This window comes from Bubalus kerabau, chromosome 11 (assembly GCF_029407905.1).
Source record: "Bubalus kerabau isolate K-KA32 ecotype Philippines breed swamp buffalo chromosome 11, PCC_UOA_SB_1v2, whole genome shotgun sequence".
NCBI classification, from domain to species: Eukaryota; Metazoa; Chordata; class Mammalia; order Artiodactyla; family Bovidae; genus Bubalus; species Bubalus kerabau.
The window spans coordinates 103,661,704-103,732,130 of record NC_073634.1 but is presented as its reverse complement, the minus strand read 5'-3'; the positions used below and the strand labels follow the sequence as shown (position 1 = coordinate 103,732,130).

General features: G+C 50.4%; 1 protein-coding gene, 1 long non-coding RNA gene and 1 pseudogene across 3 annotated transcripts; 1 reads left to right on the top strand and 2 right to left on the bottom strand.

The window, feature by feature from the left end:
* Nucleotides 1-12,876: 12,876 nt before the first annotated feature.
* LOC129623895 (uncharacterized) lies at nucleotides 12,877-12,975 on the top strand (annotated as a pseudogene).
* A 2,724-nt stretch (nucleotides 12,976-15,699) lies between these two features.
* On the bottom strand, nucleotides 15,700-18,324 carry LOC129622626 (uncharacterized). The gene is made up of 3 exons (XR_008700087.1): nucleotides 18,151-18,324; nucleotides 17,075-17,530; nucleotides 15,700-15,978 (listed from the first exon to the last, which is right to left on the bottom strand). It is a non-coding gene; the product is annotated as an uncharacterized LOC129622626 (long non-coding RNA).
* A 206-nt stretch (nucleotides 18,325-18,530) lies between these two features.
* FUBP3 (far upstream element binding protein 3) lies at nucleotides 18,531-68,389 on the bottom strand. Of its 2 annotated transcripts, none has more exons than XM_055541405.1 (19): nucleotides 68,235-68,389; nucleotides 56,124-56,229; nucleotides 44,805-44,838; nucleotides 42,399-42,448; nucleotides 41,992-42,063; nucleotides 40,551-40,608; nucleotides 38,383-38,545; nucleotides 37,468-37,566; nucleotides 34,739-34,843; nucleotides 33,633-33,735; nucleotides 32,498-32,598; nucleotides 30,122-30,263; nucleotides 26,188-26,348; nucleotides 25,378-25,451; nucleotides 24,975-25,055; nucleotides 24,750-24,826; nucleotides 22,083-22,154; nucleotides 20,767-20,894; nucleotides 18,531-19,890 (listed from the first exon to the last, which is right to left on the bottom strand). In XM_055541405.1, exons 1-19 carry the CDS (start codon nucleotides 68,316-68,318, stop codon nucleotides 19,882-19,884), a joined length of 1,719 nt encoding a protein of 572 aa, XP_055397380.1. In that variant the 5' UTR covers nucleotides 68,319-68,389; the 3' UTR covers nucleotides 18,531-19,881. The 2 variants fall into 2 exon arrangements, with proteins under 2 accessions (XP_055397380.1, XP_055397381.1); XM_055541406.1 differs by having other exon boundaries at nucleotides 44,805-44,835.
* Between the last annotated feature and the right edge of the window lie 2,038 nt (nucleotides 68,390-70,427).

Here is a 70,427-nt window from a genome sequence, read left to right as displayed (position 1 = left end):
GCCCCAGACTGCGGTAGTCGCCCCGGAGCCAGCCGGCCCGGCGCAGGCCGGTGCTGAACTCCTGCGCAGAAGGCGCTGCGGAGACCGGCGCTTCGCTTCAAACGGGCCTCTGCAACCGCCCGGCTGGCTGCCGGTAGCCGGTGGCGAAACTCCTTTCTGGGCGGAGAGGGCTGCGGGGCGGAGCTGCGGCCGCCGTCGAGGCTGGGGCTGTCCCGAGACGGCTTCGCGGGAGACATCTCCCGGTCCTAGGGGGGCTAGATCGGGGTTGGGAAGGGCACACCAGCAGACCGAAATTCGCGGGTCGCGTGGCAAAGGCTTTTTCCTGACGGATGTAGGGAGATCAAAAGAGGTCCCTGGAGCATCGCCAATGGGAACGGCGGTGCCCTGGAGCGAACGCCCTCCACATATCTGCAGGGAGTTCCCCGGGGCCGGGCCGCGCTGCGCCCTTGGCTTGAGGCTCGAGCCCCTTGATTCCTTCAGTTCAGCTGCGACCTAGGGAAGCCCGCCAGCGTCCTGCACCCCTTCCTGCCTCCTACCTCTTTCTCTTCTGGCCTCCCACTTCACTCCCTCCCTCCCTACTTGCTTCCCCACCCCACCTCAACCTTACCCGGCCAGCAGACTTTCTTCACGAAGATTCCAAGGCTTCCCGGAGGGCCAGCGCAGCCTCTCTCGGGAAACCGGGAGCCGGGAACCAAAGCGGGAAGGCCACCGCTAACCTGCGGGCTTTGCTACTGCCCAGGGTTAGTTTCAAGTCCCACCCCGCCCCTCCCCCCAGCCACAGACGAGGGATGGGGAGCACCGAGGGCACCCCCATCTGCTGAACTCCGCACCCTCCCCACCAATGTCAGATTCTAATAACTAGTTTTCTGGACCTTCAGGCCAGTGCCTTGGGCTCACTGGTGAGCTGGAGGAATGGGACCCACCCCCCCCTACAGGCCTTGTCCTCAGAGAGGGGACTTGGGCAGAGGGTCAAGGGGGCCTGGTTTCCTACAAGGAGTACTGTCTTTGTGCCCCTTGGCAAAGAGCTCCCTTCACAGCCAAGTCCTGTCTTTGCTAAGCCAGCCCCGCACCTGGCCACACACTGAGACACACCCGGTTTGGCCCAGTGGTCTCCTGTCATCCCAGGGTGCACATCGGGGCATAGAGTCAGGAAGGCGGGAGCCCCTATTCTTCAGACCCAAGGCCTGAGGTCACCTCGAGTCTGATGCCTCAGGGGAAGCCGCAACGAGCAGCAGGGGCGACAGTCGGGCGTGGCGCCAGCAGAGGGCAGCGCGGCGGAGGGGCGAGCTGCAGCCCGCGCGCGGGTCAGGGTCCCGGGAACCTCGACTTTCTTCCAGACGTCGCCAGAGAGCCACACTGGCTCTGGCTTGAGCCGAGAGTTCGACTCCGAGGGGAGCGGAGGGACTCAGGGCGTGGGAGCCTCCCCCGCTCCTGGGCCTCTGTTTCTAGGAAGACTCGGTGGAGAGCAAGATGCGCCCAGGATGGAGGCGACTACGCCGTCGGGGAGAGCCCCCAGGAACCGCAGCCAAGCTCAGCGAGCGCCTCCGGGAGACAGCAGCGGATCGAGGCCTGCTGTGCGTCCTTGGGAAGGCCCTTCTCCTCTCTGAGCCTCGGTGTCCCTGTGTGTGCAATGGTTTGGGTTGGACTTTGTGAACTGAGGCTTCTTCGCGCCTTGTGTCTCTCTGGGTCAGGTCACTTTCCAATGAGTACCCTGCGAATTTTGCCGATTCCAGGGGCCACACCCCACCGAGACAATTCTGTGCGGTCCCTCTGTTCTGGGGTGCAGCATTTAGGTCCTGGACCTTCTTGGCTCGGGGTCAAAAGATAAAGTGATGGAGGGTTCGGACTGCAGCTAGAGAGCCCTATTCCCTTCGCCTGCACCCGCGAACGCAGAGAGCGGTGCTGTGGGCGGGGCGGAGGCGGAGCGGCCTGGGAGCATCTCCACCGCGCGCTCACATTTTGTGCCTCGTGTCTAGGCGCCGACCCATTCAACCGCGCCCCAGTCTTAGGGCCCCTTGGAATTGGGGAGCAAGGCCCCCGCGCTTGCATCTACCCTCGCTGAGATTGAGAGGGAAAGACCTGCATTTCCCGAGGTTTCTCCGCGGATGAACCGAGTCCTTTTTCGGGGGTCCCGGGCGCGGAGTGTGCCCGCTCCAAGCCCCTCCCCTAGCTCGGGCCTGGCCTGAACTCGCAGGCGCGCCTCCCCCCCCCCCACCCCCCCCCCCGCCACCTCCGCCCTCGCGCCCGCGGGCCGCCGCTCCGAGATCTCTTTAATATTCATGGGCGTTAATAGAGAGGCCCCCAGTATATCGGTCCATTGTGGGAGGCTCGTAGGGCTTGAATAGGCCCCGGCCCCCTTTCTTCAGCGCGGCTTCCCCAGGGGCCGGGCCAGGAGTGAATGGCCCCGCTTCCCGCCCCGCGCCCCCTCCCCCTGGCGGGGACAACATCTTTATCCCCGTCGTCGCCACCGCCGCCGCCGCTGCAGCCCGGGCCCCTATTCACGCGGCCCGGGCTCCGGGCGGAACGAATCAATCGGCCGCGGCTCTTCGGAGGTCATCCTCATAGCCCGGGGTCCCCCCTTCTCCGCGCGCCCACGGGAGTGGAGAGAGGGAGGCGGGGGCGAGCAGGCCGACCCCACGGACTGAGGGGCACTGGGCGGGCGGGCGGGGCAGATGGACATCCGGGCAGGTGAAGCGGAACTTGGCGCACGGCGGCCGCTGGAGGCTGGCTGGTAATTTCTACTTGTTGACCCGCGCTGGGCGGATCGCGGAGAGAACCCGGGCCACAGCCCGACCCCAGAGACCTGTCCTACCTCCCCTCGAGGCACCCGCAGGAGCCCCTTCGGGTGCGGTGGCCGCATCTGCGAGGCCCAGGGCACAGGGTGGGAGGGGAGCCGCCTAGGGCTCCCCAGGCCCCTTTCCTCCGCCCGCAAGGCACTTTCGTTCTCGCCGGTGCGCTCAGGTCTGGTCTGTTCTCTTCCCGGGGTGACCGGAGGGGAAGTCTGTCTCCCGGCTTCCGCGCCCTCACTCGGCGGCCCCGGTCCGGGGTGGAGGGGGCGCTCGTCTGTCAGGCGGGGCCGCGGCGCACGGGTTCCCGCCCCTCCCGCCCCGCCGGCCCTAGGAGGCGCAGAAAGGAGCCCATTGTCCGCCGGGAAATACATTTTTGGGGGCCGAGTGAAAGCCCGTCTTTCTTTTGAACTTTAGAAGAGAGTCTTCTGCCTCGCCCCTCTGAGGGAGAGATTTGTCCCCACCTCCCGGGGGCCCCGCGCGCCTCCTCCTCCCGAAACATCTGCCAGGGGAAAATCCACCCTGGAGGGCAGCTCGCACTCGCTCTAAGCCCCGCGAACTCATTAAAAAGATATTAGCGGCGGGGGCAGGGCCCGCGCAGGTATCGATCGGCCGGAATGAGCCGGAGGAAGAAAAGACGAAGAATGCGGACCCGCGGCGCCCCGGCCGCTCACCCCGGTCCCCTGGCCCCCTGCGCTGCAGCCCCGAGGCGGGAGTGGGGCCCCTGCGCGGTCCCCGCGTCCGGCGGTCGGCGGGTCCGGCTGCCTCTGGCTGCTCCTCGCCCCCTCCCCTGCCCCGCGCTCCCGCCCCCGCCCCTCCTAGTCCGCACGCGGGTTTCCGTCTCCTCCCGCCACGTCCCTGCTCCGCCAGCTCTCCGCAGCCGTCGCGCGCCCCCATCCACGTCGCGCCTTCTCTCCCGCTCCGTCCCTGGCGTTTTCTCCTTTTTCTCCTGCGCTCCGGCCGCCCCTCCAGCTTCCTCACACCCTTTGGGCTTCCTCCCCAAATTTCTCTCTCCTGCTAAATCTCAGTCTCTCTGGTCCCCAAGCCCGCGGGGCCTAAGGAAATTCCTTCCTCGCCTGGGGCCCGTGTCTCCTCGGTTCCCGCAGGCCGATTCGGGGCTCCGGGGTGCGTCCCCGCTCGCGCGCGCAAACAAGCTACCACTGCGGAGGTGGGGTGGGGGGCGCGGTCCGCCGAAACGGTTTCAATAGACGTGACTCAGGCTGGCTAGCGCGGGGCTGTCGGGCGGAGTGGCGGCCTCAGCACCGCCGTGAAAAAGGACCGCTCCCCCATCTCCAATCTAATTAGCCTCCGTGGCCGCGGGGAGACAAAGGCGCGCCCCGGGGGTTCCCACGTCGACCGCCGTCATCTGCGCCCAGGCCGGCAGGCAGGTGACTGGCACGCGAGTCTCTCTGGGCGCGGAGGCCCGCGTGCCCCCTCCTCTGCGCCTCCTGGAACTTTCCCCCCCGCATCGCCCACGCCCGGGGCCTCCAGGCCCGCCGGTTGGCAGCGCGGAAGTCCTGGCAGATCGATGCGGCGGGGCTGAGGGGTGAGGCACGTGGGCAAGCTGGAACTCCAGGAGGGGCGCGGCAAGGCACAGGCTTTGGGAGATAGAGTCGGGTCGAGATGGAGGGAGATGGAGGCAAAGAGAGGCCGAGAAGGATCCAGATTAAATTTAGTCTGAGACTTTGGAGATCCAAGGATGCAGAGAAATGAAGGAAGTAGAGGCAGGGGTTCCAAAAGAGCCTGGGGCTTGGGGAGACTTCTGAGAGTCAGAGAAACGGTGGAGAGGCAGGAATGGGGGTGCCTGGGACACAGAGACTGGGGTACAGGGAGAGGGTCTGGAGAAAGCAGGCAGGAAGGATGAAGAGAGGAGGCTGGGGCAGGGGTAGGTGGGAGATGGGTGGTACCCTTCTTTGCCTGTCTTTCTCCAAGCCCTCTGGCCTGGCCCCTCACCAGCTTTCAGCCCCTCCTGTGTGCCTAGGACCAGCCCCAAGGAATGGTCCCTGACTCACTCATACCCCCTTCTTTCTCCAGAGGCCCTTCCTCCACCATCTCTGGGCCCCTGCACCTTCTCACCTTCCCTTCTGCCAGATTCACAGCCTGGTGATCAGACTGGGAGTTCCTGGAAGGCAGAGACCTTGTCTGGATCTTCCTTGGTCTCTGGGGCCAGCTCTGGGGCTTAACACACAGTGGATGCTCAACCAGGGAAAGAATGATGGGGGTGGATGGAGGCAAGATGGTGTTCGGTTCACTTCAGTCGCTCAGTCATGTCTGACTTCTTGCGACCTCCATGGCTGCAGCATGCCAGGCCTCCCTGTCCATCACCAACTCCCGGAGTTCACTCAAACTCATGTCCATTGAGTCGGTGATGCCATCCAACCATCTCAGCCTCTGTTGTCCCCTTCTCCTCCCGCCTTCAATCTTTCCCAGCATCAGGGTCTTTTCCAATGAGTCAGTTCTTCACATCAGGTGGCCAAAGTATTGGAGCTTCAGCTTCAGCATCAGTCCTTCCAATGAATATTCAGGACCGATTTCCTTTAGGATGGACTGGTTGGATCTCCCTGCAGTCCAAGGGACTCTCAAGAGTCTTCTCCAACACCACAGTTCAAAAGCATCAGTTCTTCGGTGCTCAGCTTTCTTGGTGTGGACTAATTCAAAGGACCACGAGGCCTCTGAACTCGCTCACCTTCTCTGGGCGGCATGAGGAAGCCTCTGTGTCCCAGCGAAGTGGCATCTAGGGACCTCCAGGTGGTATTGAGCCAGCATAGCCAATAGGCTAGGGCAGCCCAGATCCTCAGAACCCTGGGCCCCAGTTAGGATGTTAGGGAGGAGATGCCAAGGCTCAGCCTCGGATGCTCCCATCTGGGTAGACACGAGGCGGTGGGATGTGTGTCATCAGACCTGAGAGGCTGAGCCAGAGGGACCCAGGACTGCAAGCCAGGCCCGCTCCCACTCATCCTAGCTGGGGCCTCAGACTCCCTGGACCTTTCTGCCTCCAGTCCTATATCTCATCCACAGAGAGATGCTGCTCCCATAGCATTTGATCATCATCATTGCTGTCCCAGCTCCAAAACCGTCCACAGCACGGAGTATAAAGTGCTGAGGGCTGCTGCTGTCTGAGAGCTTCTTTTGCGCCTCTGCAGCCTTGGGTCAGGCAGGTGCAGAGGAGACTGTGAAGAGCTCATGTAGCAACTCTGCAGGGTAGGTTTCCACAGTCACCCCATCCTACAGCAGAGGAAATGGAGGCTGTGCAAGAGTAATGGATGCTCTCCAAGCCTGGACCCTTCCCTTCTATGCCTTCCTTGCTCTCTGCAGCCAGCGAAGAAAGCTCTCAGGGTGGTATCATCATCTGTGTATAAGCCCGCATATAAGCCAGAGAAGAAAGCCCTCCATGTGTCCCCATGCTCAGGCCTCTAGATGTATCAGAAAATGGGTGTTCAACTGGACTGAATGGAGATTTTTTTTAAGTCTTTTTATTTTGTATGGGGTATAGCCAGTTGACAATGTTGTGATAAAAAAAATAAAAAGAGAGAAAACAAAAAAATCCCATAAAATAAAAGAATAAAGAAAAAAAGAAAACAAACACCCACCCACACACAAAAACAATGCTGTGATAGTTTCAGGTGAACAGCGAAGGGAATCACCCATACATGTGCATGTGTCCATTCCTCCTAAACTCCCCTCCCATCCAGGCTGCCATGTAGTATGGAGCAGAGTTACCTGTGCTATACAGTAGGTCCTTGTTGGTTATCCATTTCAAATTGGATGGAGATTTTTCTTAACGTTAGACTCATGTCTCTCCTCCCACCCCTCCTCCTCTTTATCTTATGGCAGACTTCGGGCAATCAGGAAAAACAAACTCACTTGCAGACCAGTTAAATAAGGTGTGTGCTGTGCACTCAGTCATGTGCGACTCTTTGCAATCCCATGGACCATAGTCCACCAGGCTCCCCTGTCCATGGAATTCTGTAGCAAGAATACTGGAGTGGGGTGCCATTTCCTTTTCCAAATAAGGTACAGTTATAATGAAAGGAAATGTGCCGCTCCAAGTATCCAGGGCTTCCCTGCTGGCTCTGCTGGTAAAGAATCTGCCCAAAATGTAGGTGACCTGGGTTCAATGCCTGGGTTGGGAAGATCCCCTGGAAGAGGGCATAGCAACTCACTCTAGTATTCTGGCTTGGAGAATTCTGGGGACTGTATAGTCCATGGGGTTTCAAAGAGTTGGACATGACTGAGCGACTTTCACTTTCAGATATCCAGTAAGTCACAAATTGGATTTTTTTTCTGGAGGTTTCTGGACACCCCAGTCTCTCAGATCATCATGTATTTATTTTATTTATTTATTTTTAAGATTTTTTTTTTTTTTTGGTTGTGGACCATTTTTAAAATCTTCATTGAATTTGTTACAGTATTGCTTCTGTTTTCTGTTTTGGTTTTTTGGCCCAGAGGCCTGTGGGATTTTAGTTCCCCAACCAGGGATTGAACCCCTGCCCCCTGCACTGGAAGGCAGAGTTTTAACCACTGGACAGCCAGGACAGTCCCTCATGTATTTATTTTAATTATGCAAATGTTTAATGCATGCCCGCTGGGTGCCAGGCTGGACCTGGAGATCGAGTGAGGGTTGTCACGTCCTGCAGGGTCAGCCTGGCCCTGGTGGCTTCTGGTTCCAGAGACTTTGGTTCAAGGTCATTTAGTTCAGCCAGCATCTAAGGAGCACTTGCGCTGCACCAGCCCTGTCCAAGCACTGAGAGGCTAAAGAGGACCCAGCTGGTTTTCACCCTCACATGTTGATGCTTCTGGAGCAAGCCAGGCATATCCACGTGTCCACGCCAAGCATGAGATGTTAGCCAGAGGTGGAGACTCCTTCTCCATGCAGGTTCAAGAAGAAAAGCTTCGTCTCCTTGTTCTCCCGCTGGTCGAAATGTCCTGTTCCTCCCTACAGCTCCCGTGAAGGGAGTGCTTAGAGCCACCAGCCCACCGTGCCCATTTCTTCTCACCATGAAGTGAGAAGCTGTACTTTCTCTTTTTTTTTTTTTAATATTTATGTATGTGTGTATTTGGCTGTGCCTGGTCTTACTTGAGGCACATGGGATATTCAGTGTTCATTGGGGCATGAGGGATCTTTAGTTGCAGCACATGGACTCTTAGTTCTGGCATGTGGGATCTAGTTCTCCCATCAGGGATCGAACCCGGGCCCCCTGCATTGGAAACATGGAGTCTTAGCCACTGGACCCCCAGGGAAGTGCCAGAAGCTACACACTCACACCCCCAGATGGGGGGTTTTGAATGCTGGGTGAGCAGTGAAATACTTTCTTTGGGTGAGGTCTTGGGAAGGAATCTGATTAGAACACAGTTACAGGGCTTTCAGTTGCAGCTCTGCCATGTGGAAAACTTGGAAATCATCACCTTCACCTTTTTTTTGTTCTTCATTCGCCAAGTCGTGTCCAGTTCCCTGTGATCCCATGAACTGCAGCACACCCCACCTCCCTGTCCTTCACTATCTCCCTGAGTTTGCATCACCTTCCCAAATGGAAAATCAGCAGTTTTTCTTGGGCCCATCAGAGAACTGAGGTTGCAAGGTGAACTGTCACTCTGCCATCTGGAGAGACGGGAATGTGGAGGATCACAGCTGAGATCTGTTCAGTTGAAATAATCCCTGGGGCCACAGGCTGGTAGGAACACTGAGTGGTAATTTTGATGAATTGCTGGAAGGCTGCGTATGGACCAGCTGAGAAACTCCCAGGGTTTCCTGTCTTGGGGGTGGGCGCGGGGGGGAGGCTTATACTTTCATGGGTTTTATCTCCAGGAATCCCACCAGGTTCTCCAGGAGAAGATCTGTGAAGACCCTCTAGAGTCCTTGGTGGGAGGACAGGAGAAAAATCCTGGTGAAGTTCACCCAGAGGCTTATCCCATGTGTGTGTGTGTGTGTGTGTGTGTGTGTGTGTGTGTATGTTAGTTACTCAGTCATGGCCGACTCTTTGTGACCCCATGGACTGTATCCCACCAGGCTCCTCTGTCCATGGGATTTTCCAGGCAAGAATACTGGAGTGGGTTGCCATTTCTTTCTCTCGGGGATCTTCCAGACCCAGAGATCGAACCCAGGTCTTCTGCATTGCAGGCAGATTCTTTACCATCCGAACTACCAGGGAAGCCCAATCCCATGTGGGGAATGGGAATTCTCCCTGCAGCCACCTCCAGACTTCCCAAATCACCTCAGGGAGAAACAAACAGGATAGGAACTTGCTTGGAATTGCTGCAGCCAGAGAAGGTGGGGAGGCAGAGGGTACAGCTCTACCACTGGAAGAAATAACCCTGAGACACAGGTGCACTAAAAGATTGACATTTAGGGGACTTCCCTGGTGGTCCAGGGTTCAGAGTCTGTCTTCCAATGCCAGGATTAGTAGCAACTGCCGAGCCCGTGTGCTCTAGAGCCCAGGCACCACAAGAAAAGCTCGAGCTGCAACTTGAGAAGCCTGTGCACTGCAGTGAAGAGCTTGCAGGCCACAATGAAGACCCAGTGCAACCAAAGTATAAAAATAAAGAAAAGTCTGATATTTAATTGGGAGATGCTAGGGTACTCCCCATCCCCCGCCCCTCTCCAGGGCCCCAGCAGGGCCCTAGTATGCTAATTGCAGATGGTGACTGCAGCCATGAAATTAAAAGGCACTTGCTCCTTGGAAGGAAAGTTATGACCAACCTAGACAGCATATTAAAAAGCAGAGACATTACTTTGCCAACCAAGGTTCATTTAGTCAAAGCTATGGTTTTTCCAGTAGTCATGTATGGATGTGAGAGTTAGACTATAAAGAAAGCTGAGTGCCAAAGAATTGATGCTTTTGAACTGTGGTGTTGGAAAAGACTCTTGAGAGTCCCTTGGACTGCAAGGAGATCCAACCAGTCCATCCTAAAGGAAATCAGTCCTGATGAAACTCCAATACTTTGGCCACCTGAGGAGAAGAACCAACTCATTGGAAAAGACCCTGATGCTGTGAAAGATTGAAGGCAGGAGGAGAAGGGGACGACAGAGGATGAGACGGTTGGATGGCATCACTGACTCAATGGACATGAGTTTGAGTAAACTCCGGGAATTGGTGATGGACAGGGAGGCCTGGCATGCTGCAGTCCATGGGGTCACAAAGAGTCGGCCACAACTGAGTGACTGAACTGAATTGAACAGATGCTAACTGGTGCATTGCCACTGAAAGAGCTGCAGGTCTCAGATTCTATCTGAGGAGGAGCGTGTAGGGAACCCCGAGGTCAGGGGAGGAATCAGAAAAAGACACTCAAGAATTTGAAGCTTCTGGCACATACGTCTATGGAGAGCTTTACATACAGCCTTACTCCTAGGCAGATTAACGTGCACCCTCATTCTAAAAACCCATAAATTCCTATCATTTCATACAACCTGTGCAGCTTTCAGCAAAATATTGCAAAGCATGCCAAAAGGTAAGGGAATTGAAAATCACAATTTGAATAGACAGAGCAATGATCAGCACGAGACTCAGATAAGATACCAGCCTGAAACTATCAAACAGGGAATTGATTGATTGATTGATAGACTTTTGGCTGCACTAGCTCTTCATTTTGTCTGGGTCTTGGCTGTGTCCTGTGGGCTCTTCATTGTAGCATGTGAGCTTTCCCGCCCCGTGGCATGTGAGATCTTAGCTCCTCGACCAGGGATTGAACCCACGTCCCCTGCATTGGAAGGTGAATTCTTAACCACTGAACCACCAGGGAAGTCCCTCTAACAAGGAATTTAAAATAACTGATTAATACATAAAGGGTTCTAATAGAAAAAGTGGGCACCATGCAGAAACAGATGGGTAATTTAGGCAGAGAGATGGAACCTCTAAGGAAGAATCAAAAGGAAATGCTAGAGATGGAAAACAATGGCAGAAATAAAGGATGCCTCTGGTGGGCTCATCTGTGGACTGGACATGGCTGAGGAAAGACTCAGTGAATCTGAATAGATGTCAAGAGAAACTTCCCAAAGTGAAGTGCAAAGAGAAAATGGAATACAAGAAACAACAGGAAAGGCAGCCAAGAACTGTGAGGCTGTCTCCAAAGCTGTAACATCTGTGAAGCTGGGATCCCATGAGGAGCAGAAAGAGCGAGAGAGCAGAATATCTGAAATAATGATGGCTGAGAATTTTCAAAAGTTAATGACAGGCACCTAGCTTATCCCTCCTAACTCAGGAACTTGGGATTAATATCTACACACTACTCTGTATAAATTAGATAAATAACAAGGTCGTATCATATAGCACAGGAAACTATGCTTAATACATCTTATAATAACCTATAGGGCTTCCCAAGTGGTGCAGTGATAGAGAATCTACCTGCCAATGAAGGAGAAGCAGGAGACCCAGGTTCGATCCCTGAATCAGAAAGATCATCTGGAGGAGGAAATGGCAACCCGCTCCAGGATTCTTGCCTGGAGAATCCCATGGACAGAGGAGCCTGGCGGGCTACAGTCCGTGGGGTCACAAAGAGTGGAACACAACTGATCACACACAAACAACACAGCAGCTTGTAAGGAAAAAGAATCTGAAAAAGAACGTATATACATACGTGTGTGTGTGTATGTGTGTGTGTATGAATCACTGTGCTATATACCTGAAACTATCACAACATTGTAAATCAACTCTACTTTAATTTAAAAAAATTGACAGGCAGTCAACCATAGATCTAGGAAGCTCAGAGAACATAAAAAAAAAAGCAAACAAAAAGAAACAAAACAACAGAAACAAATGCACAAAAAGCACCACATCTCAGCACGACAGTCAAACTGCAGAAAACCAAAGAAAACACACACACTGGCATTTAATAGTAAGAGATGGCTAAATTCATATTTACATATTTACTCGCCAGACGTGATACAAAGAGCCGACCTATTGGAAAAGACCCTGAAGCTGGGAAAGACTGAGGGCAGGAGATGAAGGGGACGGCAGAGGATGAGATGGTTGGATGGCATCACTGACTCAACGGACATGAGTTATGAGCAAACTTTGGGAGATAGCGAAGGACAGGGAAGCCTGGCGTGCTGTATTCCACGGGGTTGCAAAGAGTCAGAGATGACTGAGCGATTAAACAGCAAAAGCAACAGTCCGTGGCTAGTGATAGAATCTAAACTAGGAGTTTGGGGATGAGTTTCACGGAAGCCACAGCATCCACGTTATTTCTGCATCAGTTGCACAATGTGGGCATGACCTTGACTCAGACAAATACGCAGTTGTTAATGACAATGGTATTTGAACTGCTTACCTTGTTATCTTAGATAGCTCTTTAATAAAACCAATGAAGAAGATTCAAAAAGATTGTTTGGGAAGAACTTCTTGTTTCAAAGTTGAGTTGCTAAGTAACCACTGCCAGTGGTAAAGGGGCCCCTCTCCAGCAGGGCAAGCTCTATAGGGGGAGGAGCTCTGTAGGGCGAGAAGGTCTAAAGGGGGAGAAACAGGAGAACTTGACCACCAGGGTCAAGGTTAGTGCCTTGAGTATATAGGTGGTGCTCCAGTGGTATTAGCCGTGGACATTAACTGCACAATGACTACTGGCCATGCTGAGATGATCTGCTTGCTAGAGTCTCGTGTGCTTGGTCACTCAGTCGTGTCCAACTCCTTTGTGACCCTATGGACTGTAGCCTGCCAGGCTCCTCTGTCCATGGGATTTTCCAGGCTAGAATACTGGAGTGGATTGTCATTTCCCTCTTGCCTGGCTTCTAACCGAGCATGGAACTCAGTAATAAACTGAGTGATGAACTTTTGGGTACGATTTTCTTAGAGTGGATAGTGGCAGTCTGAATTCCAAGACCAAGTCCAGAGTGAGAACTTTCCTCATCAGTAATGTGAACAGTGGGTGTATGACCCAAATGGGAATGAGTTAAGCTAGGAGCGTGGGTGGGCACATTTCAGGTCTTCAATGGGTTAAGTTATGGTATAGATTATAGATTGTTCTCACGAATATGCACACAATAATCCTAAACAAAAACATTAGCAAGTCGATCCAATGATATGCAAGGATAGGTAATACATTACCACCAAGTGAAGTTTATTCTAGAAATGCAAGGCTAGTTTAACATTTGAAAATCCGGGCTTGCTTAGGCAGCGCATACACTACAATTGAAATGATATAGAGAAAATTAGCAGTCCTTGCACAAGGATGACAAAGTCATGAAACATTCTATTTATTTATAGACTTCCCCTGTGGTAAAGAATCTGCCTGCAATGCAGGAGACCCAGGTTCCATCCCCGGGTCGGGAAGATCCTCTGGAGTAAGAAATGCAACCCACTCCAGTACTCTTGCCTTGGAAATCCCATGGACAGAGGAGCCTGGCGGGCTACAGTCTATGAGTCACAATAAGTTGGACATGACTGAGCAACTAACACTTTCGCTTCTCTTTCAACTGACTCATTGGAAGAGACCCTGATGCTGGGAAAGGTTGAAGGCAGGAGGTGAAGGGGATGACAGAGGATGAGATGGTCGGTGTCACCGACTCGATGGACATGAATTTGAGCAAGCTCCAGGAGTTGGTGATGGATGGGGAAGCCTGGCGTGCTGCAGTCCATGGGGTCAGGAAGAGTGGGACACAACTGAGTGACTGAACTGAACTGATAGCTGATTCACTTTGCTGTACAGCAAAAACTAACACAACATTGCAAAACAGCAAACAATTATTTAAAAAATTGAATACTCATCAATGTGATTCATTTCATTAAAATTAAAAAGGAGATAATTCATGTGATGATGTCTATGAAAAAGCGTGAAAAAAATGCAGGAAAAGCATGTGAAAAATTCCACACTCATTCATGATAAAACTTCTGGCAACACAGAATCAGAAGGGAACTTCTTTACCTGATAAAATGTATCTATGACAATTGTCCAACACACATAATTAATGGCGAGTTATTGAAAGTGTGCCCTAAGACTGCAAACAAGACCACTCTCCCTCCTTTCTGCTTTCAGTGAACTGGCAGTCTTGGCCAGTAATAGAAAGCAATAAAAAGAAACAAATGGCATAAAGATTGGAATGCAAAAAAAGACGCCATCATTATTTATAAATGACATGATTCTGTACATAGAAATGCTACATAAACCTACAAGTTATTAGAATTAATGAAGAATTCAAGTAAAGTCACTGGAATCAAAGTCAATGTGTAAGCATGAATTATATTTCTATCACCAGCCAAAAAACTGAAATGGAAAATACATCATTTTGGATAACAGCTAAATATCAAAAACCCAGGAATCAATGGAAAGATGTGCAAGACTTTTATACTGAGAACCATGAAAATTATAGAGCAAAATCAAAGAACTAAACAAGAGACAGGGATATACCACATTCATAGACTGGAAGACAATGGTGTTAGGTTGCTGATTCTTCCTATAGATTCATTGCAATCCCAATCAAAATCCTAGCAGCTTTAAAGTCATTTTTGTGATCTGCCTGCAATGCAGGAGACACAGGAGTCCTGGATTCCATCTTTGGGTCAGGAAGATCCCCGGAAGGAGGGCATGGCAACCCACTCCAGTATTTTTGCTTGGAGAATCCCATGGACAGAGGAGCCTGTCAGCCTACCGTCCACGGGGTTGCAAAGCGTGAGACATGACTGAGCATGCATGTATCTCCTATAGCTGCCCAGACTCCGGGGGACCAATGAGCTGGGCCTCAGATCATGTGTCTTGGGGAGACCCAGAGACCCCAGGGGAAGCTTAGAGGGTCCGTGCTGAGGCTGAATTTGTTTCAGACCTCAGCCTGTCCTGGCCCTCAGAGAGGAGCAGAAAATACCATCAAAGCAGTCAGAAGCTGTGGACTCAGTGACTCCTCTAAGCTGCTACTTTCTGAGAGCTCAGGATAAGCCAGGGTTTTACATACAGTCATGGATCCCCCTCACTCAGCCCCAAGATCTGAGAGGTAGCTGTTATCCCCACGCTGTGGATGAAGAAACTGTTGAGCATTGGAGATGGAAGCTTGAGTTTGTATCTTTAAACCTTCCACTCTGCTCCCCATGTGGGCTGAACCTGTTAGATCTCTCTAGAACCAACTTAGGGGGCCCTCGAACATGTCTGTTTCTGTCCTTGGCGGGGCACAATGGACAGGTTTTACAGTCGGACTGAGGTCTGAGCCCTGCTCTGCTGTCTCCATATCTGGGGTGTGACTTTGGCAAGAACCTACTCAAACCTGTTCCTCATCTCCCATGTGGGTACCCAGAGCCATGGGGCTCTCTCAGGAAAGTGAGATACAGTCTGTTCTTGTTATTTGCAATGTGATGTTCTATAAAGTTGCAGAGACACTGAACCTGTGAATACTGAACCCTTGCTTCTTGGGGAAATATAGGCCCACTGCATTTTTTCATCAACTGACCAGCACATAACTTTGCTTCATATACAGTTGATGTTCAGTCACTAAGTTGTATCCACCTCTTTGCAGCGACCCCATGGGCTGCAGCACACCAAGGTCCTCTGTCCTCCACAATTTCCCAGAGCTTGCTCAGACTCATGTCCCCTGAGTGGGTGATGCCATCTAACCATCTCACCCTCTGCTGCCCTCTCTCTTTTTGCCCTCAATTTTTCCCAGCATAAGGGTCTTTTCCAATGAGGTGGCTCTTTAAATCAGGTGGCCAAAGTATTATTGTTGATTCATTAATATTGAACTCACAGCCAACATCACCTCATGCTTGAGCAAAGCTTACCTCACACCTGTATTTTCTCTGTAAAGCACATCATTAGACAGCGCTACCTCAGGGGTTGTTGTAAATGCAAAATCACCCAGAGAAAGCACAAGAATGCAAAATACCACGGCACTAAAGAGAGCGCTGGGAGGAAGGAGCCTTGCTATGGGATGAGCTGGAACTGGAAGACAGACTGTTTGCCTGGTTCATCTCAGCTGGGAACATGGGAACCAGGCAACTCAGTTTTGTTTTTTTTTTTGTTAGGAATAACCACAAAAGTATGGTGAGTGTTGATCTTAAGGTTATAAACACATTTTAGTGAGTAGGTGAATTTGCAAATACAGAATCAGTGAAGATGGTTGACTGCAGTGCACCGGCAGGGCCTCGCCCGTGGCTGTCACGTGGCACCAACTTTCACGACCGTTTCTTCCTCCTACCAAGCATCTCACTTGGTGGCGACGGCAGGGTCCCCGCTCCTTGACCATGAGCTCCTGGCGGGCAATTGTGTTTCTCTCGATTGAAGTCTTAGGGGAAGCAGAGCAGAGAACCCGGCATGGAAGGCCTGTGATCTTGGGTGGATAAAGGCAGTTGATTCACCTCTGACTCTGAGCCCTCATCTGGGAAAGGGGAAGCACGGACCTGCCTGACTCTCCAGGTGTGGAGACCCCCAGCAGAGGAAATGCCTGGAAAAGGGCCAGAACCTTCTCGGGAGATGCTACTCACAGGCCCTCAAGACAAAGGCCAGCAAAGATTCCCATTGTTTCAGGGCTGTCTTCACTTGCCCTTCCACCCATCCAAGACGTGGACCCGGACCAGCACCCCCTGCGGAATTGAGTGTCAGTCCACTTTCTGGCCATTAATCTCGAAGAGTCTATCAGGAGCATTTGCATTAGCCCATCTTAAAAAACCCCAGCTGGGTCCCAGCGGGCCAGACATGGGCTCAGGAAACAGTACTGTTGTAGCTGGCCAGAAGCAGAGGCTCCATGGTGTCCAGACTCCATCTTGGACCAAGCCCCGCACCACGCTGTCTGTACCCCAGCCAACCTGACTGCGTGAGGATGTCATAGATGATCACCCCTGGAGAAGGACGCCTCCTACCTGAGACCAGGGGTATGATGGAGGAGGCACCCTGGCTGGAGGACTCGCCACCCCCAGCCCAAACTCTTGGGTGGTTGGGGAACAGCCTGGCTGGGTCCTTGGAACCTGAGCTTGGGTGGCTGGCAGGAACTAGACATGCTCGTGTGATGGAGAACGGAGGCGAGGCGAGAGTTCTGCAGACAGCCTGGGCCCCTGCCCCGCCTCTGCCGCCTCCCCCAACACACAGACTGTCCTTCCCGTGATGACCATGCAGCTTTCTTAATGGAACACAATCGCTGAACTTGGTACATTTCAAGCACTTTAGCCTTCCAGGACACCAGACTGCTGATGAAAACCATCTTCCGTGGGCGCCATGTTAATGAGAGGCCAAATTTCATATGCTTGCAAACTTTCTCCCCTCCTCCCGCTGTACTGCACCCCACCCCCCCTCAATAAAAGGTTGCATCAGAGAGAGAGAGAGAGAGATTTCCATAATTTATAGTATGGGCATTTCACTGGGGACAAGCGCTAATCTGTACTTACCGATACATTTAAGAAAATGCATCCTCCCGCAAGCCTGCGCCATTTATGACTCTTGGCACAAACCGCAATGCTCAGTCTTCAATTAAGGGACACCTTAGGGTTCATTATCACACAATCACTCCCTGTGAACCATGCCAAATGCTGTTTTGGCACGGAGCTTGGAAGATGAATTAGAAGGAAGTCTTCTCTGTAATGCCGTCTCCCTAAATCCCATTCCCACCATCAGCGTTTATGCCCTTCTCTGGCGCGACCCCCTCCTTCTTTCCAAGTGGCTTTTACTATTCAATTTCTCAACGTCAAAGTCGATTCTCTAGAGGTGTAGTCAGAGATGCCACGTCTCCTTTTTGTCTTCCGGCTCTCAACAGGCCTCAGAATGGCTACAGATGGGCGGCTCTCCACACCCGTTGTTGGCCTAAAGGAGCCACAGATGCTTTTCTTCCCCCTCCTCTTAAGAGCCTGGGGTAGAGAGAAGAAAAGGGACCAGAACGGGAGTCACATGCCATGAGAATGAGCCATAAGGAGGTTCTAAACAGGGTCCTCCTCGCAGCCCTGTGTCTAAACCAAGAGGTGCCTCACGCGCACGGCTCACAGCAGAGGGAGGTGAGTTCAGAGTCAAGGGGAGAGCTCTGTTCAAAGCTGGTCACTTCCACCAACGGGAAAGGAGGCAGGAAAAGGAGAGTTCAAAGGCCCATCTCCTTACCCCCTCAAAAACCCTCCAGTCCAGGGCCCACACTGTGCCCATGTGTCCTGAATCTACAGGACCCCTCCCTGGCTTCAACCCGGGGGTAAGGGCACCCCTTTTTGTCTCCTTCATAAAAACACTGAAACAGAACGAGCATGTTTCCTGGCACTTTTCAGCTCTCCCAGCTGCCCAGGTCCCACCAATGATGTGGGCTGAGAGAAAACAGCACCCATCCAGGGAAGGGGCGGCCCTGGGCTGTGGAAGGAACTGGCGGGTGGATGCACCGGGCCACATCCAGGCTGCCCGTTTAGGTTCCAATTTCCCAGGGCTGTGTGGGGAGGTAGGTGGGCGGGAGGGAGCTGACTCAGGCGCGGGGATGTGCCTGGACGCCCACCTTGGGGCTCCCCCCCCCATCTTGACTGCCCTCGATGAATCTTCCGGCTCCACTTTCGATGACAGCACCCCTGCAAGGAGACCCGTTATTGACTTCTTGGTGTCACACCCACACTGAGAGATGCGCAGATGTGAGAGGTAAGGGGGCTGATGGTAACCCAGGCTCTAAAGTCAAAACTGTCACGTGATGCGTAGCCGTTAAGGTAAAATTAGCTTAACGAAGGAGTTACAAACGCAGGCTGTGCTCGGATCAGCTTGGGCCACGCAGCACAAGGTGATGGACTGAGAAGCCTTGCCTTTCTTTGGAAGGGTGGGCGGGGGCGGGCAGCAGGCAGGGGCCATGGGAGGAACAAGAAGACCGGAAGCAAACAGACTCAAAAATACTTTGCCCACAAGATGTCTTGTGGAAATTTTATTATGTAGAGTGTAAAATGAATTGTCAGTCAAATAAAAAGAACACGTCTTTTTTTTAAAAAAAAAACAACATGCATAACATTTTCCAATTGCCTTTTTTAATAGTTAGACATTTCAAGCATTATAAGGAAAAAAAGGAGAATAGCTCCCAGACACTGTAACTTCAGTACATCTCAAACGGAATGTCCCCCAGGTCAATTGAAAAATGCAAGAAAAAAAAAATAGCTTCAATTCCGTTTTTCTTTCCTTTAAAAATACATGTTACCTGTACAAGATACACTACAGTAAACATTGGAAACCATATTATCCCTTTTATTAAATCAAAATTATTTAATTCATATTGCGGTTAATGCTAGATTTATTTATTCATCTAGTTAATTTGACAAATATTAAGAAAACATTTAAAAGAAAAAAGCAAAAAACACCTTGGAATTAAAAAATAGTTACTACATTTTTATGCGGTTTAATGTTCCACAGTGTTTGTTAAAAGTTATATTGAATTTATTTTTAATATTAAAAATAACAGTATTTATATTTCTGAGAGAATAGAGAAAGGTTTTTTTGTTTTTAAAACAAGCTTGGAGGTCTTAGATACACAATTGCAACCGGTAGATAATGGAGACATGAAAAAACATCTGCTAAACACACAAAAACATTTTTATATTATTAACCCCTTTAGAACTCTAGAAATTATACAAACCCTAAAAAATGCCCCCTCCCGATCCCTGTTGGACAGCAATATAATTATCTGTCTCAATTCAGAATTCACATAATTAATTATAATACATAATAGTTCAGTTTTTTAAAAAATGCAATAAAACCAGACAGCCAAGATACAAGAAATTAGAAGTAAAACATTTAATGAATTTACACATTTAAGAATATTTAAATACTGTTTAAAAATTTTTTTAAAGAATTTGTTACAAACCACCTAAGACTTCCAAGCCACTTTTTTCTGTTGCAACAGAAAAAACTGTAAATAAAGAGACACACGAACAAAACAAAACAAAACCAGAACACACCACGTTGAAATGTCACCGCTCTGAGGCACATTCTGGTGCCAGAATCTGCAGGTATTGCTCCAAAAAGATTCCCAGAGCTTACGCATTTGAAGTAACGAACAACGATAATGAAACAAAAATTGTCAGCAATTTTTAGTAACTAATTCTCCTGATTTTTAGAAAAATTCTGTTAATCTAAATATAGTGTTTCACAGAACAAAACAAAGGTTCTTCATCAAAGGGTTTGCAAATCCAAAAACCTCTGTTACAAACAGGTCTTTGCTCACAATGCTTTTGAGGGAGGGGAGCCGCGGGTCCTACTGCTCCTGTGGAAGGAAGGGGGACAGGTTAGTCTGAGGGCACAGTCTCAGGTGCTGATGTGCTGTCTGGGGCTCTGTCTGCAGAGAGGTAATGGGCACTGGCACACACGTGCTTGGGCGTGCACACACACACACACACGTGTGTGAGCGCCAATGTCTCAGCGCCTTCTTGCTCTCACACAGGAGGCCTTGGGCGCCTCCTTCCACAGGGGATCCTGGGCGGGGAGAGGGGAGGGAGGGAGTGACACTTCTCCTCGGTCACCTACCGCCTCCCCCCCAACTCCTGTCCCCACAGGGCCCAGTTTCCCAGTGAGATGACAGACTGGTCTGGGGGTTCAGGGCCTGTGGTCACCAAGGGACTGTCCACAGGGACCTGACTGGCATCAGGTCACCTGGAATGAGGCTTGCAGGAGTACTTGGTCCCCCGTCTTCCCCACATTTGGAAGAAAACTGTTTCTGGACAGAGCCCTCTGGTTTCCAGCCTTTGAAGGGGGGACTTGCTCTCCGCCTGCTGCCCCTCACTGCTGACTGGGGACAAGAGTGACAGCCTGGCCACCCCACCCTCTTCAAGAACAGCACTGGGCAGTGGCCACCACAGTCCCCAGGGGCAGTGCCATGCCTGTCCAGGGCCGGCTCAGCCTGGCATGCTCACTTACAACTGGGAGCCTGGGTCCAGAGGAAGACACAGAGGCCGCTCAGCCCAGCGGTCTGCCTAACCTATTCTTTCCCTAAGAGGCTCCAATTTGTTCCAGCAGGGGCGAGGAGGGGGCCAGGGTGGCGGCTCTGTACCGCTGGGGCCCGGGGTCAGGCACACACAGAAGGCTTGGGGTGGGGGAGTGGAGGCCTGGGTGGTCCCGGCGTCACGGGCGATCGGCTACAGACCTGGCTGGGGGCCTGCGCCTGCCCTAACGTCTGCCCGTAGAAGGCGACCTGCTGCCGGTAGTACTCCGCCCAGGCCATGGTGTAGTCCGGTGGGGTGCTGGCCTGGGGCGCGGCGCTGGCGGCGTGACCTGACGGGCAAAGCAGAGCGCTGGTTACTGGGAGGCGAAGGGCACAGTCAGCCTGTAGGGACCCCTTCCCAGAGCCTCTTGGGAGGCTTCCCAGGGGGCGCCTGGACCAAGTGCCTGATGCCCACGCTGTCTGGCCAGACGTGGTCTGCCCAAGCATGGCTGCAGACAGCATGGTTATCAGAGCTTCCTCGCCTGGGCCCCGCTCCACACCTACAGTCTGCTTCTCTCATTAGCCATGTTCTCGGGGTCCGTCTGTCCAGCCAGCTCCCTGCCAGTGCCCGGGGCCAGGGTGGGAGGAGGGAGGGCAAGGAAGCAGGCGCCCCAGAGGGGGTGTATGTGCGCGCACCTGCACGGGGCATCGCAGCCCATGGGGGTCCAGGATCTGGACCGTGGGGGTTGGGGGGGTCTGGGAAGACTGGGCACAGGCGCCTTCACCAGCTGCTCCAGGCGACGGTGACCCCGCTGACCCCTGCCCCGGCCCCTAGAAGGGCTATGGGCCTGGTAACGATCGCAAACACAGGATGACTGCTTCTCTGACAGTGTCTGAGCCGCGCTCTTCCAAGCAGCCAGTGAGATCCTTTAGACTCAAGACATGAGACACCTCTTCTGACCACATCCGAACGTGCCGGTTCAGCAGTTGTGGGATGCACACAGAGGGCTCAGGGCTCATTTTAAGTGATTCACCTGAGGTAGTTTTTTTTTGGGGGGGTTGCCGTTATGAAGTTTTCTCCTCTTTTTAAAAAAACTGGGTTAGTGGAGAAAACTGGCACAGCGAGGAGCTTACTTTGGAAGAAAACATCTCAGTCCCTACTGCAGCCTCAGAGGCCCCGCTCAGTTTCACCTCCTCCCTGCCTCACCTGCCCCGCGATGGCCAGGGAGAGCCAGGCAGCGGCCGGGTGGCGAGACGGCTGACGGCCCCTCACCGGCCTGGGCCTAACCAAGGGTCCTCACGTGGACAGCCCAGGCTGGGGCTCTGGAGCCCAGAAGGGAAGATCGAGCAGGGGAGGAAGACAAAGACGCCCGCGCAACTCGCTGACAGGGTTGGGGCGGGTGGAGCAGACAAAGGCAGACGCCCAGATGGACGCACACAGGGCATGCGGCGAAGGTGACGGGAGCCACGGGCTCTGGAGCCCACAGGCGTGGGCCCCGGCACCAGGGACCTCCCTGTGGAGAGGCCGAAGCACTCACTCTGTTTTTTGTAGTAGTCCTCCCAGGCCTTGCTGTAGTCAGGCTGGCTGCTCTGCGGCTGGCTCTGCTGGCCTGTGCGGAGAACACAAAGGCAGTCAGGCCTTTGGGCTCCCCGGCCCATGGGCTCTGGGCCCTGCTCTCCACTCTCGCTCACTGGCCTGGGAGGAAGGAGGCAGGCCGCCTGAGGGAGGATGCCACTGAGCCCCGCGAGGCTAGGGCGAGCAGCAGGAGCAGCCTCGACTCCCGTGGGTCAGAGACCTGGGCTTCCGGGGCCAGAACCTGAGACCCCGAGCGCTGTCTGTGGCTCCCTGGATTGGCCCTCAGATGGACAGAGTCCAAATGGCACTGACCACTCCCTTCCCCTGTCCTTACTGTTCAAAGACTGATGGCTGCCTCTGGACAAGGAGAAAATTACAGGAGATACATAGGGAAAGTTCCAAAAACTGTGTTCAAGGTGACAAGATGGAGTACACGCAGCGAGGGACTGACGCCCAAACGTACACCCGACCCCCACCCAGCCTCGCGCTGTCCAGGGTGGGCTGGGGGTAGAGGACGTGTGTGGGGTGGCCCCCGCCCTCCTCTCTGAATTACTGGGTGTGGAAAGGCTGGGGGGGGAGGCGCAGGGCAGCAGCAGTCTGCCTGGGGCATGGGGTGGGGGGTGGTCACTAGACTCGACCACAGACAAGACGGGACCTTTCTTCTGCTGAGGGCTGGCCTGTGTGCCCCCTGTGAAGGCCCCACCAATGTCCTCCCTTGGGTTAGAATCACCGCCTGCAGCAGGCGGGAAGCTCAGTTCAGTCACTCAGGCGTGTCCGACTCTGCGACCCCACAGACTGCAGCACGCCAGGCTTCCCTGTTCATCACCAACTCCCGGAGCTTGCTCCAACTCACGTCCACTGAGTCGGTGATGCCTCCCAACCATCTCATTCTCAGGCAGGAAGGACATTCTCAGGTAGGAAGGGCGTACTCAAAATCAGGTTTCGTGGTCAAATGCTTTCCCCAAGACTTAATTTACTGAGGACTGAGAGGGGCATGGGTTTGGGGAACGAGCCCCCTCCCTACTGGGGCAGGACCAGACTCGGACTTGGATGCTGATGACAGGAGGCTGTAGATAGGAGAAGGCCAGGCATGAGGAACGGGGCAGTGGGAGCGCCCCGCTCAGATGTGGAGGGCGTGGGCAACAGGATTTTTCTTCTCAACAAGATTTCATGGACCAAAATCAATTCTCAATTCCCGAGTAAACAAGCAACAGCACAGATGAAGCCGGCGAAAAACCAGGACGAGCTGTGCTCCACTTACTTGGCCCATGTGCCTCTGCTGACTCCTTACCCACCTGGGCCTGGGGCAGCAGCGGGGTGGGCTCTGCAGGAACCCCCACCCCCTCAGAGATGCACGTGAACCCTGCAGCTTTACGGGAGAGTCTCCCCACGGTCGGGGGTTCCTCCTGGGTTCTCTGTCCTGGGTGATGGGCACGGGAGAGCCCTGACCCAGGCCGCTTCCCATGCTGGGGGTGCCTTCTGATGGACCAGGAGGAAAGGAAATGTGCCGGGCTGTGGGGTGAGCGAGCACCGTGCAATGGGGAGGGGAGAACCTGGGTGGTGGGAAGGTATTCGCGGTGGAGTTCTTAAGGATATTCTGCACGTTTAAAACATTTTGTTAAGAAAATGCCAGGGAAGAGAAGGTAAAAAACACAGCCACGCAGTGTCAGAGCTCACGTGTGCTTAGAAATCAAATCCAAATCTTTCAATTCACTGACGAAAGAAATGGAGCCCCAGAGAAAGGGGGACACGCCTAAGGCCATCCAGCCAGGCTCCGGACTCCTGGGTGCTTCTCCAGCTTGGATCTGACAGGTGCCTGGGGCAGGGTTCACAGCCAGTGCTCTGCTGGGGGGCAGGAGGGAAGGGGTGGAACCCTGGGGCCAGCCCCTGAGAGCAAAGCTGCAGCGTGTCCAGTGGCCTGGCGCTGAGGGAAGCCTGCCGACGCGCTGAAGAGCGCTTTCCAAATACCACCAGGCTGGCCCTTCAGATGTCCCAAAACAAAAAGAACCTAAGGTAAGCAATTTCGTGGGGCTTTTGTTTTTTTTTGGGGGGGAAGCCTATGGAAAATAAGCTCTCCCAGCAACCGAACTCAAGAACGAGTTCCTGAAGCTGATGTGGGTTAGAGAGAGGGCGTGGGTATGATTCCAACAACCTTTCTCTTTTACAATCAGTTTTCTTAAGACAGCAAATTCTCTTTGTGTTTTCTGAAAGTTCAGGAGATAGAAAGAGTCCCTTCCTAAGATGGTGCCAGAAAAGAAGACAGGGAGGAGGCCGCCTGGAGACCAGAGCGGGGGAGCGGGTGGGCACCCAGTGCGGGGGAGGCGGGGTGCGGGGCGGGGGCGGGCACTCAGGCCAAGCTGCCTGGAGACCAGAGGGGACAGCGGGTGGGCACCCAGTGCGGGGGAGGCGGGGTGCAGGGCGGGAGCACTCAGGCCAAGCCGCAGGCCTCTTGGACCCTTGGCAGGGAACAGGGGTGAAGACTGGAGCCCGGAGGAGGACGGGGTTGGTGGGACAGAAAGGTTTGAGGAGTCATCAGGCCCTGTGTCCCCGCCCAGCTGGAGATGTGCCCAAGGCCCCAGGAGGCCTGTCTGGGAGGGGGGGGGGTCCCACCTCCTCCTGAATCACTTACTTGGAACCTGCTGTGTGGGCTGCTGCCACGCCTGGTAGGTGCTGCCCCAGCCCTGGGTCAGAAAGGCGGGAGGACCACTGCGGAGGACAAGGGCCATTCATTCCAGGGCAGACCACACCCCCTCCCCACCAGCGTCCCCACCCCGCCTCCCACCCCCCTCCCACCCCCGGGCAAGCACCAAGGTCTCCGGAGAAGCCAGTGCGCAGAGTAAAGGCGGCCACCCACCTCACAGGGGCGCTATGGGGGTTTCCGTTCACTTTAGCAGCAATGTTTGGGAAGCACCCTGAGCTCCTTGGAGGAAAGGTGCTGAAAGAAAGTGGGAAACCGATAAAGACAAGAGCTGAGGACCCAACACAGGAAGGGCTTTCACAAAAGACACCCTTCCCTGACCCAGCCCAGGGCGGGAAGCCCTCCCTGGGGATGCTGGCGGGCCAGGGGACCCTCTGCCCTCTGGGCAGGCTCTCAGCCCAGTGCTGGTCAGTGAGCCATGGACAGGCCAGAGGGATGACAGGAATGCATCTTGCGCACACCCCGGGCTTCCGGCTGGCATCCCCAGAAGCAGCTGCAAAGGAGGGCCTCCTGGGTGGGCAGGGAATTCTCGCAGTCCAGATGGGTGTGGAAGACTCACTTTTGATGAGGTGCGGCAGGCGGCTGGCTGAAGGGGCTCTGTCCAAAGGGTCCAGGAGCTCCAAGACTGGTCCCCTGTCAGGGCACAGAGGGTACTTTCACCGCCCGCCGGCCGCACCAGTGCCCTCTGCCCAGGCCTGCCCCGGGACGAGCCACAGACAGAGACTCGTGGGGTAAAGGCACCCTGCGGCACTCACTAGCCTTCCTTCCCTGCGGAAGGGCCTGACTGTGGGGGTGGCTGCTGCCCCTCCGGTGGCCGATGTGCCACGCCGCCAGTCTTGCACCACCGCGCCTGCCCTGGCGTGCCGCCCTGGGGGAGGGACCAACCTGCTGGACTCTCCCGTCAACTTAGGCCGGCCCACGGCTCTCTCTGCCACTCTACGGCCCCTCTGAGGTGAGCAGTGGCCCATCTGTCCTCCATCAACACTCCCTTTCTTTATCTGCTTTGAGGCGCCTGAAACTAAAGCCAGAGTCAATGAACGCTGCCTGAGGGGCTGGCCGCCAGGGCGAGGCCGTGGGGGTCGGGGGACAGAGCTGGGGGAGGCTGCCGCCCGGCTGCTCCTCTAGCCTGTGGGGCCGCGGCTCGGGCCTGAGCAGCGGTGGCCAGGGAAGCCCTGTGCGTCTGGGCCTGGCCCATGTCCCTGCACCATGACCTTGCCCCTCGGCACCGGGGGAGGGGGCCGTGGCCCTTGCATCACCGGAGGACCCAGAGGCCCGGGAAGTGTGAGGTTCTGGGGGGAAGCAGGTACCTCGGACAGACAAAAGAAACCCCCGCGACTCCCGAGCCGGGCGGCAGGGCCCGCGTACGTACGCCGACTTTCTCATCTATGAGGTGTCTGGCCACCTCGATCTGCGGAGGGAGCCCCCGGATGGTGAATATCCGCAGGTTGGGGTCGGTGCTGGGAGGGGGGTTCCGCTGAAGCTCCACGTGCGCTCCCGACTGCTGGTTTATGCTCTTGATGTTCTCGCCCCCTGTGGGCGGCAGGACAGACACAAGGGTAAGCGGGCGACTGTGCGGCAAACCCCAAGCTTGGCGCTCACAGAGGAGGAGGGGAGCTTTCCACCCACCGGCGCTCAGCCTAAGAGTTGACAAGTCCTGTCCACTTATGCTTGAGAACGGTTCTAGTCAAAACTAGGGCTGTCTCACGTGTGAAACCAGGCTTCTGCCCTGAAGCTGGTCTTGCCCTCTGAGCCACGCTGAGGCTCGGACCCCAACAGAGCAGCCACTGGTCCCCGTCTCTGTGTCCTGGGCTGAGGCACCCGACTGCAGATTTACACACAGTGAGCTCAGCTGGGGAAGGCGCTCCCTCCTTCCCGGCCCTTCCCTGGGGGTGGGGGTGGTGTCACCGCAGGGCTGGCCCCTCCCTCCACAGGTCAAACTGACAGCCACAGGCCCAGCGACACCCAGAGCCCACCCGGCCTTTAACCCCCATCCTGTCGCTCCTCAAGTCTACGTCTTCTCCACGGGTGGGGGTGGGTCTAGACGGAGAGGCAGGCTGAGGATGGGGGTCACAGAGGCCTGGGTGGAGCGGGGCTAATGAAAATGTAGTTGGACTCTTTGAAAACCTGGGAGAGTCCCAGACTCTTAATGAAATTTGCGTAACAAAAGCTCCACCGGCGTTAACGATGGTTTGATTCTTCTCTTCAGATTTCACAGAACTTACAGATCCGCTCTGCTCTTTGGGGTAGGGTAAAGCCAGAATACAAGGAGAATTTGGAGCATAGGATTTTATAAAACCGGAGGAGGACAGTCTGTATAAAATCTGGAGTAGGGTACCAGGGAGCCCCAAAGGATCAAAGCGAAGACTAGAGGCCAGTCTCTGTGTCGCCCCTCCCCACCCAGAGTCAAAACTAACCTCCAACTGTCATTTCGTTGTAACGTGTCCACAACTCTTCCCTCCCCAGCCTGCCCCTCACCCACACGGCTGGAAAGCCATGTGTACACAAAGCATCAAGGCGAAGGTGAGTAGGGGCCTGGCCAACAGGCACGGCCTGCACTGGCTCATCTCACCCTGAAAGCACAAGGGGAGTCTATGACGGCCCGGGAGCAAAGACGGGGCCTGGGTCTGGCCGTTCTCCCTGAAGGCAGCGTGAGCGGCCCTTGGCATCACAGGAAGGAAACCAGGCGGCTGTGGGCATTCAGGAAAGCCTGGCTCAGCATCAGTTTGGGCAGGATGCTAGTTGGGTTTAGGGTAGTGCTCAATTTAAAAGGAAATTCATAAAAAGAGAAGCCCAGCTGACCAAAGGCTGAATGGATGATTTTCTTGAAGATCCGCGACAGTGTAAGGACAGCGTCCCTGCATTTTCTGCCTCGAGCAAACACATGCTCCTGGGGGCAGTGCTAGCCAAGGGTTAGGTTAGCCGTAGTCTTCAGCAGCTTCGCTCTACTTCCGGATCTGTATAAGCCCCTCCCGGCCCCCGAACTACTGACCTTTACCCACAGGTTGTGAATTTTATCTTCTCTGCATCGTGAAAGGTAAGCAGCTTCGCTCCTAGGCAAGAGTGTTTGGGGGAGTGATGAAGAGCTAAGAATAGGTGGGAGACCCTTCTACTGCACACCCCACTTCTGCCCAGATCGCTTGGTCCCGGAGGCAAGAGCACGAAAGGGCGTGCATGCCTGGGACTGAGAACCCGCAGGCCCTGCCAGGCCCTCCTTCAGGTCAGGGACTCGGGCCTGCAGCCCTAGACTTTTCCTCGAGGCGCCGGGCGCATGCTAATACAGTGAGGAGGCACCGAAAAACTGCAAGGGGCCGGAAGGAGTTAATTTAAGTTCATCTTCCTGCAAAATGAGGTCACCAGCTTGGCACATGGTGGCTGTCTCCAGGCACATTCAGCAGCCTGCTCCATTCTTCCACCTGATGGGGGGCAGAAGCGACCCACCAGTGGCCCCCCGGCCGGACGTGAAATCGTAAAGCAATTAATCAAACCTGCTAAAAGGCCTGGCTGACAAGAGCAGGGCTGGCCACGCTATCTGTCACCGTTGCTGTATTTATCATGGAAATCCAGCAGGGGCCCAGGGAGGCGCAGCGTCTGTCCAAGGGCTGCAGTCGGGGGTGGGGGGCTGGGGGTGGGAGCAGGCCTGCCTGCGTGTGGCGCCCCTCACCCTGGCGCCTTTCCCAAGAAAACAGGAAGACCTCAGACCCAGCCCTTGCGGGGAGGGAGTTACAGAAAGACCCCAGCTACTGCCCCAGTGAAATACATCCTGGCTTCCTGAGGCTGCTCCTGGAGCGGTAGGGCACAGCGTCTGTGACTGCTGCATTCTGCCGCCTCCTTCCTCTGGGGCTCGCTCAGGAGGACCTTATGGAGGACAGAGAGGCCGTCCGGTGAGCGTCCGGTGAGCACCAAGGCGTCACTGGCTACAAGCAACTGTCACAGCACCGACAGCAAGGCTCCGCCAGCCCTGGAGAAGACACTTTCCGTGAAACCTTCATTGACATGACGGTTCTCGAAAAGCACAGAAAAACCTAGATCTGACTCTTGAACTCCAAGGCGTCAGCTGGACTTAACGTCATGGCAGAAGGCCAGCTGACAGTCTGGGTCACATGTCTGAATGATCGCAGCACTTGGGCAGCTAACAATGTCCACTGAACACCTCCCAGCATGAATACGCCCTGCCAGAAAATCAGAACAAACTCACGTCATTCCTCCCACCTCTGAGAGGCTAATAACCAGGTAACAACACAGATACAGGAGATAAAACGTTTTAAAAGAGCATAAAACACACAGCGTCCGAGAGCGGGGCCCGGAACAGACTCTGGGAGACGACCGAAGGCCGGCTCGGGGGCACTGGCCACAGCAGCCTCGGCTTTCTGGGGGTGAAGATGTCCCCGGGCCGTGTTCCGTGGGATGCCAGCACCCCTCCAACAGCTAGAAGATGCCTGGTGATCACAGAAATTGGGCAAACTCTGGGAGAAAATGGTATTTTTATCTTCCATATGTTGTCAAATACATACAAAAGGAATGAACTGAGAAGCAAACAGAAAACCCGATGCTGAACAAGTTTCCTGCCAGCTCAGGGCTCTGCTTAGAGGGCGGAGAAGCCGGGCCTACTGCTTCAGAGCCCCAGACCTGCTCTCAGCAGCCTTTCTTGCCGGGCCAGCTCAGATGGCCCAGAAACCAGTCTGCCCTCTCCCTTGCTTTTCACTGAAGGAAGGAGCCACATTTAGCCAGTAACAAGGGCTTCTGACCTAATGTTCTCTAAAACACCTAGAAACAACTAACAAGTCAAGGTTTGTCTCCCTCCACAGGGTGTCTGTCACTCATGGTGAACACGCTGAAAAGAGAAAGCCTTTCTCACGCGTCGTGTCAGTGCAGACCAAACACCGACATCCAGTGAGGCGAAAGGAAACGCACTTGTCAGAACGCACTCTTCGCTCGCGGAAATGATCTGAATGCTTCCTCCAAGCTCCCTGGAAGTGAGTTAATCCCCAATCAAGTCCACTGACAAACACTCAGGGGCCCCTCACCTGTGCCTTTCCAGCAACCCAGGCTGCTTCAACAGGCAGCCGGTCTCCCTTATATAACATCTGTTTCCACGCGGTGATGAAGCACTCGCCGTGCCTGTTCATGAGAAGGCCCAGGCAAGGAGGTGCCTTGGAGGCAGCGGCAGCCTTGCGCCTGGCCCCTTTGGTCAAGTGTAGAAAACGGCGTGAACCTCGTGCTTCGGAGGAACTGGACGTGTGGCCTGTCTGCCTTCAGGCCAAGCAGCCAGAGGGGGAGTGCCAACCCCCCGCAGCACGGCTTACCTTTGCCAATGACGAGGCCGCACTTGTCGGCCGGCACAGTGTAGGTCACCTCCTGGACGCCGCCGGGGGTCCCCACGCTCCAGTCGCCACGGCCGCGGCCTCTCCCCCTGGCCATCGCCAGGCCTCCGAAGCCGTCTCTTTCCTGGGAAGGAAGCGGAGCTCAAGTGACGTTTCTGCCGCTGCCTCCAGGATTAGTTTTCCTCTCTGGGGAGGAGGCTAAGTGACAGGATGCAATCAAAGCCACACATTAGGACCTGAGCACCTCTCCCACATTTCAGATTCTAAAGTACTCTTTTAAAACCAGAATTAACACAAATCACAGGAACATTCACGGAGATGTGTGCAGACAAATCACGTGGTTACATAAACAGCACAAACACACCCAACTAAAACAGGCAGTCAGGTATAAATTCTGAAGTCTGAAACCCAATGCCCCGATCCCGGGAGTTTTAATCACTGGGCCCCAGTCTACAGGCATCAGGAGCTGGTTTTCTCAGTGCTGAGCCTACCAGAAGCCTGATATTAGACGCTGAAGAGCTACGTGTGGGCTTTTGAAAGTGACACGTGAGTGGCAAGCGTGACTTCGGGCCCTCCCCCAACAAGGTTGCTATAAAGAACAATTCAGACACTGCTCTGAGAATCAGAATACCTTGCAATTCCAGGTGGCACTAGTGGTAAAGAACCTGCCTGCCAATGCAGGAGAACCAAGAGATGCTGGTTCAGTCCCTGGGGTGGGAAGGTCCCCTGGAGGAGGAAATGGCAACCCACTCCAGTATTCTTGCCTGGAAAGCCCCATGGACAGAGAAGCCTGGCGGGCTACAGTCCATGGAGGTCACAAAGAGTCGGCTAAAGCTCGGCACCTTGCAATCCAACCAGCAAAAGGAATAAAAGGATTAAAAACAAGAGCAAACCAAGCAAAACTGGTTATCTTACTCCTCAAGAGGGAGGGGAAGCCAGGCACACCCTGGTCTGGGGCTGGAGGGGCCTCCGACGTGTTCTCACCATTCACCCAGCAGATAGAAGGCCCACATCTGGCGGCCAAGAGAGGAAGACCCCCTTCTCTCCAGGACGAAGCAGCCATTCTGGCCTCTATCCTGTGAGGCACTCAGGAGCGGCAGCCCTGAAAATCTTTTCAATGTTGAGGGCAAACCCAGTGGAGCTGAGAGCTCCTTCAGGGAAGGGGCAGCTCGACAGACCCATGACACAGCAGAGTAAGGGAACCGGATGCCGTCGGCCAAGAGTGAACTGAATGTCTACCGGGAATCTAGACCAGCAGGAAGCCGAACTGACGAATGCCTCCTGCGGCACTCTGCTTTTATGAGTGACAGGCGACCAGCAAACAAGGTGATTTAGGGATTTACATGAGAACACACACTCAGACTACTTTCTAAAAGGGGGACGCCTCGGGCTCTGGGAGACAAGGCTGTCTCCTCCTCATCTCACAGCTTCGCAGTTCCGGGATCATCAGTTCTTACCACAAAGAAGGATGTCAGAGAGGAATCTGTGACTGTTCTCTGAACCTGCCTCATCCTAAGAACTGCCTGGGGACTATGGGCAAAGCCCAAGCCACTGCTGGATATTCTGATTCAGGAATCTGGGGCGGGGCGGGTGTGGGGGGTGGTCCATAAATCTGTAACCTCAGCAGGTATACCCCCAGATGACTCAGGGGACCATGTGGGGTGTACCACCAGGTACAAACAACCTCCCTGGCTTGCTGCTGAGAAAACTATACCCAGAGAGGCTCAATTGCTAGGCTGCCAAAGGCCACATGAAAGACGGTAGAGCTGGGATGATGGCTTCTAACCTCTTGCTTCTTTCTTCAGCTCCTACTGCTCTGACTTTTCCTAGAAACCTGGGGGACATGACATGACAACCGACCACCAGCTACAGTAGCTCCCCAGAGCAATGTGAAACACAGCGGGGAAGGTGTCACACGAGCCCGCTCTCATTCCAGAGAAATGTGAATATGAGCATGGACTCTGGTGCCTGAAGACAGCTTTAAAATCCTGGCAGATCACGAAGTGCCTTCTAAAGCTAAGAGTAGATTTGACTTGTCTTATAATAGGTGTGCCCAACTGTTCGAAACCTGGCCAGCTGCACTGTGAATCCTCCAAGTAGCTTAAACAGTCAGGAACTTACTTTTGTGAAGACAATCTAGATTCTGCAATAATAAAAAGGTAAAAGAATAATAAACTGGCAGGGAAAAAATAAAATGAAGGCAGTTAAAAGACAGACGGAGAGAAGCCACTGGCTGTAATCCTGGAGGGAGGTAACTGACGAGAGTACTGGTTTTTAGAAATGGGACTTGAGAGGGGGCGACTGCTCCAGGCTGCTTCTCCAGGGTGAGACAGGAGGACTCTGGAGAGCCAGACCCACCTGTGCTGTGAGAATAAGCTCGCTGATGACATGTGCTGCGTGCTGGCATCGATCCGGGGGTCCCATCACCTGTGCAGCTCTCTCCGGACTAATACCATCATCTGTGGAACAAGATGGGAGAGATGGGATTAGGAAAAGCCCTGCTTCAGAAGGAAACAAACATCAATCTGATTTGCAGTCAGTGTTCCTACCACCAATGAAGGGATAATAAGAATACACCTCTACATTTAGGACACATTTTAGGCAGGGAAACATGTATGGCTACATCTTTCTGCATGGTCTCTGTCAAACCTCATTACGCAATTACAGCCATTTAAAAGAGCTATCAAAGAACTTCCCTGGTGGTCCAGTGGTTAGGGCTCCATGCTCCCAGTGCGGAGGGCCCAGGTTGGATCCCCAGTCAGGGAACTAGATCTCACATGCCGCAACTAAGACACAGCACAGCCAGATAAATAAATGTTAAAAAAAAAAAGTTACAGAAACTAAACTTGAAAATAGACTTGAGCTATGGCAATATTTTCCAAATATTTTCCTCATGCGATGAGGAAAATAAAGACACTGTAGATAATTTTGCTCATAAAAGTAAATTTGTAACACTTAAAGAACTGTCCTTAAGATTTTTTTTTTTTTTTGGCCATGCCACGGGGCTTTGTGTGATCTTAGTTCCCTGACCAGGGATAGAACCTGGGACCCCCTGCACAGAGCCTTAACCACTAGACCACCAGGGAAGGCCAAGATTTTTTTTTTAATGGTTTTATCTTTAATGTTATGAAATAAAAAATAAGGTGTTTGCTTTTAAATCTTTAACTGGCAAATTAAAAGCTGGAAATGCTAATGTTAAACCCCACTCCCTTAACTTTTACTGGTCTAAAGAAAAAAAGAAAAAGGCCTGGACACTCCTGGGCTAGCGTGTTCTGGTACATGAAGGGTGACCCTGCCAGCAAATCCACAGAAAGAAATGAGGGCCGGAGGAGAAACTGGATTGGAAATCTGGTAACAGAATGTTGCTAAAGAGAGAAAAGGTGAGAGAGAGAGCAAAGAACACACAGCGGGCTAACAAAACAAAGTCCTTGTTCTGTGAGGTGTTCTCTACTTCTTCATAATGCTGAAGATTTTGAGAATCATCAAAACCAACCTGGTTTGAACTGAATTCTCACACCGGCATCATTCTGGATCTTTTTGATCATTTCCCCGTTTCTTCCTATTACAATCCCGACAGCAAACCTAGGCACAGACACCTGAGCACAGAGAAACAAAACCTCATCAGCATTTCCCTGCAAACCTGTCTTTTCTGCAAGTCTGGTGTAAGTGTGTATGCATACGATTTTTATTACAACATATTCCTGGAAATGATACATAAAGCATATTTTTTTTCCTCTTAGGAAAAATGTTGTGGTTGATGACTGTATTCCTGTCCATTAAATGCATCTAGCAGGTGTGAGACTTGATCAAAAATGAAGTAAAGCAAGAATAAACCTGATAAAGAGTTTTAAAAATATTTAAGATTAAAACTTTATCTTCCAAATTCTATGAAATAAGCATAAATGTACCACACACACTGGTACATGGTCCTTCACTCTTTTGTGGTAACACACGTAACACAGTACTTATCACCTTAACCGCTGTAAACGCAGCATTTCAATGGCACTAAATCCCATCACAGTGCTGTGTAACCGTCGCCGACACCTATGCCCCAAGCCTTTTCATCACCCCAATAAGCAGTCAGTATCTGTGAAACCACACTGCCCTGGTAACCTCTATTCTATTTTCTGTCTCTCTGCCTAGTCTAATGCTTCATGTAGGTGGAACCATATGATATCTGACCTTCAGCATTTGGGCTGAGTTTATCAAGCATCATGTTTGCAAGATCCACTCATGCTGTAGCAACATCAAGGATATATTACAATCCCATTCCACCTCATCAGCAAAATAGGTTTAGGGGTTAGATACGATCACAACACAGGTCACCGTGAAAACCTGGACTTTGGTCTTTATCTGGGCAGTGGGGTAAGCTTTGAAGCACAACCCCAAGCCAGGGGGAAAGACCCCAGTCCCGGAAATGCACGCAGCTGGCATCCCTCACTACAGCTGACACTCATTCCATACACCCCCAGGGAAGCAAGCATACTTGTCGGGTTTTGCAGATGAGATAGGCATTAAATAACTTGCTCAAGGTTGAATGCTAATAGAACGTGACCTTCAACCTTAAGCTTGCCTACTAACCTGTAACTCAAGCATTACCTCTATACTGCCTCCTCCCATTCGAGAGCTGAAATCACCGCGCACACCTCGAAAGTCAGCTTGGTCTTTCTCTCGGATGATTTCTAAGACCATTTCTCTCGCTTGCTGCATAAACACAGATAAAAGGCATTAAGGAAAACAATCCTGAAAAAACACATGACCCCAGGTGAAAGATTAAACCCTCTTACGCTGGGCTCAAAGCCTCAGAAGGTGCTCAGCCGTGGGAGAACTCACTGTGTTGTATGATTATTACTGTTACCTGGGACAGGGGCAGGCTGCTGCCGAGCAGCATGGCGTGCATATCAAATCTCAAGTGTGTCCACACAGACAAGGGTTCACTGTCTGCTAAAGCCGCAAGTGGGTCAGCACACTTGGGCTGGGTCAGAACTCAATTACGGTCGTCCCACTATACTTCCAGTGGGCCATCTCTTTCTTGTGGGGAGAGGGTGTATCTGAGAGCTCTGACTGTGGGGTAGCTTTTTCAGCAGAGAAGCTCTGGGGAGGTCAAGGGAAGAGGTCAGCCTGGGAGCCTGCAAATACCTGCTGGCTCGCAGAGCTCGAGTGTCTCCTCCCAACTGGCAAGCCCACACCCCACACCTGACCATCTCTAAGGCACATCCAGGCTCCTCTCCCCCCGGAGGTCCCTGAGTCTGTCCATCCCACCCGGGCCAGCACCAGTCCCAGAGGAGCCGGGGCGAAGGAGCAACCACATGTAACAAGTCAAGGTCTTGTGGGAACCCAGAAAGGGTCAGAGTTCTGAAAAAATCAAATCAAACAACAAGAAAAACCAAAATAGCGATGTCCGAGGACATTTGGAGAAACTGAAATACGGACTGACTGTAAGATGATGTCATGGTATTACTATTATTTTCCTAGGCCGCTTTATAATAAAAAAGGGAGCTTTATTCTTAGGAGATACACACTGCAGGATTTAGAGGTAAAATGTCATATGCGTGTGCTCAGTTGCGTCTGACTCTTGGCAACCCCACGGACTTGTAGCCTGCCAGGCTCCTCTCTCCATGGAATTTTTTAGGCAAGAATATTGGAACTGGGGTGCCATCTTTCGTCTCTAGAGGATCTTCCCAACCCAGGGGTTGAACCCTCATCTCGTGCGTTGGTGGGGGGGTTCTTTACCACTGAGCCACCTGGGAAGCCCAGAAAAGTTACATGGTACCTGCCATTTACTCACAAATGGTCAAGCAAAAAAATAAAAAATACACACACACACACATAAATGGTATAAGCAGGTTAAGGGTATTCAGATGTTGATTACACTATCTTTTCAACTTTTATATTTGCAGTTTTTCATAATAAAAATTTGGAAAATTAAAAAAAAAAAACCAAACCCAAAGAATAGTTTACCCTAAATACAGCAGACAGCTTCTCCCAAATAAAAAAATAAAGTTTTAAAATTAAAAAATAAATACTAAAAACTTTCCATATAATAATTTTACTGCAAATTCATCAATGAAATAAGCTCTCTGCCCAGTTATCTTTTCTACAAAAGACAAAAGCCAAATGTTCCACTAGCGAAGGAAAGAGTGGAGGTTTTCTGGGAGGTGGCTTTTCTGCTGTCCAGCCAGTTCTTCCCTCCATCCAAAGAGCTCTACGACGCACAGCAGTGGAGGCCACAGGCTGGACTGGATGAGCCAAGTGCGGAAGGGTTAGATACAGTCTTTCTACATTTAAAGAGGCTGGAAACTCTGGGGGACCTGACGGGGCTGAGTGACGGGAGGGCGTGAAGGGCCGTGTTGCTGACCGGAACCTAAGCAGAGCAGCCACCATAATCACCTCAATCCTGTTTTCAAATCATTGTTTTATATGAAGACCTTGACCAGAAAAAAGTATTATCAGATGATATCTACCAGGGACTATCATCTGAGCTCAGCTGAATGACTGTGTTAAGAACTAGGGGAAACCTTTTGTCAGAGACTGGTAGCCTCAGCCAGCTCGAAGCCCCAGAGCCCCTACAAAGGAGAGCTGTTGCTGCCGGGCTGGCTCTCCAAGGTGTATTGCTCTGGAGAGATTCAAAGTGCAGCGAAGGCCGGCAGAAAAATGAGCGTTCATGTCTCTCGGGGACAGACGCGCTCCCACGCCCACTCCTGCCAACAGTCACAGAGCTGGAGGGCAGAGCCCCTGGGTGACTGAGACCTGAGCCCCTGCCGGCTTTCGGCACTGGGGGCGATCCTCGGAGGCACATGGGGCGCCTCCGATGATGGCACGCACGTGCCTTCCATGGTCCGGGCATCTTTTTAGTCACCTCCCACCTCAGCCAGCTGTCTTGTTGAAATGGGTTGAGAGAACAAATAAAAGCCACAGGAAGCCTGCACCTGAGCTGACCACAGGTCAACACCAGAAACTGCATCGGATCAGAGCTGCCTCAGCCAACAAAACTGTCTGTGCTGTGGACAAGCTCTGTGCATGCATTGCCCCTGCCGCAGCATCCATGGACGGGCTGGCTCTGAGCACTTAAAACACGGCCTGTGTAAATAAAGGACTCACTTTTTATTTAATTTGAACGATTCCAACAGCCACATGTGTCCAGCAGCCCTGGTACCAGGCAGAATGACCCAGTTCTCTTCACCCTCAAACTTGGAGTGAGAAGATAGCTTACCTTAAATCAAGGACCACCCCCCTTATGATTTCCCAAATGACAAAAACACAACAAGTATACCACCAAGTGATGCCACCACACCCGGGACCTGCCTGACCCACGGTTTCTCTCCTACCTGAACTTTAAACGGGTCTCCGGTGATGCGAAGGGGCTTGTCTGCTCCTGTGGGCAATGGGCCGTCCTGGATCATGACCATCTTCACGCCGGTCCGCTCCTGTGGGGGCACATGGGTCCTCAGCAGGAAGCCTTCTGCCTGGGAGGACTGGGCTCTGAGACAGCACACAGGCCACAACCCTGACCTGCAACTTCAAAGGCCCTGAGCCCTGAAATAAGAGCTTGTTCCTAACGAAATCTGGCAGCAAAACGAACTCAAACTCACGGAAGCATCCTTCTAGTCCTGCTCTCAGCGACTGTGACTATTGCTTTGCTCAGCTGTGGAATCTCCATCGGATTACGCGGTGCGGCCCTGGAACTTGCTGCAGGTGTTAAATCCTAAAGCACGCCTGGCCCCACATGTGTCCGATGAGGGAATCTGGAGCTCAGAGCAGTTCATGAAGCATTTACGCAGTAGTGGGCACCTCGCTCAGGGTCCCACATAAATAAAGGTAACGGGTACTACTTCAGTTCACGACAACAGTGAGGCCAGTGCCTCCCTGCTCTTACAGACGAGGACCCTGAGCCTTAGCAAAGTACACGGCTGCATCTATGGCCTGACAGCTGATGGGCAGGAGTGCTGCCAGCTCTGGACACAGGGTCTTCATCTGAGAGTCTCTACAGGGCCTCACTGCCACAGTGGGCGCTGCCCGTTCAGCGGGACCCCAGGCCTTGCGCTCACAGCTGGCATCAAGCCTGGCCACAGTAAATGTTCAGAAGTGTGGAAGCCCCTGGGCAGAGGTTCGGGGGGAGCCCTGCACCGTGGTGCACAGCCAGCCCAGCTCGGGCAAGCCAGAGCCATGACCAAACCTCCTGAGCTGGGAAGATGAAGGAAGTGGAGGCCTGCTGAAGTGCTGCTTGGCCGGGGGTCACGCACCTGCAACTGCTTTATCGTCTCCCCGCCTTTGCCAATGACCAGACCCACTTTCGACGCTGGGATGGGAATCTCCTGGACCGTGCTGTTGCCGTCAACGTCATTGTGAAAGCCGGGTCCGTTCCGACAGCGGTCCACGATCTGCCCCAGGAGCCGTTTGGCTTGTCTTTGGGAGGGAGAAGAACCACAAGAGAACCAGGGGTTAAGTGAACGCTCTGGGCGCCCAGGAAGGGACAAACAGCACCGGGGAAACACAAGAAGGGGTCAAGGCTGCCCTCCAGCCAACTCCAGCTGTTGCCCCCACTACCCGGGAGGGCTCTGCCATCCGCCAGGCTGCTGGGCTGGAGTTGGAAGCAACACGCACCACAAGAGCACCGTCCCGCCACAGCCCCTCCACGGCTGCCCTCCGCGTGCCCTCGTGTCTCGTGTGCATGCCACACACACGCCTGTCTCCTATTCGAATGTCAGTGGCCTTGGTGGCAGAGCCTACCTTTGATCCCCCTGCGTCTCTCTGCGCCCCAGTCCAGCACAACCCTCCTCACAGAGCACACGCTCAACGGACGGTGGTTAAATAAGGGCAGAGGAGAAAGCAAGGAGAAAGACGGGATGGAAGAAAGAAAGCAAGGGTTAGTAGTCGTCATCTGAATCCTCAAACTCCGAATTTCTTCTCCATAACCAACCAGACTGCTTGGGTGACTTTTCAGCTAGGGCTAGGAGTCACTAGCTCAGTTTCAAGGGTGGGGAAGAAAAGGAGGCAGGGCCCCGGTGCAACTGCATGGCCATGTACACCTGCTTGGGGCTTTTTCGATGGTCAAAAGCCTGCATTCCCCTGGAATTTTATGCTGATGTACCTGGAGACGGGGGGAGGGAAATTGTACTGGTGAAATAGTACAACCCAGCCTCTGAGGTCCTCTGTCGGGCCAATCTCCTTTTCTGCACCAGAATCTCCCCTGGCTGTTATTTGCAGTGTTTGTTCTTTGAATCACCACGTACGATCTATTTTGTGGTTCCTTTAATAGCTACTAAACAGGCTGGCTGCACTGTGCACTGAAGCAAAAAAAAAAAGGTTTTCTACTCAAGTTATAACCCTGCTGCCTCGACTGCTTGGGCAGAACAGGAAGCAGGAATGTTTAGAAGAGGAGGAAGAAGGTGAACGGCAGGAAATGGATGCTGCCCGTTGCAGTCCGGAGCCTCTGTGTAGAGCCAGCCGTGAGCATCTTCTCAGTTACAGCAGCCTTTTAGTATTTTGCCTGTGCACTGGATTGACCTGCGTTGGAAGAAAAACGCCTGGACTGCAGCAAAAGCGGCCTGCCCGCCCTCTAACGCGCACCTGCCAGTGCTGTTTATTCTGGTTCACTGCTTGTGACGTTACAGCAGAACAAGAGAATTTAAACGCATCTAGACTCCCCGAGAAAGGGAAACAATAAAACAGCCCTACCTACTGAGCCAGACATAATCTCGGCACCCCTGTCCCCAGACGCGACGCTGCTTGGTAGATGGAAAGAGGAGACGGAGCAGACTCGGGGTGAGCACCTCCCTCTTCCCAGGAGGTTCTGGGATTTAGGAGGCTCGCATGTGGTACAGGACTCTGGGCATGCATGGACGAGAGCGAGGCTTGTGCCAAGGCTGCTCTAAGGGCCCCAAGAGGCAAAACACCCTCTGGTTGGTCCACAGGGCCCTCTGAGTGGGGCAATGGCCACCAAGAGTAGACTCATTGGGTTCACAGATATCAGAAGGGCGATGGGACCAGCCCCAGGCAAGAGACGTGATGCCAGGATTCTCAACGCTTCCCAAAGTGAGAGAGGCTTAACTGATCCAAACCTGCTCAGGTAAAGGAGGTTATTAACAAGGAAGAAGTGAGTTAATGACAGCATTCAGGCAGGGTGAACGGACACTCTGGAGGACCTGCTTTAGGAATAGGTGTTACGACAGCTGTGAGAAATTCTGTAGGTTTGGAAAAAAATAGGTGATACCTTATGTGTTTAAGATAACAGAACAACTCCCCTGGCGTAGCAGCCTTCCAGATCCTTCTCTAAGGAAGCATCTGTGTTTCGCGGCCAGACTGCGGCACAGATCGACAGTATTCAGTAACAATTCTGCCCTTCCATTTCTCCCCGGCTGGGGAAGGAGGAAGAAGAGTGAAAAGGAGAAAGTAAATAAAATAAACTTACTCAATACTTTCTGGGGTTCCGGTAAGTACACAGGGCCTCTCTGGAATCCCAGAACTCTCTACAAGAAGAATCAAGAAGACGAGGTGTGTTGGTGGGCATCAGGCAACCGTGCGCCTCTGCCTCTGTGTATAGACTGTCTCTCGGGCTGGTTGCTACACCAGCCCCACAGAAGCCCCGGCTCCCAGAAAAACAGTCTGCTCCCGCTTGCAGAGAGAATATGAAGCTGGGAGTCCAGCCTGGATTCTCCAAATAAAAACAAGTCCTGCAGGGGGCAGTGGGACGGACGCAGCCGTGGGCTCTGCATTGGCCCTAATTACCAGCCTCAGCTTCGTACCTGCCCCACGAGTGTGCTAGTAAGTGCCAGAGTCACTGAACCCGCTGCTCCTCAGTTTGTCCACCTGCAGGGAAGGTTAAAGGGTACCTGCCGTCAGCTCTGAGGCACACTCGTGTGGGGTTTAATGGTATGCACGTCAGAGTTATTACCAGTAACCGCACAAATATTGCAAGGGAACAGTGACATCCATGCGGAATTGGTGCTGGGCCATTTGACGAGAGGGAAAAAAAACCTTACTTTCCAACACCACACAGGACCCTTATTCTGTTCCTAAAATAAAAACTGCCTCGGGAGAGAGGTTCGAGGGGGAGGGGACATGTGTGTACCTATGGCTGATCCATGGTGATGGACAGCAGAAACCAACATTGTAAAGCAGTTCTCCTCCAATTAAAAATAAACAAACAACAACAAAAACCTGCCTCTGAAAATTCATATTCAAAAAATGAAAGACAAATGGCTAACAGCAGCAACTGCCTTCGAGACATGGTAGAAATATCTTTTAAAATGACAAACATTTCTGTCGTCAAATGTCCTCTAAATCCTGTCCTCTGCTGTGGAAAGCAGTCGAACTCAGATGATGAAATTATACATGAAAGTAACAACTCTTCTTCCTGTTTGTGTCTCTCCATCTCACGTGGGGAAGGTCCTGAGCTGGGTTTCACACGTGCTCACAGAGCCAGAGCCTCTGGCCGGCCCCTTCCACGAAGGGCAGGGACCATGGACTCCAGGGGAGTGGTGAGCAGACCCCGCAGTGAGCCCAGAGCCACAGCAGCACTCCTCCAGGCCCCACTCTGCCTGGCATCACATTCTGGTGCAGAAAACAGAGGTCCGGGACCAGCAGGTGCTCGGGAGGGACCACACGGGGCGCAGAGCCGCAGAGGGTCTGTCTCCCCAGAGGCCAGACGGGCGGCTTCGCTGGGACCTGCTTCTGCTCTGGTTTTTCTGGTTCTCACCTGGGAGGCCAGCTCCACTGCAGGGAAAACAGCCATCACATATACTTACCAAGCCCCTATAGACTCCTAAGCAACAGGCAGAGGTACTACATCTGACTTTATAATGAAGTCTGGTTTTTACCACACTGAGATCTATGAAAAAAGCAGCCCTTACCTGACGCAATCTGAATTTTGCAACCAGATTCTGCTTGAATCCGCGAGATCTGCTCACCTCCCCGGCCGATAACTGAAACAAATGAAACCGGGTGAGGATGTGCCCCTTACTCCACATTTAACCCTGCACGGATGACTTCATTAACTCAACAAACATTTATACTCAGCTCGCGGCACAACAAACCAGCGAGCCACAGAACTTGTGCATGAAACACAGCAGACAAGACAGGTACCCCAACTGAAGTCGGGGGGGAGCCCACGGCCCAGCATCCCGCGTGGAGCCCGCTTTGGGGCTCTGGAGAACGCAGTGTGCAAAGCATTCTACTACAGGTGACAGACACGCTAAGGGGATTACAGTGAACACGAGGGACAGGAATCAGGGAAAAAGGAGATAATGTGGATACTTACTAAATCCAACCATTTTATCAGGCACTTTGAATTCTTCTGTTATTACTGCCCTAAAAACAACAAAGAACATTTTGGAAAAATACACAGAATAAAGAATTCTGCAATCATTTTCGGCTCCCCAAACTTCCCATATTGGCAACCTTAAGAGGACAGTGGCGTCAAATAAATCATGCCAACATGGCCAACAAGTCTACAACCGTCTGCAAAGGCGGTCCCCCTCAAGACCCCTTTGATCAATCACTTCTTGCAAAGACCCAAGCCTCCCCTTTGCCTATGTCAGAGCAAGAAACCTCTTTCATGAAACCATCAGCTCCACTAACAACTGACTTTTCTTTCTACAGTTACCCTCAGCAGTGCTCAACACCTGAAGGTCCTCTGAGGCGTGGGGTGTGCTTAGCCTTCGATTCTGGTCTCCCAGATGAAGAGAGACAGCTACTTGTCAACAGTCCTTGTTTCCCCATCTTTTTACTGCTTTCTGGCCACCCTCTAATTTATCTGCCTCTTGGGATGAGACGTCCCAAATGGAACCAGTGTCCTGCTGAGGCCTAATTGGTGCTGACCAGTACAGAATGATTACCTTGCTTATTCCGCAAGGGACTTCTGTTAAATGCTACCCCATCCATTATGTGCCTTTAAAAAAAAACAAACAACAACCGCTGCACTGGTTCTTTCAAACAACTCTTCGAATTTTGCCATATAGTGTGTTGTGGAGAATATCCAATTTGCCCAACACCCCAGAAAGCAATTAAACCTAAACATTTACCTTAGGAGGAAAACTAAATGCAAGTAGTTTAAAAGAAAAAAAAAAAAAGCCAGCACTTTCAAACCTCCCTCACACAGCTGGATCTCTACCCATCACGTAAAGCAGGGGATCCAGCGCGTGTGCTCAGGGGAAGCGCAGCACTTAGAGACGCAGCGGCGTGAACAGCGCCGCCGCTGCAGCCCACCGGCTTCTCGTGCCTTCATCCTCATCATACACATGCACGAGGGTTCTCCGCATCTCTGCGGACACGTGAATCCTGGCTTCCTCAGCAGTAAGACTGTAAACGCCAATGCCAGGCCTCGGCCGGCCTGAAGGGTCCACTGGACGAGAGACCCAGGGCCCTGCTGGGACATCCCCTGGTGGTGGTGAAGGGTAACCGTGCTCCCAGACGCGGAGCCACCAGGCCGCTGCCTGCGCGTGCAGCACAAAGCTGTCTACTCTCGGGAGACAGTCCTGGGGAATGTCCTAGAAGGCGTTCAGCACCAGCCCCACTCAAAAACTCAGGCAGCTCCTCGGCTCGCAGAACAATTTTAGCAGACTCTCTCTGAGGGAAAAATGTAGTGAAGATGAGCTGCCCTGGGCTTCCAGGAAGACAAGGCCTTATTATAAACCCAACGCTGAAACTGCTCTAAGGTACAAAGTAAAGTAAAGTTTTGCAAAGTAAAATCCTGACGAACTACGGCTTTATAGGAAAGTTGTGATCCTAATACAACCTCAGTTACATGACTGTATTTCAATTCATTAAAAAAAAAAACAACCAAAAACCAAACAAACGAAGCAAATAAAGAAACAACAAAAAAGTCACGGGGATAGTGCCTGGTGATGCCTAGAAACTGCCAACATGCAGAGAATACAAGAGGCTCTAAGTGTGTCTCTAGGGCTGAAGGTCAAGGGTAGTGCCCTACAGTAGCAACAGGCAGCGCGCAATTTCACCCCTTAGGGAAGGGAAGCCCTCCCCTGTGGTTTTCCTGTACATTTTGTTCTTTTAGAAGGGTAACATTGTGACCACAAATATCCTGTCTTACAGACTGGCCTTTTTAAAGCCCAGAGGTCTCTGTATCTCTCTAAATCCTCCATGTTGATGGGAAAGTGGTGGGGGGAACTGAGGAAGGGAAATCAATGGGGCACCCATCCAAGGTTCTGGGGTGAGGCTTCTGAGTAGTGCAGGGCGGGGGGCGGGGGGCACCCAGGCTTCCACATCCTGGGCCCTGACTCCTGGAGCAACATGAGCTCCATCTTGGGAAAGCCTAGTCAAGTCACACTTCTTTAGCATGGCTTTTTTTCAAGCAAAGAGGTGAATGATTCACAGAACACGGGGAAAACCATCAAATCAGGAGGGCAATTTTCACATTCTCTACTTTTAAATTCAACATATGTGGGCAGAAAGAACAGCTCCAACATCCCAGAAGTCTTTTAAGTTCAGTTTTACAATAATGGTTGATTTTTAATACCAAGTATCAGTTTATCCCTTCAGCTTACACTGTCTTGGAAAGGGCTACAAAAAAAGTTAAGTCTTAAAAAGAAATCTAGCCCATGGTTTTCCACACTCTCAACCTCTGACTTTCTAACACTCTAGTACAGATGGTGGATCAATAAACAATTAGAAATGATCAATAAATAATAAAACATAACCCACTGCTTACCTTTGATGTACCAAGGCCCCTAACTGGTTACCTACTGTGGCAAAGAGAAAGAGAAAAGAAAAATCAAAGCATTAGCACGGATAAACTAACGTCATCCTTACACGACTTCTTACCATTTCAGAGGGGGGAAAAAAAAGAAAGGCAGAAAGAAAGCAAACAGTAATTTAGGCTCAGTGGCTGAAATGAATGCGTTACATGATATGAAACAGGAGGGGATGTCGTGATCAACAGTCTCTAACCCAGTGTCCAGCTGAACGCAGGATAAGAAATTGATCTGTGTGTCCACATGCTGAGCAGCCTGGGAGAAAATCCTGCTCGCTAAATCCCCCTCACTTCCCACCTCCCTCCCGCTTGGGATCCAAACTCAATGTAAAGATGGCCAGGGTCCCTTCTTTCCCTTTTTAAAACAAATGAGAAGATTTAACCTCCTAGTTCAGAAGCATTGTTAAGGACTGCTCCGTGGCAGCTGCAGTCGCTAAGAACGTGCACATATGTCCCTGCTGGCCACGCCACGGGGCATCCCCCGCTCTGCCTACCCTCCCAAGAGCATAAGCGTCTCAAGGGGAGGAATGCGGAGCTGGCCTCCTCCCTGCTCGGGCCTCTGCGGTGAGCCACCCTCGCAGTCTGGACGCCACGGACGCTAGGAGTCAGCAACTGTCTTTCAAGCCCATTTCACAGAGACGACAGGGCCCAACAGTCTCTAATTATGAAAACCAAGTCTGCAGTTACACTCCCGCAATGCCACTTCAGCTATGCTTTTTGTTCATTTCTCCTCTTTCAGCTACTGATGAGTGTCTCCACCAGCCATCAGCAAAAAATGAATCTGCGGTATTTCTCTTTGGAAAATGCAGCCCAGGAAACAGAGTCAACAGACAATGAAAAAGTATAAATCCCAACTGCATCACAAGGAACTGAATGAATTTTACAAAGTGCTAACAAGGGCATTCAAAACTACGTCTCCCGGCAAAGTTATAAGAAGGACAGATACACGCTAAGTGGGGAAGAATCAATCACATCAGCCTCAGAACAAAGAGGGACATGTCTGACATCTGAAATCTAGGGCTCCAACAGCTCTTCTTTCTGCTTGAACTTAACCCTGTCATTCTCGGACCCCAGAGGAGCTGGTCATAAAACAACCAAGGAAAAGAAACCAGATCGTGATGTTTTAAAAGGAGAAGAGAAAGCCTGGAGAAACACACAGCAAAAAAGTACACAAAGCTACTGAGTCAATACCACATTTCTCCTTGATCAATGGCACAATAATGGTCTACAGCCAAAACACTGACCTTATATACTATTACCCTCCTTATCTCAGAGATAACAGCATTGTTTTTTATCGACTCTTAAACATTTTCTTTTTGTGCTTCCAGTCTGAATATGACAAATGCCCTCACTCCGCACAGGCCGTGTCCACGATTCCCATTCCGTGTGAAAAGCGGACAAGCACCAGCTCGACAGGCGTCCTCGTCACGCACTCAGGCCCTGGACGCTGTGAGAGAGGATCGCCCACAGCAAAGGCAGCAGGCGGGAAGACAACACGTGGGAGGAGAAGGTCCACGACACAGTGCCACTGAGTCTGGTCACCTGTTCCCATGTAAGGGTCACGCTCAGCATCCCTGCTCACGGTCGGAACTCTTTCTCTTAGGGGTAAAGAGACCAGTGAGGACAAAGAAACTGAAATGTCTTGAAATGATGCAAACACCAAGAGTGGGGACTAGTCCCTGCTTGGGGCAACGTGGCCGGACCTTGGCTCAGGGTCTGCGGCGCTATCTGGTGAGAGATGTCACAAGGCCGATGATCTACCGACACTTCGGCTAGAAAAGCGGCAGCGCGGTGAAGGGTGGCACTGCCACAGAGGGCCTCACGAGATTCACGAGGACGTTCCGGGGGCTCCTGCTCAAAAGCCATTTGAAGTTTTGTTCTCATCAAAAAAAGGAAATTCCTTTTTGTTGGCAAAGTATGTGTCACGGGTGTCACGCACACCGTTATCATTTCTGACAGCAAAATGCTCTGGCGACAAGTGGAGGCGCTTAGAGAGATGGAAAATACAAGGGCGCACACTGTCATCCCACCAACAGACGGGCCGCTGGGAGCCCCCGCTGAAGACTGAAATCAAATTCACATGCACACCCAACCTTTAAGTTGCTGAACTCTTATTAAACAGCATGGATCATCTCTCTCCTCCACGCAAATGCCAGAGCTCAAGGAGGAAAAGAGTGATTTAAAGTTTCACTCCCTTCTGAAACATTCCCATTTGGTGCCTAAAAATGAAAGCCAGCAGTTGGATAAGGGACACTGGCCACACTCATATGGCAAACAAACGGGGGGCTTTTCTTCCTCTTCAGGATGAACAGGGTCAGATGAGGCAGGCATGTGGGGACATCGAGCAAGCTCGATTGAACAATCAGTCATTTTACTGTAAAAAAAGGAAAGATGCTGAATAAAATCAGTCCTACTTCCTCTTAATGGCCCCTGCTGGTCAACCACGGTTCGCCTGGCCTCAGACTTCCGGGTACGCGCGCAGGTACACACAGGAGCGGCTCTCACGTATCCTGCACGCTCTACAATGGGAGGCCATCTGGGCAATGGGAAGATGAGCTTCCCAGAGGAAGCATCCATGAGGAAAAAAGGAGAACGCCTTTCTGGAGAGTCATCCGCCGCCAATTTCAATCATGATCTTTGAAAAAAATAAGGCACTGGACACATTTTTTTCACCTTAGAGAGGAGGAAAAATAGTCTCCATTCACCCCCCACCCTCAACCCGCTCCACAAAAATGCTAACAAAATATCACTGGGAATATACCCGGCTTTATAATACACACAATCTCAATGGTTAGACCCCCCAAGCCCCGCCTCAAAATAGCCCAAGGGGCCAAGTGCCCGGCATCGCTTGTAACACTGAAAACACACACACAGAGCAGCGGACCCGGGACGGGTGAGAGGGCAGGTCAGGGAGAACATGCCCACAGTGCTACAGTGACCGGCAAGATAAATCAACCAAACCTTCCTCTTCAGCCTCAGAATGCAATCCTGCGCCCGGGCTTGGATTCCCGACTCCGCGACTCTGACCAGTGTCAGCCACACCAGCAGTTAGCTGCGGCCACTTCTGCAGTTTCCAAAGCAGCTTTAAAAAGCTCTTCTCCCAAGGACAACACAAAGGCTTCCTGTGTTCTAATGCAGCAGCTCATGCCCCAGGGCCCACAACACTGACAGGCTAAATTCAGCTGAGAGTCCCTAGGCAAGTAACCTGCTACTAATTTGGCAAATTTTTATTTTTTTTAAAAGTGAGTGTAAATCCAGTTTATCTCAATAATGTCACTCTCAGCTGCAGCTGAATATGCCCCGTGATGGGAAAGGCCCACCACTAGTCTCCGAGGGTGCTTCTCTAGGTGCCTCACGGGTACAAACCCATTCAGTCCTACAAGCGCCCTGGGAGGCAGAGGCTGTTACCACCAGTCTCATCTGACTGATGGAGGTGCCTCAGCAAAGGGCACAGGTGCGTGAATGCCTATGCCCAGGTGACCCCTGCACCACCTTTCGGGTATTGGGCGCCATGCTGGGTCCTGGGCATAAAATGGTGAGCAAGGTCATATTTGCCTTCAAGAAGTTTAGAGGTCCACCTTCCCTGGTGGTTCAGCGGTTAAGAATCTGCCTGCTAATGCGGCTGACATAGATTTGATCCCTGATCCAGGAAGATTTCACGTGCCTTGGGGCAACTAAGCCTGTGTGCCAGGACTACTGAGCTCGAGCTCTAGAGCCCACAAGCCACAACAAGAAACGCCACCACAACGGGACGCCTGGGCACGGCCACTGGAGATTAGCCCCTGCTCTCTGCAACCAGAGACAGCCCGAGCACAGCAACGAAGACCCACACAGCCATAAACAAACCAGCTTAGAGTCTAGTGAGGACAGCAGAAGGCACCACGATAAGCGGCAGCTACCCTTGTCTCCAGGGGCACAGAGGTGCGAGGGGTGCACCTGCGCCCCTCCCCAGTGCCAGTGCCCCGCCAGGGGTCTCTGGAGGAAAATTAAGAGGAAAAATAAAGTGTGCGATGTTTATTTACAGCACTATGGCTTATTTCCATTTCATCCAGTAGTAATGAAACCAGTTTAGGGGGGCACAACCAACTTTATTAAAAAATGAAATAGAAAACAGAAGAGACCATATATGTATACATATTTGGGATATGTATTTAATAAACTTTTTTATTAACACAGTTACACACATGTTTTAGTAAGTGTGCAGTGACTAGTTCTGATGGAAACATGGAACCCACCTCCCTTGCATTGGCAGGTGGATTCTTAAACACTGGACCGCCAGGGAAGGCCCACAGACTCACCCCTTTTAAGGTGTTTGAGGACTTTGCCTCACCACAAAGTAAAGAAGGGTGCTGTTAGAAAGGGTGTGGAAAGGGGAAGACCCCACGTGGAGTCCCCAGCAGACACGATTCTCAGAGACCCATCCGTTTAAGGGCAGAGGGTGCACAGAGGTGCAAGAGCTGGAGGAGGATCCGTGAGCCCGTCCACCCCAGGCAGACGTCACGCACCCCAGCCTGAAGACTACTGCTTAACAACACCCCTGATTTCTTCCCCTGCGACTCTTAGGAACCAAGTTTTAGTCTCCGCTCTTCACACCTGCAGCATCCACCATGACCCCCCCCGACTTGGGGAAAATAGCAGCAGCTCCGAGGTACATGTTCCTGTCTGTGCAAAGCAGACGCTCCCCCCTGAGGAGCAGGGGCAGGGGTCCAGACACATCAGCCAGGCGGCTCCAAGAACCGGCCCTCACCACTCCCAAGCACAGGCACCTCTCAGCCCTCTTCTCTCTCTGAAAAGCCTGGGACCTCAATTTATCTTTCCTCCTCACTGTTTTTTCCTCCTTCTCCTTGCCTTATGCCACCAGTGCCGAAATGAAACTTGGAAAGGACCACACACACACACATCCCTTCCAATCTTCCTGTAAATGATTCATCTGGCAGTGCACCTAAAAACTCCTTCCTTCACACCACACGAGGAATAGAAATGGTGGTGAATCTAAAATGGTCTTACAAAAGTACCAGAGGTTTACCTACCAAAGGCATATTTTCAAAATCACTAGTGTGACACCCCCCAGCCCCGCCCCTTGCAATGGCGGGAACAGCTCTTTACTTACCCCAGGTTCTAATTCTGGTGCCACTCTTCACAGAAGAGACAGGGACAGTGTGGTCTGTTTGATTCAACTAAAAAGCTCATGGGGATATGAGGACCTAAATCTCTCCCAGGGTAAAAACCTGGGTAAGATGCTCTCGCTGCCCCTGGAAACAGGGAGGAGAATGGGGGAGGGGTGTCTCGTCCACCTGTCGACAGCTCCACAGAAATGCCAGAAATCAGCTGCTCCCTCTGGCAGTCAGGAGTCGGACAGGGGAACCTGAGACAGGGAGGTTTAAGGAAACTAGGGAGGGGGATCCCCCGCACCCCTTCCTAACTGAGGATTAAGCAAGTGTTGGAGTTAATTATTTGACAAGGCTGGCTGGAGGAGGGCCGGCTTCCCGTTCTTGTAAACAACCAGTTAGGGGACACAGTCCCGCTCACTTGTTTAGGAGTGGTCCAAGTGCTTCCGAGTGCCAATGGCAGAGCTCAGTGAGTGGGGCAGAGACCCTATGGCCTACAAACCTGAGAAAAAGTTTGTCAACTTCTGATGTAGATTAAACTGAAATCTGCACTTCTAAATCACTTACCTAGTTCTGTTCTCTTAAATTTGGAGCTTACTCTTCACAAAATTTCCTACATGCTCATCACAGGATGCGCAGAGGGAGAACTTGGACATGGAGCATTTACTCACTGAAGGAGCGAGGCAGGGAAATCAAGAAACCATCTCTCTGACTATGGGCAAGCGGAATCTGGAAGGCGCAGGAGGCGACAGTCTCTGCCTCCTAAAGAACGCATACGGGACGAGCCCCAGGAAGAGGACAGGCGACCTGCTGTCGAAGTTGAGGGCGAAGGTGAGGGCGGAGCGCTGTCTCTGACCCCCTCCCGAGGCAGGCGTGTGAGAATGGGGCGGGGGGGTGGGGGTGACCAGGAGGGCTGGGGGAACCAAAGAGGTGAGGCGGTGCCGGAGTGGGGCACTGGACAGAGTCATAGAAGAGGAGGAAGACAGGACTCCAGGAGGAAGACACGGCCGCTCCGAGACTGAGGAGTCAGCTAGGCAAAGAGAAGACCTGTGAGGAGGCGGCCACAGAGCACAGAACGGGGGAGCCAGCCTAGAGGGCAGGAGGTGGCGGTCACGTTGGGGAGGGCTGGGCCCCCAGTTACCGGAAGCGGCCACGACTCTTAGACCAGAGATGGAACTGGTTCTGTGAGTCCAACGGAAGCCTGAAGAAGGTACTAGATGGGAACGCTGTCACATGGAGACCTGCGGGGCCCTTCCCGAATCGGTAGGCACACCTCAAAGACCGCGAGAAAGCGTGGGTGCCACAACAGAAGATGTTCAGAGTTCAAAGCACCTGACCCGAAGCTGGAGGACAGCAGAGTGCTGCGCTTCCCAGGCCACAGACCGAGGCCAGCCCTGGAAGCTGGGCATGAAGCTCTTGGGTTCCAAGTGGCTCCTAAACCGGCAGTCTGACGGACAACTCCAAACTGCCTTGGAATACAACGACCCCAGATCGCTTTCTGCATCAGGAACAAATCTTTCTTTCTGTTTTACTGCCTAGCACCGTTTAAAATCTTCCCATTCATACATGAGCTTGCATATCCCAATGTCCCAAATTAGCCCTAAGTTAAAGTTCTTTCTGGTTGACTTATCAGTTGCAGTACTTTTAAACAGACCCAAGTAACACCTCCAAAAAACCTCTAGGGGACTGCACTTTAACCTCCTAAAGGTCAAAGAACCCGGCTCCACAGGAAAGTTAGCAAGTTCACACTGCTGAAGCAATCTGCTGAACTTCTGTCAAAAAATTTCCGAGCCAAACCAAGCAAACAAAAAAACTGCCAAGTCCTGGGAAATCTTTATGGCTAATAAAAAAGTGCCGGGATTCCTGCCTGTTGGTCGTCTCTGCTTTTCTAAGCTTTCACCTCACAAACAGTGAGACTGTGATCCTTAGAAAGCTGTCTGATAAACATGAGCATCTCTTTCCATGACGGGCTCTGTTTATCCACATATTTATTCACGAGGACAGAACTGGCCCAGTGACCTCAGCCCTGTCAGGGGACAACTGACAAGAGCCTGGGGCAGGACCCAGATGCCCAGCTCTCCCTAAGCTCCTCAGATCAGATCAGATCAGATCAGTCGCTCAGTCGTGTCTGACTCTTGGCGACCCCATGAATCGCAGCACGCCAGGCCTCCCTGTCCATCACCAATTCCCGAAGTTCACTCAGACTCACGTCCATCGAGTCAGTGATACCATCCAGCCATCTCATCCTCTGTCGTCCCCTTCTCCTCCTGCCCCTAATCCCTCCCAGCATCAGAGTCTTTTCCAATGCGTCAGCTCTTCGCATGAGGCATGAGGAGTTTCAGCCTCAGCATCATTCCTTCCAAAGAAATCCCAGGGCTGATCTCCTTCAGGATGGACTGGTTGGATCTCCTTGCAGTCCAAGGGACTCTCAACAGTCTTCTCCAACACCACAGTTCAGAAGCATCAATTCTTCGGCGCTCAGCCTTCTTCACAGTCCAACTCTCACATCCATACATGACCAAAGGAAAAACCATAGCCTTGACTAGACGAACCTTTGTTGGCAAAGTGATGTCTCTGCTTTTGAATATGCTATCTAGGTTGGTCATAACTTTCCTTCCAAGGAGTAAGCGTCTTTTAATTTCATGGCTGCAGTCACCATCTGCAGTGATTTTGGAGCCCAGAAAAATCAAGTCTGACACTGTTTCCCCATCTATTTCCCATGAAGTGATGGGACTGGATGCCATGATCTTCGTTTTCTGAATGTTGAGCTTTAAGCCAACTTTTTCACTCTTCGCTTTCACTTTCATCAAGAGGCTTTTTAGTTCCTCTTCACTTTCTGCCATAAGGGTGGTGTCATCTGCATATCTGAGGTTATTGATATTTCTCCCGGCAATCTTGATTCCGGCTTGTGCTTCTTCCAGTCCAGCGTTTCTCATGATGTACTCTGCATATACGTTAAATAAGCAGGGTGACAATATACAGCCTTGACGTACTCCTTTTCCTATCTGGAACCAGTCTGTTGTTCCATGTCCAGTTCTAACTGTTGCTTCTTGACCTGCATACAAATTTCTCAAGAGGTAGATCAGGTGGTCTGGTATTTCCATCTCTTTCAGAATTTTCCACAGTTTACTGTGATCCACACAGTCAAAGGCTTTGGCATAGTCAATAAAGCAGAAATAGATGTTTTTCTGGAACTCTCTTGCTTTTTCCATGATCCAGTGGATGTTGGCAATTTGATCTCTGGTTCCTCTGCCTTTTCTAAAACCAGCTTGAACATCAGGAAGTTCATGGTTCACATATTGCTGAAGCCTGGCTTGGAGAATTTTGAGCATTACTTGACTAGCATGTGAGATGAGTGCAATTGTGCGGTAGTTTGAGCATTCTTTGGCATTGCCTTTCTTTGGGAGTGGAATGAAAACTGACCTTTTCCAGTCCTGTGGCCACTGCTGAGTTTTCCAAATTTGCTGGCATATTGAATGCAGCACTTTCACAGCATCATCTTTTAGGATTTGGAATAGCTCAACTGGAATTCTATCACCTCCACTAGCTTTGTTTGTAGTGATGCTTTCTAAGGCCCACTTGACTTCACATTCCAGGATATCTTGCTCTAGGTCAGTGATCACACCATCGTGATTATCTGGGTCGTGAAGATCTTTTTTGTACAGTTCTTCTGTGTATTCTTGCCATCTCTTCTTAATATCTTCTACTTCTGTTAGGTCCATACCATTTCTGTCCTCAGCACATCTCAAATTCTACACAGAGACCAACTTGTGGAAAAAAAAAAATTCTGCTATCTAAACAGAAGAGAGGATTAATTTTTTCAAATTGCAATGCTGAGGGAAATCTCTTGTGGTTCAAAATACAGTGCATTGTTGTGGTAAGAGACACAGGCCTGTGGATGAGGGAGGACCCAGGCCCAGGTGAAAAGGTACTGTCTCAGTTCTTTCCTACTAAAAGTAGACTTAACATTTTGGAGGAGGAGAGAAACTGCATTCATTCTCTGATCATAAGAACTGAGTCCCCCAAAGGCAGACATGCAAAAAATTATGGTTCTCAAAAAAGAGGTGATGATATACATATAATAATGGACTGGAGTTTCAAATAAGAGTCTGGACTTGCTGGTGACTTACTAGCTACATTCTTCCAAAAGGGTGTGCAAAGGATTGCATGCATGCATGCTCAGTTGCTCAGTCGTGTCCGACTTTGCAACCCTATGGACTGTAGCCCGCCAGGCTTCTGTCCATGGGGTTCTCCAGTGAAGAATACTGGAGAATAATGGCAATATTGGGTTGCCATTTCCTACTCCAGGGGATCTTCCTAATCCAAAGACTGAACCTTTATCTCTTACTGGGAGAAAAAAAGTCTGCAAGATGCTAAGGGTTCCATTTGCAAATTTTTAGGCCCTCATCAGGCAAACGACATAGCCATACTATTTTCTGTAAGCATAAGTTTTACACTTGAACATCATGCAGTGGGTGAAAACAAGGCTGAGAGTTGTGAAATGCACTGATCTCCATTTCTGGAAACGGTGGCCTGAGAGACACTGTCCATTAATGATACATATGCTCAGAGTTGGACACTTCGTGTTATTTTTACACTGATGTCCTGTAAGGGAAACTGAAACATGATTGCCCCGAAAAGGTTACTTTGCATGACAGCTTTCTGCTAAGGCAAAAATGCAGACAATGAAATCACTCATATTTAGCCTAAGATATCACTGATACCAATCAAATGTAAGACGACCACAGTGTACTGTTTCAGAGGAGCAGTGTAAATGGTCACCTTAGTTCCAGTGGCCTTGGGGAAGAGTTTGTGTATGTGATCATAAACACTGATAATTTTCTTAAATAGACAAGAATTTCGATACCCAAATTGAGTGTTGTGCCCTTAAAATTCGCACCGTGAGAGTTTATACAATTATTCTGCTTATAAAACCCATGGCCGAGCTCTTTTAGAATCCTCAGAGACCAGAGCAATCAGTCATGCCACATTACATTTTTTTTCCGAGAACATAAAACATGCACTTTTTTAAGAAAAGAAGATTACACAATATATACTGCTGGCACCGCACTCCAGTACTCTTGCCTGGAGAATCCCACGGACTGAGGAGCCTGGTGGGCTGCAGTCCATGGGGTCGCGAAGAGTCAGACACGACTGAGCGACTTCACTTTCACTCTTCACTTTCATGCATTGGAGAAGGAAATGGCAACCCACTCCAGTGTTCTTGCCTGGAGAATCCCAGGGACGGGGGAGCCTAGTGGGCTGACGTCTCTGGGGTCGCACAGAGTCGGACACAACTGAAGTGACTTAGCAGCAGCAGCAGCATACCTTGATTTTTTTCATTTAATGCTGTATCACAGAAATATGAACATCCCGACACGGTTGGTACACGTGCAGACTGAGGACAGGGAGGGCAGACACTGGCCCAGCCACTACACGCATCTTCACATGTAACCTAGCATATTACAGGGTCCCTTCAAGTCCTACTTTGCAGGAGATGAAACATGATAAAGGAAGTCCATGTGCTCTGCAGAAACCCATCTGAGTCTCTTAGCCAAAGTGTTGGTAATACACACTTCTGAGTGGTCTCAAATCCTTCTGGGGATGAGTAGGGTATATAAACAAACCAGTGAAATAAAAAAAGGAACGAATGAAAGGGAAATGGATGCTGCTAGCAAGCGCCTGTTATAAACGGGAGTGGTGAAGAAGAAGAAAAACAAACAAACAAACCCAGCAGAGAGACTGAAGGAAGATCATGACTCCTCTTTCCTTTTTTTAAGGTCAGTATGTAGTCATAGCTTCCTCAGAGCCATGCCCCAATCTCAGTTTTTCTTTGGAGAAAAGTGGGAACTTCAATTCCCACATATGCACTGGAATAACAGAGGCTAAATCAAGCAAAACTCCAAGCAGTCAAATTACTTCCAAGCTGATGCTTTAAGACTGTCTTTTACCCTCTCACCCAGCTGAAAAGATTTCCTGTATTATCAAGGCAAATAAGAACTCAAACGCTGCAGAATTGCTGAGGAAAATCATCTTAAATATTTCCCTTCAACCACTCTTCTTTAGAGTGATGCTGGAGAAAGCTGTTAAGGAAATGGCTGACATAGCTTTCAACTGAACCGGCAGGCTCACCACCACCTGAAAGGCAAAGGCATTTACGGCAACTTACCTCCATCATCCAAGGGCCGCTTCTGTACTCCATAGCCATACACTGAGGGGTCCACTAGAGGTGTGGAATTATTCAAGTGAGGAATTGAATCAATTTTAGCAGCAATCTACAGAGAGAACCAGATTTAAATACTCAGTAACAAATCATGGCTCCATCAAGGGAGGAAGACAGTCTTCTTTAAAGGGCTGTTACCCCATTTCTCCACCCAAAGGAGATTAATTAAAACAGCGTCACAGGACAAGGACTTTGCACTCCTGAGTTTTCTTTTAGTCTTAGTCATAAGGTGTCTTTTGAAATGATACTTCCAAAAACGTGTCTTCCACAAGCAAATTTTTAAGTCATCACTTAAAATACAGCTATACCACATTTTAAGGAAAAAAGCAGGCCAACAATATGAAGAACTTTGTTCAAAATATTTTAACACATGGTTTCCTTAAGGAGCAAATTCCCCAGCAATATTTAAAAGGCCATGAATTTGTTCAAATCTGACAGCTCTTTAGAAATGTTTGTCATCTTAAAACTTCAACCCCTATAAACTGATGATGGAATACATGGAAACATAAAACAAGCTGCTCTTCACTGGAAGTCCAAACAGCAGGGGGGTGACCGTCTGTCAAGACTAGTTTGGAAGGATTCCTGCACTGGAGAAATCAAGATAACCTGTGAGTGCTACTTTAACTTTTAATATTTACCTGTCAGTTAAAGAACAGAACACAGCTATTAAATTTCCGCCAGAAACAGATGCTGTGGAGAGCTTCCTACATGTATCTACTAGGAATTAGGGATTAAATGTGATGCTCACATAAATTAATTCTGATTCAATCAATGGAATGTTTGCAACTGCTCTTGATGTTAGTCCCTCAGTTAAGCCTAACAAGCCAGGGTGGATTAAGGGACAGCCAGCACAGATGTCCCAGAGCAGAGCCTTTCAGAGGTAGTTTTCCTGAGGTTGTCCAAATGTGCCCAGAAGTCTGAGAGCTTCTGGAACCAACATAAAGTACTTTAGACAAATAAACAACCAAAGACAGTCACGATACTGCAAACCTAAGGCAGAATTTAATGTTAGGTACCCTGGATCAGGTCTCATCCTTTCATTTACTAGTTCTGTGATGTCGGCCAAGTACTTTTCCTCTCTGCCTAAGATCTTCCAGGTATAACACCATCTGCTTCATAGTTTCTGGAAAGATAACAACATACTCTGAACACAAATGAGCTTTGCACATGAGAAAGCACTTCGCAAATACCAGGGCTGTAAGACAAGGCAGCTCCCCCAACAGAGCTGAGGGCGTACTATGTCCCAGGCTCAGTGGTGCAGAGTCGGGGGGAGTCACAGGTACACAAGCTAATCACTCACCCAACAGAGCTGAGGGCCTACTATGTCCCAGGCTCAGTGCTGCAGAGTCGGGGGGAGTCACAGGTACACAAGCTAATCACTCACCCAACAGAGCTGGGGCCTACTATGTCCCAGGCTCAGTGGTGCAGAGTCGGGGGGAGACACAGGTACACAAGCTAATCACTCACCCAACAGAGCTGGGGCCTACTATGTCCCAGGCTCAGTGGTGCAGAGTCCAGGGGGAGCACAGGTACACAAGCTAATCAATAAGCTGATCATTTCAGCTGCTGATACACAATACTAACTGAAAGGCAAGGACACACAGAGCCTTCAGGAGCGGATGCTTTAAATGGGGTGACCAGGGAAGGCAGCTGGCATCTGAGACCTGCATGATGAGGAAGAGCATTACAGGCAGAGGAAATAGCTTGTTCCAAGACCCTGAGGCTAGAGCAAGCTTGGCAGGTGTGTGCCTCAAAGAGAGGTTGATGTCACTAGAATAGAAGGAACCAGATGTATTCCAAGAGGTGGGCAATGGCCAGTTCATGTAGGGCTTTAGAGGTCATTGGAAGGGGCTTGAATTATATGTATATATAGAGAATTAATTTATTAATTAATGCTGCACCCCCTTGGGTTGCAAGATCTTAGTTCCCTGACCAGCGATTGAACCTGTGCCCCAAGGAGTGGAAGCGTGGAGTCCTAACCAATGGACTGTCAGAGAAATCCGGGGCTTGGGTTTTATATGAAGGGTGATGGGAGGCAACTACAAGACTTAGTAAAAAAAGTAACTTGCTGATTTATGATTTTAAAAGATTCCCTTGGACAAAGAAAATAGATTCAAAGGGGACAAAAGTAGCAAGGCCATTTAGGAATTATTCTAGGCCTGAAGTCAGCAAGCCATAGCTGGTGAACTACCTATCTTGGTAAATAAAGATTCATTAGAACACAGCCACACCCATTTCACAGAGATCATATGCTGTGCAGAGCATATACATGTATATAATTTAATATCTGGACTTAAAAAAGAGTTTGCCCTGTCGAGGCTACAGATGATGGTAGCCTGGATAGGTGCTTGTTTTAAAATATTATTTTAAGTTAAACACTCAAAGTTGAGAGAGACTGCTGATAGAAACCTCATCTCCTATATTCAAACTTCAAGACAAGTGGCCATTTGCTCTAAAACAAAATACTGTATAAATCTTGCCTAACAGCATTTTACCACCAACTCGTAATCTTGCTCTCCATATTTGTTTTGGATAAGCTAGTGGAAAGTTGGCTACTTACTTAAGATGCAAAAATTATCTTTAAGGACTCAGCTGGGAAAGCAAGTGATTAAAAGGCGAGAATACTGCAGCAGTTTATGCCCCCATGGAGACCCTTTCATTTGCCACAATGGACTGAGCAGGTAAATGGCCGATGTGGGGCTTTCCAAGATTATTGGTTTAAAGACAGACCAAAATATTGGCAAGAGACAGTGAGGAGGACCCTGAAACACAGGGGAAAAGGGTGTGATTATCAGTGGAGTCCCTCAATAGCATGCATGCCGAATCACTCTCAAAGAGAGGATAAGCTCTACATATTTGGCACACTCTATCCATTTTTTTTTTTTTTAATGTGGACCATTTTTCAAGTCTTTTCTGAATTTCTTTCAATACTGCTTCTGTTTCATGTTTTGGTTTTTTGGCCACGAGGCAAGTGGGATCTTAGTTCCCCAGCCAGGGATTGAACTGGTAACCCTGGCATTGGAAGGCAAAATCTAAACCACTCCAGCACCAGGAAGTCCCTCTCTACCCTCTTCTGTTGATGCCTCTTGGCTTCCAGAGCTTCTTCCTTCCTTCCAAAGTAGCCAAGATGTTATTCCTGAGTCCTTGGCCTTCTTTATAATTTATATACTATGTTTCATATATTGCCAGAATGTCACTTTCTGCCAAAGCTGAGATAATAAACCATTATGTTACAGTAGCTTTTCTGCTCCTACCTTTGATTAAGTCAACAAGCCTCCTAAAACATGACTGAGGATTTCAGATTTGTTTTTAAATCATGTTTGCTTCGGGCAGCTATAAATTTGGGAAATTTTCACTAAGAGAAAAGTAGTACAGGATAATGGTTAAGAGTTGTAGCCCTGAAGTCAATAACTGCACTTGAACCCTGGCTAAACAAACGTTAGAAGTATTTTAACATTATAATACACAATTATATCATACTTTACATTGATATTACAATATACTTTGTAATTTTTATATTTATAATGTAATATTTTGCAATAATTTTTGTAATATTTCTTTATAGCAATAAAGAAACAATGTATTCCTTTATTCAAACAAATGCAACCTTGTTCTAAGAAATGATTTTAAATGCCTTCTAAAATAATAAGAGTTAAAGTGTTATGAGTGCTTACTATGTCTAGGCACTCTAAGAGCAGTTTAAAGATGCTATCTCATTTTCTCTCATGATGATTCTTTAGGAGGTTAGCAGTATTATTTCCATTTTAAGACAAGGAAAAGTGAAGCTTAAAAGAAGCTGAGTGACCTGCCCAGAGTCACACATCTTATAAGTGGCAGAAACAGTGCTGAAGCACAGGCTGCCTGACTCGAGTCCATGCTACTAATCACGGCACTAGGCTAACTGTCCCTCTTATTTCCACCTAATGCTTTCTTAACCAGAGTCACTCCCCGAGGACTTAAAGCCTAATGGGCTCCAGTACACAGAACTCCAGCAATTCGTCATGCCTGTAACTGACCATCCTGAACAGCAGCTGCTTAAGGGAAGCAAGGTACATCTTCAGTTAATAATGGTGCAGGCCAGAAAAGAGCCACAGAAGCCAGGATATTCCAAGAACAAGGCCATGCCAACGCTTATCTGAACCCACAACCTTGAGGGAACGCTGGTACTGATTTTCTGCTACTTGATTCACTTTCCCCCCTTCTGGAGGGAAGGCGGCAAGAGTGGGTTACCTCACTACCTGTGCTATTTTAAGCACCGTAATAGATGAAATATTTATAAATCAATGCCATGACATTTAACCTCCACTGCCAGCCGCTAGTGGAAATGTGGAGACGGGAAGGGGAGCACTGGACCAGTGGTCAGTCATGAGTCCGGCCTTTCTAGCTGGCCCTTCCAGTGTATGACCTTGGGCAAGACCTTCAGTGGTCCACCTTCAGTGGTCTTGCTCCCTGAAAAATGCAGGGGCGAACTAAACCATTGTTTTCCAAGGAGCACAAGGCAATTTGGGGATGTGCATGGATGAATGTTCAAAAACATTTTAAGTAAATCTAAATTTTACAATGATTTTAAAATATGAAGTAAAAAGAATATTGAAGGTTCACTTAGAACCAGGGCAATTAATTAATCCCAGTGCACATCTGTTCTGTCATCAGAGTAGCTCACCCCATAAATCCAAACAGGAAGCTGTGTCTCTTTTCACAACTTCACATTCAGTAAAACTTCACACTAAATGGAAACAGGCAAGGCCATCTGAGGCGCAGCAAGTCATCCACATGCTGTGTCCGTGCTACTCAAGAGTCACTGTTGATTCTCATGGGGCCAGCAAGCAGAGGTGACAGGTCACACCACCACTTGGAGAGGAGGAACCCAACTTGCGTCCCTGGAACCTCTGCTCTCAAGTTGCCCCGAGTGGCCCTGCCCTGGAGAATTCACCCCTGGTGAATTCACAGGCTGGATGGAAAGTCTCTACTCCCCACAGCTGGAAGAAACAGTATGTGGCCAGAGCAGTGGAACCCAGTGGCTAAGAGTGATCAAGTCCCAGAGAGCAGGATCTAGAGCCATGGATAGAGTCAAGCCCACTATCTAGGTTACTAAGAGGACAGATTGTATATTAAGCTTGCTGTGTACTAAGTGTCTGATGGTGCCCTCATTTAATCCTCACAGTGACCTCAGAAAGTAGCTACTAGTCTCAATTCTATGGGGTTTGGAGCCAATCTGCTGGAACTGTATCCAAGGGGATACCAAGATAACAATGTAAGGCACCCGGAACAATGCTGGGCACACTGTAAGGAAAGAGAAGTGCTTGCTATTTTAATCCTTTATTGAATTAATAATAATACGGAAAAGTACATAGGCAAGTTGTTAACCTGAATTTTCATATACAAAAATGCCTGTGCAACCAGCATCCTGATCAGGAAACAGTACATGACTGGTACCCTCGAAGCTGGTCTCAAACTCCTTTCAGTCACTACCCACTTCTATCTCCCAAGCTATTCCATAAATATATACATATATCTATATGGTGGTTTTATATGTATGTGTGTATACATATAAACCACCACCCACGACCTCCATTTTACAGATGAGAAAAATTGAGGCCTAGATGTTAGATAACTTGTCCAAAGTCACTAACCGAGTAATTTTCAGAACCAGAACTGGAACTCATATAGAATGAATCCAGTCATCTCAATAATCACTTCACTACCTCCTGTGTATTCCGTAAGCATCAAATGAGAGAACCTGAATCAAAGTCCTTGCCTGGCACACACCATCACACAAGCTCACTGAATGGGAGCTACTGCGGTTGCCATTAGAGGTGGGGCCCTGTCTGATCCTGCCCTATTAACTGGCATTAACCAAAACAATCGAATACGGTATCAGCTCTTCTTGGTAGCTTTTCCTGACAACTACAGGCCACCCACATTTGGTGAGAATTAAACACTCGATTATCTGTTTGCAAAGCACTGTGTCAACTACCTTTAAGTGGTACGATCTCATGGAGGAAGTTATTGATTATACTCTCCTCACTGTAGGGAGCTCTTTGAGGCATGGACCTCTCAATCATCCTGGTACTCCAAGGACAAAGGTTCCTTGACTGGGAGCTCCAGGGGTTAGCTTTAGAGAATTCATAAACCTCCTGAAATAACAGACAGAACTATTTAAATATTTCTGAGACATAGTTCAAAGTTTTCAGGAGTCTTGTAAAGTTCCACGCTCCAAAAAAAGTTAAAGAACCTCCCTAACACACAGCAAAATGTTTGGCACATAGAAAGTACTCAGTAAATGTCTGCTAAATTTAATATAGAGAAGCCTCCTGTAGGCAAAATGCTACGATGACCAGCTGAGGCTCTAAGCCAAAATACTTTTCCAGCTAGGAGCCCCCTCAAAGGCCCTAAAGATGACATGACCATTACTTTTCTCCCGTAGTGTTAGTTGTTCCATCATGTCTGACTCTTTGGGACCCTATGGACTGTAGCCCACCAGGCTTCTCTGTCCAAGGAATTCTCCAGGCAAGAATACTGGAGTGGGTAGCCATTCCTTTCTCCAGGGGATCTTCCCGACCCAGAGATCGAACTCGGGTATCCTGCTTTGCAGATGGATTCTTTACCTTCTGAGCCACCAGGGAAGCCCTCTCTTCCTTATTTTCCATCTAATTGCACCAGCATCCTTTCAATGCTTTAAGACCCTGCTGCAGAATTCTCATTGAAATTGAAAACTACCAAACTACCACTACAAAGGAACCAAGTCGCTCTTAGAACGCAGAAGACAGGGTCCAAGAACTATTGCGTATGTTAATTATTTGTGTGCTTCTGAGAAAACTGCTTTTTCTACCTTTGGCTTATTATTTTCAAATATAAAATGGGAATTATAACCCTTATCTTGACTATTTCACTTGGTTGTTGTGAGGAGCTAATTCTGGTATGATAAAACCAGTGGTAAACTTGTCTTACTAATCGTTACAATGGCCCAGCACCCAGCAAGGGGCCCTGGACTCAGCAGATCCTCAAATAACGGCAGGCAATCTGAATTACATCACAATTTCCATGAACGCTACTCAGTCTTGCAAGTGCTTTGCTATCATCTGACATTAGGATAAAAATGCAGTTCATGCTTCCAAAAGTATTGGCTATTCTTTCCCAAGTATCCTTGTAACTGAATTCTAAACGCAGAACATTTTCAAGAGGGATGATTCTTAACAGAGTGAAAGAATTGCACAGAAAAGCTAGGGAGAGGGGAAGCTTGAATAGACACCCAACACAACACATTAGCAAGGAAAAGAATCAAAATAATACCATCAAAATTTTTTTCAGATCTACCTAGACAGAAGCTCTGAATGTTTGTGAGCTTGAAGGGGCCATTGAGATTATCTAGCTTAATGTTTCCTAAAGTCTGATCCACAGGAGGTGATCTGGTTTCATGAAAAGAGGGTAAGAAGTGACAGATCTTCTTATGCATATTTACAATGCATATCCCAAACCCTAGTATGACCTTATGAATAGAAGCAAACTTAGGGTTCCGAGAAATGGCAACCCACTCCAGTATTCGAGCCTGGAAAACTCCATGGACAGAGGAACCTGGCAGGCCAGAGGGCTGCAAAGAGTTAGTCAAGACTGAGCATAACAACAAGGGCTCCGAGAAGTCCTGAAGTGAAGAAGCCAATTCACCTTTATTTAACCCTGTATCCCCCAGACCTCTCTGGCCATGAGCCCTTTCCATGGAAGACCTATGAACAGCTTGTAGATCAAACGCTGGGAAAGGCCAAGCTGGCCCCAGGTCATGTAGCTATTTGCAAAAGACTCAGATGTCCTAACTCTCCACCCAGAGTTCTCTCCAACAGAAATTTCAAGTAACAGTATGGACTTACAATTTGGACAAAGATGAGGGGAAAAAGCTGCTGATTAGGCAATCCAATGGGCAGCATAAAGCGAGGTGGTGGGAACCCAGGCAACCCAGAGAGTCAATATCACGTCCAAAGGGGCAGCTGCTACTGAGCTCCTGCTACTCAGCTCCAGCTCACTGCAGAACATGGGAGCAGTGTGGCCAAGGCTGAGCTGGAAATTTCCATTTTCGCATGGAATTGTTCTGGTTATCAAGTGGTGGACCCCTGTGGTCAAACAGTACAGGCCTGCAGGACCACTCTGAGCCTTCTCCAGTCCACAGGCCACCAGTTTGAAAACTCTGGTCTAGGCAAATTTGAATTTGGGACATGTAACAGAAACATTAATTTGATGATACACATGGGCTGACAGATTTTACAAGAAAGATAAAGAAGCCTCAGCTGAAAATGAGAACAGTGTTAAGAGGCATCCAGTGGAATGCATTCTTTATTTACCCTTTTTCAACACCAAAGATGAAGTCTGGTGACCCAAAGGGGCTCAGTCGCATCATGAAAACCCTTACCCAGGAACTTGCTCCCTGTAGGGTCCTCTATATACCTCTAAATACAGAGCAGCCCACAGATGTCCTGCAGATGCTGCTTTTCTTCAAGTGTCTGAGAAAGTTCAAAAGAATGCACACATCGGAGTTAGTCCCTTGTGAAACGATGACTTGAGCTCCTCAACCAGCGGGCATGCCTGAGATGGTCTCAGTGGAGTAAACTCACAGCAACTGAGCATTGAGTACCCATGACTCTGTTGTGAGGTGCATACATCACACATGAGGTGAGCAAAGGCGTCCCTTCACAAGGGGTGTGCAGCGGGAAATGAACACAGGCCTTTTCTTTAAATGATGGACGCACAGTCTGTTAAAGGACACGCAGTGTATCTCCACAGCACAGGGGCTGAACCATCGACTGCTCAGGCTCAAAGTGTGAACTGGCGGCACTGGAAAGCATGTCCGGGCGGACTGTGGAACTTCTGAGGCCCCGTGCCGCCCACCAGCTCCCAGAAAAAGTGCTGGTAAAGAATGGGTCCTAGGTCTTAAAACCGGTCAAAATGTTACTTTCCACAGACTCACCACTGGTTTGGTCACAATCATTTGGAAGAAGCACCCAGATGCCCAATGCCATCAGCCACCATACATATGCTGTATGTATGGGAACAGAACCCTTTCGAGTTATGCAGTGCAGAGGTGCTGATTGGGTTGAGGGCAAAATAGGACCTTAAAGCCTTAAAAAGCCCTGGCAGTCTGGCAAAAGAATGTCTATTTGGGTGACGACTGGCAGGCGGGTGGCCCAGCTCATAGAAGGCTGCTGGGGACCTCTAAGACACAGTGGTGTGACACTGTCCTGGTAACATGCAGATGGGTGACCCTGGACGTGGATGCTACTAAATCATCACAGTGGGCTTTCCGGGAACGCTTTTATATTTTTAGAAAAATGAAATAAGACAAAACAGGTTTGCATCTAATTCGTCCATAATTTCCACGAAGTTCCCTTGAAAGCCTGAGAGACAGCAGTCAGGGTAGAGGTGCAGTGGGGCCACAGTACAGGAAAACCTGGCTTTAGAGTCCACATCCCATTCTTATCTGGACCCTGTGCTCTCTAAACAATGAGCGGAAGACACACTTTCATTTTGCTAACCAGTCAATGACTTCTGAGAACTGGACATGATTTTTTTTTAATACCCAGCAGTTTTAGATCTTCACCAGTGGGATCGAATTAGAACACCTTTCTACATGTGTGTGTACTTTCCTACAAAATGGCTATGTGAGCCCTTTGGCCAAACACTATTAACTCACCGGACTTCATGCTGCTGCAGAGATTTTAAATTTTATATGACATCTTCAGAGATTCCCTTCAGATCTAGGAATGCCAGGCTCAGGGCGAACTAACAGCAACAACTGGCTCCCTTTGTTGGAAAGCGTCCAAAGGATATGAAAAGAGGCTTCAAGAGGCTAGGATGGAAGCTTAGTGGATTAGGTGCTGGACTCCACATAGCAGACTCAAGAGAAACCACAGGTTCAAATCCAAGCAGGGTCAACTCAGACTCTACTGTGATATTCTGGATAAACTGAGCATCAGACAGTTCAGTGCTCCCTGACTAACTTAGGAGGGCCTTACCAACAGACCCTGGTGTTTACAAGGGTACCTGAGAGAAGGGAAAGCTTTGCAATCATTTAAAGAAATACACTGTCTTTTATCTCCAATTACTGGAGGGGTGGGGAGGTGGGGGTGGCAGGGCGGAAAACACACCTCTGTAACACGCTGTGTATACAATGGCAAAGTAGAAACACCACCACCAGATGCCCAAATAGTATGAGGCCCTTTGAAGTAAGCTTTACTGTAAGCACACAATATTTTAGATTTCTAACATCCCATTCGTGCCCAATGCAAATCTATAAATAAACCTAAAATTAGCCACAAACCTGTGTTTTCTTTAGTTTTTAAGGCCATCAGTCCTTGGAGATAGTATCGCCCTCCAGCTGTTAACATTCAGAAGTGACACACTTACAGCACTGTCTCCATGGGGCTTACAACTGCTCCAGTCAGGGGTGCATTTCAGAGCTGGGAACAGTTCCAGTGAAGTTGCCTCTGCTAGTAGTAAACACCACTGCTTCAACAATCCACATTAGGTCAGCATATAAACAGAGGGTCTCTCTCCCTCTTGAGCAGGTTGTCCAAGAATACGAGTTCAACCACTGGCTCAAGAGAAGCAGAAAGTCTTCTCAAAGGTTCAAAATTCATTTTATGTTCAACTATAGGCCTTCTGCACACTGAGGATCTGAGCTCTTTAGGGTAGTGACTATACTTCTTCCTGGACACAGAGGCCGACAAGGTGATTGTCACACATCAGCACAGAGTGAAAAGCCATTACATGTTAGTAGCCAGTGAGAAACAAGGTTCAGGACCCTGTACTGTAGAGGAGAGCAGTGTAACACGCCGGCAAGCAGAGTGGTGGAAGGGGAGCTGGATGGCACTGTTCATCCATTACAGCCACTGGCTGGCTCTGAAGTCTAAGTAAGATGGATACTCACTAGCATATTGCTTGGTGCCTAGGCAGTAAGTAACAAGTCATCGGATAAAATTTTAGGCTGAACCACAGGTTTGGAAACTTCTGGGATCCAATGTAATGTCTACAGGAGCATCAGTATTAAAATGAAAAGTCAGTATCTGGGAAACAGGTAGGGTTCCCTCCCCTGGAATACTGGAAAGAGGTGTAAAGACCATATCTTCAAGCGACCAAGTTGAGACTTTCTTCTAATACAATGGGTCCTGTAGCTTTCTGTTAGGAATCAAGCAGTAATTAGTTATAGCCCAACTTTTAAAGAATTCGTTAGTATGCCTACAATTAAATAGGAAAAGATGATGAGTATGAGACACTCAGCAAAGAAGTTTAAGTGTTAGAGCTAACTTATCACTAAGTTTCACACACAATACAGGTTCTGTTCTAAGCATCATACCAGAAACCAAAGAGTATTTCTGGCAGGTCCCATATTCATTCTCCAGGGAAGCTTGCAAACCTCTTAAAAATCAGTTTATTTAACTCTGACAAAATGCACGACATTGTCAGATGGTCAAATTTCACTGCTGGAATGACTCCATTATCATATGCTCCCTGAAAGAGGAAAAACTATTGCCCATAAGGAATGTCTATGTCTTATGGACCATCCACATCTACTTAATAACTTCCCTCTCCCAGAGCGCCCTCAAAAGTAAACTACCCTCTAATTCCTAGTCTGAACAGGCTGTTTCCCCACTTTTAAGAGCTACTGGGCCTGAGACAGGCCCCTTCTGCCCAGACCCGGGTTCACTCCGTGAGCCCCCCAGTTCCCTACCCCTGTAAACCTCAGAACCCCAGGCTGGCTGCCATGCTGGTCCAGCCCCCACCCCGGCGCGAGGGCGCGACAGGGCCCAGGCGTCCTGGGTCAACCCTTTCCCAGCAGCTGCAGGAACCTAGGAGACCCGCCCGACAGTCTGGGCCTTGGTCCTCCCACTGGTGCCTCATCCCATGGCTCCTCCCGGCTGCAGGCGCCCCAAGAAACTACCGAAGCGCCCAGCTGGGGCGTCAGCCCAGGTTTACGTCCCGCCCCCTGGCCAGACCCCCTCCTCCTCCCCATCAGGCCCGACCGGCCCCGCCTCGGGCTCCCGTGCTCCCGCCGGCCGGCCGCGCGCGTACCTGCCGGACCCGGTGCAGAGCGTCCACGAAGCCCTCAGCCTTCATCCCCACCGGAGCGCTCTGCCCCTGCACCAGCTCCGCCATTGCCGCCCCCGCCGCCGCCCGCCTCCGCCGCCGCCGCCGCCGCCACCGCCGCTCGGCTCCCCTGTCCGGCCTCCCGCTCCACTTGGGGACCCGTAGCCGGAAAGGGAAAGTCGCCCCACTTCCGGCGGAAGGGAAGCCGGGACGCTCGCCGACGCGAGAGGAGCCGCGTCTGCGGGGCAGGGTCGCGGCACGTGACTTCGGTCCGGCCGGAAGTGGAGGGGCGGGCCCTGTCGTCTGGTCTTGAGGGGACCGGTCGCTCCCTGGCCATTTCCAGACGCGACTTCATCTAGGGCCTTCGAGGATGTCGTGACAGACTTTTTGAGGCGTGTGTCTGTGGTCCGAGATGCCCGGCTGTCGGCTGTTTGGAAACCCAGAGGGGAGTGACGTGGCTTTCCCTAGACGGCACCTTGGCTGTCCCTCTCAGAAAGTGACCATCGATTAGGAATATTGGGACTAAGCGGTTTGAAATGGCACCGTGAGGACACAGAGGGTGGCTGGAGGGCAAGCAACAGCATCAGAAAAATGTCAGTGCCCCACGTTTGCAGAATCCTGGGCCCGAGTTCTTGCAGCGTCATCAGTTTGCAGTAGGATGAGCTAATGCCACACCTGGCGTTGCTTAGCGACACGGCTCTGAAAGGACGCTTCTGTGGAAGCCAGCGGTTGTGTCTTCTGCCACATTCCTTCACGAACTTGGGCTCAGGGGAAACAGGAAATACCACCGGACCATCGTTGCTTCACTGCTTGCTGAGTCAAAACAGTATTGCTAGAGGGCTTCTTGGAACGCTTAACTAGATAACGGATATTTCAAAGCGAGGGACGGAATCTTAATACTGGGACACCTTGAGCTTTTGAGGTGGAGTTTTACAAATGAGCAAACGTCCTCCCCCTGCAAATAAACAAGATTTAGGGGCTTGACACGCATCTTGTCGGTGGTGGTGGTGGTGGTTTAATCACTAAGTCGTGTCCGAGTCTTGTGACTCCATGAACTGTAGCCTGCCAGGCTCCTCTGTCCATTGGATTCTCCAGGCAAGAAACTAGAGTGGGTAACTTTTTCCTTTCTCCAGCAGATCTTCCCAACCCAGGAATCCAACCGGGGGCTCCTGCATTGGAAGCGGATTCTTTACCAACTGAGCTATCAGGGAAGCCCCAAGAATACTGCACTGGGTAGTTAGTCCCGTCTCCAGGGGCTCTTCCTGACCCAAGAATCGAACCTGGGTCTCCCACATTGCAGGCAGGTTCTTTACCATCTGAGCCACCAGGGAAGTCCCATCTTGTCAGTGGCAGGTCCAAACTGGGATGCCCCTCTTTGGCCTAACAAGATTACCCTCATGATTAATATTTCCAAGCCCTATAGTGCTAAGGAATTGAATTTTAATGGAGAGTCATGTTGTCAGCCATTGTATGCACTATCTGAAGTTATGAAGGAAGATGAGCCCTAAGAAAGGGAAAATAAAGATAAAAAATCAAGTGTGACTTCTCTTGAGCCTTTTTGTTAAACTAATAGGAGACTGTAGGTTTTGCAAAGTAGTAAGAGACATAATTGGCCAATAATCCAAGAGCAATTCTTCCTTTATTAGTGACTTCACTATTCCACTATGAGTCCCTTTAGAGCAGAGACTGAGTCTTATCTCTCCCTGTATCCCTAGGTACTTAGAAACTTATTTTGAATTGAATAAAACCAAGTTGGATTAATTGCTAGGTTATGGTGTGTAGTGTTAGTTGTTCAGTTACATCCAACCCTTTGTGACCCCATGAACTGGAGGCAGTCAGGCTCCTCTGTCCATGGGCTTCTTCAGGCAAGAATACTGGAGTGGGTGGCCATTTCCTTCTCCACAGGTTATGGTAAAATAAAAGAATTTGGCTAGATTGCAATATTGGAGATGATCACTTTTGGCCGAAATGTTGGAAATCACATAGCTGGCTGTGTCACTGCTGTTTAAGTGCTGTTATGAGGCAGGCCAACACATGCCAACACATCTATTTGTGGTCCAACCTGGGTTTGCTAGTGTTTTAACTTTCTTATTCTTAGAAAAATTAAGGATATGGCATCAACCTTCCCAAATGTGAATGGCTCTACTGACCCAGTATCAGTGATACTTGTGTTTTGAA

Excerpts from the sequence above, each read along its gene's own strand:
- FUBP3 (XM_055541405.1), bottom strand. The coding sequence starts at position 68,318 with ATGGCGGAGCTGGTGCAGGGGCAGAGCGCTCCGGTGGGGATGAAGGCT. Across the intron at positions 44,839-56,123 it reads GCGGCCCTTGGATGATGGAG|TAGGTAACCAGTTAGGGGCC; the intron begins GTAAGTTGCCGT and ends TCTTTGCCACAG. Across the intron at positions 20,895-22,082 it reads GGACTACTACAAAAAACAGA|GTCACGCCGCCAGCGCCGCG; the intron begins GTGAGTGCTTCG and ends TTTGCCCGTCAG.